The 72,089-nt window shown below is 36.7% G+C and overlaps 3 protein-coding genes across 3 annotated transcripts in view; 1 reads left to right on the top strand and 2 right to left on the bottom strand.

Annotated features, from left to right (window-relative positions):
• LOC112043685 (cytochrome P450 6B5-like) overlaps positions 1–2,866 on the top strand; it is a 24,800-nt gene extending 21,934 nt beyond the window's left edge. Inside the window, exons 4-5 of the mRNA XM_024079205.2 lie at positions 625–1,974; positions 2,122–2,866. Of these exons, the coding sequence (XP_023934973.2) occupies positions 625–1,974; positions 2,122–2,291 (1,520 nt within the window). The 3' untranslated portion in view covers positions 2,292–2,866. The remainder of the gene's footprint in view (positions 1–624; positions 1,975–2,121) is intronic.
• A 2,192-nt stretch (positions 2,867–5,058) lies between these two features.
• On the bottom strand, positions 5,059–8,346 carry LOC112043651 (cytochrome P450 6B5-like). Its single transcript, XM_052883623.1, has 3 exons — positions 7,028–8,346; positions 5,938–6,002; positions 5,059–5,231 (listed from the first exon to the last, which is right to left on the bottom strand). Exons 1-3 carry the CDS (start codon positions 8,344–8,346, stop codon positions 5,062–5,064), a joined length of 1,554 nt encoding a protein of 517 aa, XP_052739583.1. The 3' UTR covers positions 5,059–5,061.
• A 6,716-nt stretch (positions 8,347–15,062) lies between these two features.
• On the bottom strand, positions 15,063–68,023 carry LOC112043664 (ATP-binding cassette sub-family G member 4). The gene is made up of 8 exons (XM_024079176.2): positions 67,832–68,023; positions 37,196–37,371; positions 26,014–26,316; positions 23,772–24,346; positions 21,767–21,943; positions 20,879–21,283; positions 20,122–20,222; positions 15,063–18,655 (listed from the first exon to the last, which is right to left on the bottom strand). Exons 2-8 carry the CDS (start codon positions 37,342–37,344, stop codon positions 18,155–18,157), a joined length of 2,211 nt encoding a protein of 736 aa, XP_023934944.1. The 5' UTR covers positions 37,345–37,371; positions 67,832–68,023; the 3' UTR covers positions 15,063–18,154.
• Positions 68,024–72,089: the final 4,066 nt, after the last annotated feature.

Genomic DNA, 72,089 nt, shown 5'->3' with positions numbered 1-72,089 from the left:
TAGGGTAGGGTAGGGGTAGAGTAGAGGTAGGGTAGGGGTAGGGTAGGGGTAGGGGTAGGAGTATGGTAGTGTAAGGTAGGGATAGGGAAGAAGTGCAAATAAATAAATTAATAAGTCAAAGCGAAGCTTGAGCGAGTCCGCTAGTGAACATATAAATAAATGCTTGTTGTATCTTTTTCTCAAACTCATATTTAATTGTTTGCTTATGACAGGGACAGCTTTTATTACATCACGCAAAATAGACTGCGGTGAAATATGGATGGGTGCCGAGATTTTCGGATTGCCTTTTCGGGTTTATATTACAATTACACCACCGACTGTACCTAGTCATAACTAGTCATAAAATGATGCTGTATCTTGTTCACAAATCGGAATAAATTGCAATATTTAGATTAAAACTGGAATAATACTAACTCGCTAACCTTGAGCGCTGATATCACACGCTCACAATGCCCAAACTACTACAACAACAATTTTTTGTAAAGTTTGTCAATTCAATCTAAGAGGTTACGAACTCAAGTGAAACACAATACTTCTTGCCTTATCAGAATATTATCATCGTTTTGTACATCAGACGTCTCTTAAAATTCAAAATGGTGATATTTTATATTGCGACTGTAATAGTACTTTTAACAATTCTTCTTAAATATATTTTGACAAAAAACCATGATTACTGGAAGAAAAGAAACGTGCCTTATTTGGAGCCGTCACTTATATTTGGAAACTACAAAGAAGCAATCCTGCTCAAAAAACATCAAAGTCAAGTGACATTTGACATCTGTAGCAAGTTTCCGAATGAGCCATACATAGGCACTTTCTTCGGCACCGACCCAGCGCTCGTCGTCCTGGACCCGAACCTGCTCAAACTCATCTTAGCTACAGACTTCTACTACTTCAGTGGCAGAGAAGTAAACGACTATTCGCATAAAGAAGTGATCACCAGGAACGTATTTTTCACCGGCGGTGACAAGTGGAAAATACAGCGCCAGAACCTCACTCCCTTATACTCCTCCAGCAAAATTAAAGGCATGTTTTATTTGATACAGAACTGCGCTAAACAATTGGAGGAACTTCTGGAAGAAGAGACGAAATACTCACAGGACGTAGACGCCAAAGTGTTGCTGGGGAAATTCACAATGGACGCCATCACCAGCTGCGTGTTCGGAATAAACTCCGACATTATGAAAAAAGAAACTTCGAGCACGAATCCGTTCAGTGTGCTGGGTTCCAAGATATTTGATAGATCAAAAATAGCAGGAATAAAGTTATATTTCAGACAAATGTGGCCCGCGTTGTTTTACGCCTTGAGATTGTCGATATTCGATCCGAGTATAAATGATTATTTTGTAAGGATTTTAAAAGGAGTCTTCGAATCTCGCAGCAACGCCAAATCTTCGAGAAACGATTTCGTAGATCTTATACTGACTTGGAAAACCGGTAAAGTGATAACTAGCGAGAGCATGAGCAACTTAAAAACTGGTGAAAAGAAGACTTTGACACTCGAAGTGAACGACGAGCTATTGGCGAGTCAGTGCGTAGCGCTCTTCGGAGCGGGATTCGAAACAACATCTACAGTCATGAGCTTTACTTTGTACGAGATCGCTAAAAACCCTGAAGTACAGAAGAAAGTGTTAGAAGAAGTTGATCTTTATTTCAAGAGGCATAACGGTGAAATCGAATACGAGTGTGTGAATGAGCTGCCGTATCTCGTGGCGTGTATCGAAGAAGCTGTACGCCTGTATCCAGGGGTACCAGTGAACTCGCGAGAGGTGATGGATGACTACACTCTACCGACGGGTCTTCGTTTAAAAAAAGGAGATCGTATTCACATACCAATGAATTTTATTCAGCGGCACCCTCGATATTTTTCAGAACCAGATAAATTCAACCCAGAGCGATTTTATGGGGACGCCAAAAAAAATATCACGCCCTTCACCTTCTCGCCTTTCGGAGAAGGTCCCAGAATATGCCTTGGTAATATGAAACATTAGATATTTCCTCTTTTCTTCAAAAACACGATACAAATAACTATAATTTGTACTCTTAATAAGTAGATATTGATTTAGAATTATTAAACTTATTGTCATAGAATAACAATACTAAAAATATTTATTGTTTCAGGTATGCGGTTTGCTAGGATGCCGATGCACGCCGGTCTTCTCGCGGTGTTCAGGAACCATCGAGTAGAGTTATCGGAGGACATGCCCAAAACTATTCCTATACTACCGTATTCGATAGTCATCACCCCTTCAATACCTATAAAGCTAAAATTTCTACCACGCAAAGATTAAAGTATTCTTAAACTATTTCTGTATTTTCTCATTACAATGACGACAGACACAGGCACGCTTGATGGTAACCCATGATGTGTATGTAAGCTTGTTTTCCTGGAGATTACTTAAAGATACATATAGCGAAAACAAAAGCTGTAAATGCAATATAGATCTTTGCAAATTGTATGAGAATCAAACCGCATAATACAAATTCTAGAAATATCACCAACCTAGCGTTACCTAAAAATTTTTCCCCAAAAACGGCGAAGAAGAAATAATATCAAATAGTTCCCGAGCGTACTTCTCTAAAATAAATCTTATAGATAGCAACAGACAGACAACGTATAGGCGATGCTCAAAAATAATGTCTCCTTAAAACATGTACTGAAATAGATTGGAATTTGGCAAAGGACATTAATAAAATTATTAAAAAAATTTATTTAATAGAATGAAATTACAGATTTTGTATTGTTAACTAAACATTTCTTAGAACAAAGCCATGGCCATCAAGTATTTTTTCGACGTAATATATCAAATTACGGAATAGGTATCTACATATTTTTATAAAATCCGTAGATTTTATTCGCAAGGTTATCGCAGGTCAGGTATTCGTAGATATTGTTAAGTTATATTGTCTTCGTGAATCAATAAAACTTCGTTGGTAACAACAAAAAACGGTGGTTTCATTTCATTTCATAATCTAATTAAAATTGTGCAGAGCACGTCAGTAAGTAAAAGTGCCAGTTAGCATAACTTTTCAGTCATCAACAAACGGAAACGGAGGCAAAGGTCTTATCCACTGAGCTATCACGTCTCTTGTATCTTGTATCACGGATATCTGGTAGCTGAATCATATATTCAAAAATAATTGAGATAGGCTGACTAAAAAGATCAAATCAAAATCAAATCAAATCAAAAATCATTTATTTCAAGTAGGCTCAGTTTACAAGCACTTTTGACACGTCAGTTGACTATTTGTAAAGATTCTACCACCGGTTCGGAAGACAGGTTCTGCTGAGAAGATACCGGCAAGAAACTCAACAGTTGCTCTTTTGAAAAAGTCATACAGTATTATAATTTACAATTGATAACAATTACAATTTCTTATAGTTTTATTTCCTGTGTGAAGGTGGAAGCTGATCCAATGGCCTCCAAGCGCTTTTATCTTTAAGGAACTCATCAATGTTGTAGTAACCTCGACTAAGTAAATGTTTTTTAACACATTGCTTAAAGCTATGCATTGGCAGGTCCATCACAGTCTTGGGGATCTTGTTATAGAAGAGTACACCCAAACCTACAAAAGATTTTTTTGGAGACGATATGCAGAAATAACTAACTTATGCCCGTGTCTAGTAAGACGTGGGTTTAAATCTTTTCGTTTGTACAAATTAATATTTTGTCTTACATAGACTAATAGAAAACCAAACTACTGAACTACAAAACGGAATTCCACGCAGGCGAATTCACGGGCGACTGCTATTTATTAAATAAAACTATACAATGGTTACGAAAAATTCATTCTCGGTGCAATAAAGTTTAGGTGCTATAAAAGTTAAGTCGGCCTGCGAGAGAGGTTAACTACGGGGTCGCGACGGGCCAGGGAACATTTTATGACGATAAGCTATGTGCTGTATTTAACTAGAACAGTTTTTCATAAAAATACGATCAACTACAACCATACTAGTATGTCATACTGCCTTGTCTCGGATCGGATCGGAGGTCCTGGGTTCGAAACCTGGGTTAAGAGATATAGGACTTATCTTTCTTCCAAAAAATTTTTAGTAAAAATTTTAAGCCCGGAGTTAAGAAGTAGACGAAGCGCCCTGTATCTATCTCCCTTTGCCTCGGAAACCGTTGAAATAGATTGCAGTAGAACGTGGTCTACCTTATTCGTCATCATCACAATCAGCATATTTTAAGGCCCTTTATCCACTCTCCGTCCGCTAGTAATATTTTATAAAGAGGTAAAGTTCGTGAATTTGTTTTTATGAGATTGTAGTGGGTAATCTCAGGATTTACTAAACCGATTTAAAAAATTTGCTTGTGAGTTCGTTATTTGTGAGTGTCATAAGTTATATCTTATTCCCGTTTTCTCACGGGAACGGGAACATTTTAACTCCTTATTGCATGAATTATTAAGATGGTGATGACCTATGGTTCCGAGACTTGGTCGCTAACTATGGGACTCATAAGAAGGCTCAGAGTTACACAGCGGGCGATGGAACGAGCTATGTTAGGAGTATCTCTGTACGCGATCGAATTAGAAATGAGGAGATCCGCAGAAGAACCAAAGTCAAATGCCTCACCTGGCAAATTTCAAGTTTGTGGTATAAAAAAATTAAGGACTTTCATACAAACTTGTGAGAGCCTTTAGACCTCTTTAATCCTATCGCAAAATCCATTATTAGCAGATACCACACTCTATTTTTATTTCTTGTAAAAGTTATAAGCTCACATTTACCGATATTGACTTGTATTCTGTTATCTTTATAGTACTGGGAAAGTAAGTTTAGGTCTTCTTGCAACTTTAAACAATCGTTAACATTTCTAATCTCTAAATTGTATCATTACTATCTATTGTATCTATTATTATTTATTGCATTTTATTATTGCATTTATTTTATTATTATTTATTGCATTTTATTGAAGTTATTATATTTTTGATAACCATTTTTTGTGTCGTATCTTATCAGACCTAGAATGCTCTTTCAGCTTCTATTTTCTCTACAATGTGGATACAATTGATAATCGTAAAATATATCTATAGGTAGTAATTTAAAAAAAAACTTTATTCTTTGCGTGATATAAATTTAAGCATAATCGGTATTGCGGGGGTGGCTACTATCGAGTAGGGCAGCAACGGTAAGGTGGGAGGCATTTCCTGTGACAACTCCAGGCGATGGCTCTTGAACACCGCCAGCAGAGCGGCGTGCATCAGCATCTTAGTAAACCGAATACCTGAAATAATAAACATTTTGCTTATTTATACTTGTATAGATTTCTTGCACCCGGCGTACTGTAGCATCTTATGCTCCAGCGTGTATCTTTTCCAATACCTACCCAAATACGCTGATTGAAGACCTGTAAGTGTAATTCTCGTATCGAGTAGATACAACGACTTCTTAGCGTAAAACATTGAAGTTCGTGTTTTGTATTACATAACAATAATTCTCCGTAGATATAATATTCTGATAAATACATTTAGCGCCAAATAAACGTAGATTGCGACCAAAAGTATATTCTAGGCGAATATTGTCGAAAAGACAGGACTTCCACAACAAATACATTAGTAGCTGTACCTACCTCATTTAATATACACCTATTATATGATTTAACTCAACGACATAGCTCAACGAGTTGCGAAGCTGAAGTGGCAATGGGCGGGGCACATAGTGCGAAGAGCCGATGGACGTTGGGGTCCCAAAGTGCTGGAATGGCGACCCCGCACTAGTAAGCGCAGTGTTGGCCGATCCCCCACCAGGTGGACTGACGACATAAAGCGAGTCGCAGGGATTCGCTGGATGCAGGTGGCTCAGTATCGTGATGTTTGGAAGTTACTACAAAAGGCCTATGTCCTGCAGTGGACGTCCATCGGCTGATATGATGATGATGATGATGATATGATTTAAATAGTAAAATTTTACTAAATAATGCATATTATTACCGATACATATTCTGGGTCCCTCGCCGAAAGGTAAGTAGGTAAAGGGTGTTATATCTCTTTTTAACCGACTTCAAAAAGGAGGAGGTTCTCAATTCGGTCGGTATTTTTTTTTTTTTTTTTTTTTATGTATGTACACCGATTACTCAAAGACGCCTGGACGTGTTTCAAAAATTCTTTTTTTGTTTGAAACGCTATAGTCCCCATTTGGTCCCATTGCCATCATGTCAAGATCTGATGATGGAATCCTGGAGAAATTGAGGGGAACTTTCGAAAATTATATGGGTGTCTAGTGTGTTCGTATACTTTTCCATTTAGTACTTTTAAGCACTACAATTTCATGAAGGTTTAAAATCGATCTGATGATGGAGCCATAAAACAGACGAGGGAACTCCTCGGCGATGTACAGCAGTTACCTTGTGTTTGGGCTTGATTAATTTGTATTAATGAGAACTTTCCACATATATAGGTTGTGACTGTTATTTAGGGGTTTGGTGATGAAGACCAAGGACAATTAAGGGAACTCCTTAACAGGTTACAGTAACTACCTTGTGTTTGGCCTTGATTATTTCGTATTGCTGAGAACTTTCTACCTAGATGAGTTGTGTCTGTTATTAGGGGTCTGATGATGAACCAAGATCAATTAAGGGAACCCCTTAACGGTTTACGGTAGCTACCTTGTGCTTGGGCTTGATTAATTTGTATTGCAGAGAAATTGTACCAAGATGGGTTGTCTGTCTGTCATTAGGGGTCTGATGTATTCGTTTGAGATGAAATTTTACACTAAAAATTTCCATTTTTAGTGTAAAATTTCATCTCAAACTCAAAAAGTATGAAGGCGGTGCTTAGCCGGTGTTGTCTTAATTTAAGCCATTTCTGACAGGACCACGTGAAACAACACTGTCTGCAAAATCTAAATCTAAAAGTTATTCTCACATGGCTTGAATTAATAGATCACCGGCTTAGCACCGCCTTCATACTGATCAGCAGGTAGAACATATTATTATGTTATTTTTCACTTTTTAGTTTAGTGGGTACGTTTTTAGGTTTTGAAGTCGGTTGTATTTTTTTTATTAAAATTTTTATTATTGCATCCCCATAAAATCTCTCCGGATTGAATACATCTGGTTCTGGGAAATGTCGAGGTTGCCGATGGAGAAAATTAACTGGAATGTGAATACGATCGCTTTTCTTTAAACGAAGACCCGTCGGTAAAGTGTAGTCCTCCATCACCTCCCGAGTGATGACCGGCTCCGGTGGATGGAGGCGTAGAGCTTCGGCGATGCAGGCCACGAGGTACGGCAGTTCATTCACACACTCGTAATCAATTTCACCATTATGCCTCTTGAAATAAAGATCAACTTCTTCTATCACCTTCTTCTGTACTTTAGAGTTTTTAGCGATCTCGTACAAAGTAGTACTCAGCACAATGGCCGTGGTCTCAAATCCCGCACCAAAAAGCGCTACGCACTGACTCGTCAATAGCTCGTCATTCACTTCGAGGGTCAAAGTCTTCTTCTCGCCAGTTTTGAAGTTACTCACGCTGTCCCCACTTATTACTTTATCATTTTTCCAAGTCAATATAAGATCGACGAAGTCATTTCTCGAAGATCTGGCGTTGCTGCGTGATTCGAAAACTCCTTTTAAAATCTTTACAAAATAATCATTTACACTCGGATCGAATACCGACAATCTCAAGCCGTAAAACAAGGCAGGCCACATTTGTCTGAAATATAATTTTATTCCTGCTATTTTGGATGTGTCAAATATCTTGGAACCGAGCACACTAAACGGATTTGTGCTGGAAGTTTCTTTTTTCATAATGTCGGAGTTTATTCCGAACGCGCAGCTGGTGATGGCGTCCATGGTGAACTTCCCCAGTAACAATTTAGCGTTCACGTACTGGGAGTATTTCGTCTCCTCTTCTAGGAGTTTCTCCAACTGCTTAGCGCAGTTTTGTATCAAATGGAACATACCCTTAATTTTGCTAGAGGAGTATAAGGGAGTGAGGTTCTGACGCTGTATTTTCCACTCATCACCGCCACTGAAAAATACATTCCTCGTGATCACTTCTTTGTGCGAATAGTCGTTTACTTCTCTGCCACTGAAGTAGTAGAAGTCTGTAGCAAAGATAAGTTTAATCAGGTTCGGGTCCAGGACGACGAGCGCTGGGTCGGTGCCGAAGAAAGTGCCTATGTATGGCTCATTCGGAAACTTGTTACAGATGTCAAATGTAACTTGACTTTGATGCTTTTTGAGTAGGATGGTTTCTTTATAGTTTCCAAATAAAAGTGAGGGCTCCAAATAAGGTACGTTTCTTTTCTTCCAGTAATCATGATTTTTTGTTAATATATATTTTAAAATAATTGTTAATAGTACTATCAGAGTTGCACAAATACAATATAGCACCATTTTGAGTTCCAAAAGACGACTGAAGCAGTAGTTAGATATAAATATGTAACATTCTGATAAGGTTTCAGAAATTAATGTGTTTGAAAATTATATTGAGTATTATTCTTAAACTGCTGTAATAGCATTGGTTATCATCAAAGAGCTCATAAATGCTTGCGCATATCATGTTGAGTAATCTAAAAGTACAGTAAATGCGCAAATAGACTTGATCATTCGTGCGAATGTTATATCACAGAAAACTTATTTACTTTTTAACCGACTTCAAAAAAGGAGGAGGTTCGCATTTCGAGCTTTGTTTTTTTATTTTTATTTTGTGTGTATGTTACTTGATTACTCGAAGACGCCTAAACCGATTTGAATAATTCTATTTTTGTTTGAAAGGGTATACTCCCGGAATGATCCCATTGTCATCATGTCAGGATCTGATGATGGAATCCTGGAAAAATTGAGGGGAACTTTGAAAATCGTAAGGGCAAAGGTCTGGGGTCGATCTGATGATGGAGTCGAAACACAGACTTGGAAACTCTTCATCGGTTTACAACAGTTAAGTCGTGTTTAGGTTCAATTAATTTGTATAATGAGGACTTTCCACCTAGATGGGTTGTGACTGTCATTAGGGGTCTGATGATGAAAACGAAGGGCAGGTAAAGGAACTCCTCAACGGTTTACAGTAGCTTTATTGTGATTAGGCTTAATCAATTTGTATTCATGAGGACTTTGAACTAAGATGAGTTGTAACTGTCTGATGATGAAGACAAGGGACATTTAATGGAACTTCTCAACGGTTTACAGTAGCTACATTGTGATAGGGCTAGATTTATTTTTATTGATGAGAGCTTTCCACCTAGGTGCGTTGTGACTGTCATTACGGGCCTGGTGATGAAACGAAGGAAATTAAGGAAAGCTACCTTGTGCTTGGGCTTTGAGATGGAATTCAAGTTGCGTAATCGTGTCATCTCTAGCACTGTTTTTTCATCGTTTCTGGAAGAGCTACATGAAGTACTCTGTCTGAAAAACCTTAATCTTTATGATTTTCTTACATAGCTTGAATTAATACATCACCGGGTAAACACCGCCTTCAAAGTGATCAGCAAGTAGAACGTAATTATGATGTTATTTTTAGCTTTTTAGTTTAGCTGGTACGTTTTATGTTTTTGAAGTCGGTTGTAATTTTTTTATTAAAATTTTTTGTTGTTTTAATTTAATTTGTATTTTTTATTTCTGTATTTTTGTGATTTTAATTTAATTTTTAGTATTGTAAATAGTTTGTAATATTTTTTAATTCTTAGACATAAGATGTATATTACAAAATTTAGCTAGGATAATAATACTTAACTAGGCTAAACTTATTATAAAAATAAAATAAAAGGAAATATCATTATAACTACAACTATAAAATTAAAATAAATTAAAATTAAAACTAATACCTGAAATACTTATCAAAATTTGGCCTTGGTAGGGTGCCCATAACGCAGGCAGCCTTCCCGCGTTGAATTGCGATTGAAATTCTTTGCGCGAGAAAGCTGTCCACCCGAGGGTCGCCTATTGCCTCTCTGAGGCGTTTGCAGGTCTCCTTCTGGAGAGTCTGGGCGCTCCTGCTCCACGGGCCTAGTGTCTCGACGCCAAACGGGACGAATTCATATAGGGCGCCGAAACAACTGTATTTTAGTAAGTTTATATATATTGCAGTTAGATAACATAAATTATGTATGTATTACATTTTTAAAAAATTGTAAACGTTGTGAAGATCTGTAACAAGTTGAACATTCACCATTGGTCACAACGTTTACTACCTAATATATACACGATACAATTTTCTGCGGTTGGTCTTCCAAAATAAATAAATAACATACGAGATCATAATATAAGCGAGCATTCTATCGAGCGTTCTGGCGAGCAGCAGACTTGCTTGTTCGAAGAGAGCGTTCGCTAGAATTCTCAAGATGTTCGTAGCAATATTTGGCTCTATGCTTGACTCGGCTCGCTGTTCAGTTCGACAAATACAAAAACGGCGAATTGTCGATGTTCTGTTACAAGTGAATGCTCAAGTCTATCAGCACCATAATGTACTAAAGTATCAAAATTAGTCGCTCAACACAACATGACCGCTGTGTTTTATCTTATATTTATTCGATTTTACTTCAAACCGCCAGCAACAAACGTTTCTGAAATATAAATTAGAATCAAATGCTTTGATATTTTGTGTTCAGACCGACCACAACTTAAAAAGAATTTTAAGGTACACAGATTTTTTTGAAATGCCACATAACCGGAGAGACGGCTGGTTTTCGGTGACAATGGACGAATGTAGGTCCCATTTCCCATTAACGAGTATCTTTGTGGCGAAAAACGAAAGGAATGCTTGCGACCTATTGAAGCGAGCCACAATTGGAAAATTCAGGGGAAATTGCCTCGGAATTTTTTGGAACTTCCAGAGCTTTTAGGGATTGAATAAATTAGCCTAAAATTTTAAACTGGATTATCTTATTAATAGCACTTACACTATTAAGTATCTACTGTTAGAACCATTAAAAAATAAACTTTCCTGAAGAGAATAATAAAACACGATTTGAAACTATTCTTTCATTTCGCTTACTCAACTTACAAGACTCAGTGTCATAATCATAGTATGATTATGACACTGAGTCTTGTATATTAACTGTACCTACTATATTATGTAAAGAATATTCTTATTTTATTGTTAAAAGTGGCTTGGATCATGAGGTCCTGGGTTCGAGTCATTTGAGGCGTTAATGCCATATCAAAAAGTATAAAATATCGTTGCCTCTGCTAATAACCCGTGCGACAGTCGCGATGACACTGCGACTGTGGCATCAATTGCATGATGCCAAGTCGCACGTTTTGCTACCCTTAGTTATTATTATTATAAATATAACAATCGCTGCAGTTCAAGAGCCCAACAGCGGGCCCCCTAAAGTGACGCGATTGTAATTAGCATTAATTAAAAACTTTGTTACATTCCCAATTATTTACCTACCTAGGCACTAGGGTTTTGAAATTAAGCCGTGAAGTTTGCAAAGTAACAAAAATATTAAGTTTTATTTTATCCTGCATAACTAACTGGAAAGCGGTGTAGGTAACGAGGGTAACGAGGTAACGATAGGTAGGCCTATATGTAATTAGATGTAGGCCTAGCCTACCAGCTCACCGTTTTATAAGTGGCCTAATAATATAATCTAAGTTGTCTAGTAACTGCTGGTCCAGTGGTTAGCCTACGTGGCTTCGGATCATGGGCTCCTGGGTTCGAATCCTGAGTCAGGTTTTTTTTTATTCTTTACGTGTTAGCCCTTGACTACAATCTCACCTGATGTTGATGATGCAATCTGAGATGGACACACCCCTTTCGGTTTCTACACAACATCGTACCGGAACGCTAAATCGCTTGGCGGTACGTCTTTGCCGGTAGGATGGTAACTAGCCACGGCCGAAGCCTTCCACCAGCCAAAATTAGGGGTTATGAGATATTGAGTTTTCTTTCTAGAAATTTTCAATTAAAATTCTCAGTCCGGAATTGACAATTTGTTTGCGTAACTCCTGTTTTGGTGAGCAAGTTAGGCTGTCGATGCCGGTCTTATCATTAACATTTGACAGTGGTGGTTAAAGAAATAATAACACCCTAAGCCCGTCAACCCAAATTGGAGCAGTATGGTGGGTCTAAGCTCCATATATTATCCTCTCCTTATTTTTTTTTTATTCTTTACAATTGCCCTTGACTACAATCTCACCTGATGGTAAGTGATGATGTAGTCTAAGATGGAAGCGGGCTAACTTGTTAGGAGGAGAATGAAAATCCACACCCCTTTTGGTTTCTACACGGCATCGTACCGGAACGCTAAATCGCTTGGCGGTACGTCTTTGCCGGTATGGTGGTAACTAGCCACGGCCGAAGCCTCCCACCAGCCAGACCTGGACCAATTAAGAAAAATCTCAATTTGCCCAGCCGGGGATCGAACCTAGGACCTCCGTTTTGTAAATCCACCGCGCATACCACTGCGCCACGGAGGCCTTCAAAGTCGTTATAAGTAGACACGAGGGCCCTCAGCATGATTTAACCAAACACCCGCAGGCCCAGCACAGGGAAACGACGGACACTGACTCTGGCAATACAATATACAATAATATATGGGTAACAGCATAGAATAAGGAAATCTATAAAAGGCGGAGTGCCCAAAGAATAATGGCTCTAAGAACGTGATGTGCATATAAAACCACGCCATCGCCACGGATGCTCGTCTTAACGAACCTCATACCGGCTCACCTGCTGGCTCACGAAGGACATCCACGTACGGACAAAAACTGCAAGAAGACAGAAATAAAGCTAGGAACACTAGACTACAGAGATGGCAGAATAAGTGAAACCAGTCAACAAGATTGTACGTGGTAGGGAAAATAGAAGCTGGCAAAACGTTATGTCTTTACAGTAAGGAATGACGTAAACCCCTTCGTAAGTGTACATGGGATATTAACTACTTATATGTATACCTAGTGTCCCACACTAGTGCTGATTTAGTAATTTCAATGTATGTATGACATAGCGAGTAAAATATACATTTTCTTTTATTCTTTCAAAAGCCGATCAGTTTCAAAAAGCTATACTTAGGCCGAAGCTATAGTAAGAAGGTAGATACGGTAAAAAAAAAAGTAAAAAAAACGCTCTTTTATAAAAATCACAGTCGTTTATTATTTAATAAATACTGGTAATTAAGAATAGACATAGAGAATTACCAAAACTTGTTTAGCGTAATGAAAGATAGGTACTATAAATTCCTAATTAAAAACTAGAATGTAAATTGAGTAGATATGTAGGTACGCCCTATACTTAGCGATCTGTCAAAACCATGAAAAACATTACATAATTCAATACTATACCATCTGTAACAAAATACACTAATTCGGTAATTTAACTAAGTATATTAAAACAAAGAATGAGTGATGGAAAATGTTCTTTGGTCACGAGAGAGTAAAATTCGTTTATATTGCGAATGCTCCATCAAATTATGTACTAATATGATTTGGATACGAATTCTAATTAAAAAATACACACTAGATGATTAAATGGCTCAAGAAATTTTGCATTTTGCGCTCTCGTGTCACACAGAACTTCTTCCTCCAACAGCAAAAAATACAATTCAAAATTAAAATTATCTACAAATTGTTTGAAAGCTGTTGCTTATCAATTTAATTTGTTTAAGACTTTAAATTTAATTAACTTTTAATAATAATGAAATAGATTATATTCTATAAATCTAATTCATTACTACTTATTTTAATAACGAAATAATCGATAATAACGAAATACAATAAACGACCCTACCGTTTCATAAAACTTCCCAGATTTCTTAAAATCCAACATATTCACGCAATGTAAGTCATTTATTTAACACTTATTGTGTCTTTTCCACCAACACCTAGGATCAAAATGACCCCAAAACACACCAATTAACTAAAACCCCAACCCATTAATATCCCCTTCACCAAAAACACAAGTCTGAGATCGTACACCAATAAAGGGTGCAAATATTTTTGAATCTAATTTCCTAAATAAAAACGATATTTCTTTAAAGTTCTGCAGAAAAAAATAACAAAAATCATCGAAATTATTTCGTTTATTTTTTATATTTTTTTCATGCAAAAAATATAAGGTTAGGTTAGCTTTCCCTTTTCACCACCTCCTGATAAGTGTCGCCTAACCTTGAGTCGTATAACGATCTTTTCTTACTTTATGTCAGCTGACAAAGACAAAATTTTTAAAATCAGATACTTATCAGAAGTTGTTGAAAGCGGCCTTAAGAGTCTATAGAGAAACACATGAAATAGGTTGTTATACAATAATTAATTATTTTTAATTAACTAAAGACAATAACTATATACCCTTAAATCAATAAACCGAAATGAGGAACTACTTTGCCTTCATCTTTCTCTATAATAAATGAATTAATACAAGCAGTAAAACATTGCCATCAATGACCGAAAGTGCTGCCATTTTTCTTTCATTAAATATAATTGTGATAATTAACTAACTAAAGTAGAGGGGCATTAATCTAAATACATTTTCTCATTATCTAGTAAGAAAACGTCATCACTTTATTTTTGGTAACGAGCACTATTTTTGACGTATATTAGTTGACATAATAAATACGAAATTGAGATTCTATGTAACAAATGTCATCCGGTGACTACTAGTGGATATCATACAGTATGTAGATGACATTTCTCAATTGATTTAATGTTTATTTTAATAGATTGCTAATAAAGACCGAAATAGTGAATAGGCCAACAAGAGAGCTATTTCGGAATGAAGTTTTAGTAACTTCACAGTGTGAGTTTAATATTCATCTCTACATCTCTTTTTCCATAGTATTTTGTTAGACAAAGAGATAAAAAGACAAACAAGAAACTAGCACTGTCGAGTTATAAAAACATCTTCACACAATAACTCTATACTGGTCCGGGATATCAGCGCTAGATTTTAATATCCTTGGCCCAGAACAAGTAGGTACTGATGCGGTATCACAATCACTATACGACACTTATCATACTCATCACGCGGTATCACAATCATCATCATCATCACAAACTTTTTTAGAAAAAAGTAATTATAGAATAATTTAACTGTATGTTGATAACTATCAAAGTTTAAATGGTACAATGTTACCAGCGGCTAAACATGCTCGCTGAGGCTTTAGTTGGTTGCCAAGCCTGGACTGAAGGAAGAAAAATGTACCTATTTTCATAGCCCACATATCAACCAGACATTCAGCAACAAAGTTAAGGAAAAGTAGATATTTTTCACTATTGTTTCGCACATGAAGCCCCTCTAAAAATCTTAAAAACATCACAAATCAACACACAAACATAAAACACAGTTTTGACAGACCGCAAGTATCACACAACGAAGTCACCCACACTAGCGTACAAGAACGAGTAGAAAAGCCTACGTTGTGATCTCGTAAATAGGTACATAATAATTGAAATAATATCTTTTAAGTAACTTAAAATTAAGTCATGGGCCCAATCTAGAAAAAACCTTATACCTATATTTTATATTATAATTATGTATAAAGACTAATATCTGTTAAGAGTAAAATATGCAGGATAGGCAAAGCCAACACTGACTGGGCAAAGTAGATTCTACAAAGATCTGGGCAAAGATGTAATTAATTAAAGATATTTTTTTGCAAATATACTCATTATTAAATACAAATTAACACTGACAGAATACTACATTGTCTCTAAATCTATTCATTGAACTACAAAATTAAGTATTTTAATAAAAATACAAGATTTTATGTTTCATACACAATTACTTATATTAAAATATGTTCAAGATACTAGATAAACGGGAATTTTACTTTATTAACTGGTAAAGTAAGTGTACGAAAAAAGCGTCCTTCACTTTGCCTGCTCTTTGAAACTCAACTCTAACCAGACAGTATCAACATTGTCCACCCTCATCACTTTGCCCGTAACTTATCGACTGAGTCGGACTGCGTTCTATAAAGCTATATATTTCGAAAACTATATTATTACCTACTGTAACAACTAGTGGCGCCGCCGCGTTAATTCTTAACAATATAACAAAACTGACAGATAATTACTATACAAAATATATACGGGAATTGTTAATAAATCTGCCGGCTTTGTGTAAAACAACGCTGAGAGTAAATTCACACTCGAACGAATTCTATAACTGTCAAGTTTTAAACACACAAAAAACAAATGTATTTAGTAATTTCAATTCAGTGTCTTTTTGCGGTACTTACATACTTACTGAAATGCACTACCTTGCACAAATGTGCATCAATGCAATTGATTACACTAACTAGTCTTATCAATTGCTAATCAATGAATTCTAACTAAATGAACAAACTAAACAATTGCTTCAAATAATATTTAGCTGGTTTTCAAGAAAAATTCTACTTGCCTAACTAATCTAGGCAATGAGACTTTATTGATGACTATTTAAATCTACAGTTTCGCTACGTCAGTGTGAATTGACCCTTAGCGAAACACGTCGGGCAGTGTCGCTAACTGTGGGCGTAACCGCGGGGGGTAACCCCCCATCCCCATAACTTTCCAAAATATTAAATAAATTAGGCAACTATTCGTTTATCACAATCAAAAATACATTCAGTATCATTATGCAAATGATGTTCTGGCCTCTTTCTTTAAGTAACAAATAATCATTTCCATCATAGTATTGCAATTGATGGTAAGTGAACACTTTTATACAACAAATTAAAATTAAAACTTATCTGCGAATTCACCTGATGATAATTGACGACGTCATACGGTTGTTTTCTGTTCTACATCGTACCGGAACCATAAACTACTTAGCGGAATACATTATAGACTAGTAAGCCACCATAAAATAAAATGAAAAAATCGAAATCAATTTAAAATCTAAAGCAAAGATAGTATTTATTTAGGTAATCCAATGGCATAAAAATGGCCTTTAGAACATCATTCATCAGACAACATTACAGTCAAAATTATTAATATTAAGCCTATAAAAATATCGCTAATATTTGTAATATTTATGGCTGATTCAAATTATTCCATTATGGAATACATTTCAGTCCAGTGGAATGGAATAGTCCAGTGACTGGAATAAATATGAACCGGTCATTATACTAATACTACTATCTAAAATCTTTTCTGACCCTTCTAATTCTATTCTGCTCACTTTACTCTTTACATTCCCTGTTTTATTCATTCTTACCCGACGTCCGAAGGAGAGTTGTTTTTCGAGCGTTTATAACATAGACAGAGAAATAAATAGACAAAGAAAGCAACGAACTCTGAACAAAAGAGAAGTAAGAAACAAGACAATTCGAAAATTAGTGCTGTGTCGTTTCTTCAGGAACAACAATAGTCCAAGAAAGAATAAACATAATATTATTGTAAACGCGAAATTGTAGCCTCAATTAGTTGCAATCATCATCATCATCATCAATCATTGTCTATTGACTTACCTGTCTACGGTATGTTTAACAGTTCTACTATTAAGATACCATTAGATTCGTTTCAGTTGTGGGAGAGATATCCGTCATAATCCATTATGCGGGTTTTTGATTTTTTTAATTCTATCAACGTCAACAGATCTTTTGCTGTACCATAGTGCGGAAGCATACTTATAAAATGCGATGTTAATGGCTTACACAGCCAGTAATATTATAGCCAATAAAAAGTAGTAATAATGCAATTTAAATACTGCATGTGTTCTATGCAGTCTACCTTTAAATTTATATGTGAAACGCTATCCAGCAGCGTCGTAATTTAAAAGTATGTCTCCGACCTTACTCCGTAGCCTCCATTCTAAAATGCCTTATCTCAAAGGTCTAACTAACAATTTTCTTTCTTAAATTTAAAAATTCACTTTTCAGCAATTAAAATAATGTTCTTCCATAACAGTGCCTATTCATGCAAACCAAACTATATGGTCACATTGTACGAACAAGCTATTCATTAAGAACCCCTAATGGGTTCAAAACTATAGTCAAAAACCGCATAACGCAATCCTTGCCTGCATACCCCGCGCCCCATCAATGTGCCGACCATATAAAGTTATGCGGCTTTTTTAGTCGGATATAAATTCACGCAACTTTAGCCGTTTTTCAATCTCAACATATATATCTTATTATACTTTGGACATAATGACGTCACATTTGCACGCAATCAGTGCGTGTAAAAGACCTGGTTACGCCCATATCTAACGTGGAGGAGAGGGGGGTAATTGGAATCATTATCACTGTTAAAATACGAAGCGCATTTTGTGCCTTTGAATCTACTGCATCATCTTCAGTTTGAACCTTAACACTAAATAGGAGACTATTCTAATAAATACAAAGAAACCGCTCAACGCGCCGACGTCCACCCAGAAGTTGGCCTGATCCATCGTCATCTCTTTTAAAAAGAGGCTCGGCGTTCTGAAATGGCAATACGCTTCTGAACAATGCAGTTTTTCCCTTCCGTAACCGTATACAGATAGCATGGCGCCTTCGAAGCCGTATCTCACGTAGCTCAAATACGTCAACCATTGCAAGTAGCTGGGTATGGCGTTGAAGTTGACGAAGAAGCCCGAGAAGAGGACGACGGGGATGGTGGTCACCGGGCCGAGGTACACGCCGGTCTCTATCTTCATGGCGGCGCCGATGAGCAGCCCCAGCGACTGCGCCACCAGCGCCGTGAGGATGTTGATGGTGGTGAACATGAGCACGCGGTCCGTCTGCATCGGCTGCCCCGTCATGAAGTACACTATTATCACGTACACGCCACTGAAGACTATCTGGAATTCGGAAAAAGAATATTTTAGCTTTTAAAATTATTTAAGCAGTCAAGTTTTATTTTCTGTCCAGCGCGGAAATGCAGCCAATATTCAAAATATAAAAAAAATCAAAAATCATTTATTTCAAGTAGGCTCAGTTTAAAAGCACTTTTGACACGACAGTTGACTATTTGTAAAGATTCTACCACCAGTTCGGAAGGCAGGTTCTGCTGAGAAGATACCGGCAAGAAACTCAACAGTTGCTCTTTTGAAAAAGTCATACAGTATTATAATTTACAATTGATAACAATTACTGTTTACATTTCCTATAGTTTTACTTCCTGTGCGAAGGTGGAAGCTGATCCAACGGGCTCCAAGCATCTTTTCATTAAGGAACTCATCAATGTTGTAGTAACCTCGACTAAGTAAATGTTTTTTAACACATTGCTTAAAGCTATGCATTGGCAGGTCCATCACAGTCTTGGGGACACCATTCCACGTGGGCTTGGTTTGTATAGTTATTAGGATAAGTTAGCTTGAGTTGCCACCTGACTGACCTGACCTGAGACTGCCACCATTCCACGTGGGCATGATTTGTATAGTTATTAGGATAAGTTAGCTTAAGTTCCTAAATATATTCTTTCTCAATAAAAAAAAATATACCACTTCTTTTAGCTTTTGTATAAATCAGAATGTAGTGTTGACGCTTGAATTAAATCTACACCGGATTCAAAAGTATCGAGGGCTGCTGAGAGATGAGATGAGATGAGCTCTCTGAGATACTACGAGTAGCGCCCGCACGGTGAATCCATGGAATGCAAAGATATTAGTTAGATTGTTATATTAGTAAGAGCACATTTTCATTTTCTTATATATGACAATTTTTCCCCTTTTCCCCTTTAACTAAGCGAAAATGTTCACTGCTCGACCTCTCGTATTTGTAACATTATCAGCTTTTAAAGAAATGCATAAAAATTGTTTTTCTACTCCCATTTCATAGTCTACTCAATATAAAGCCTCAAATCATATCACAAAGCTTCAAGTCGTTTGATAATGTTCATTACCGCACAGGTAAACCGTGCTACAATGATTATTTTTAAAAATTTAAATATCTAGATACTACCATGACCTAGTCTACAAAAAATTCAGGCTTCCATTAAAGAGACAAAACCTAGGAGACTCGTGGAGGCCATGCCCAACGCCAATTTTATTTTATTTACAAAGTTTTGTTAATTCTTCTATTTCTTTATTCATGGTCGTAGAAAAAGTATTGCATGGAACTGCACGTAATTAGCCATTGTAGCACTTGTGCTGGCTATTGTGCAATGACCATCATTACGGGACAATCATGGCATAAATAACTAATATAATCTTTGGAGATCCACTTAACCTACATATCTTTGCATGAGATTACTTAACTGACAATGCAAAAGCGATAGCAGTGACTCTTCTAGAAATAAAAAATGTGAAGAAATTTGTATATTTACCTGGAACGGTAGGTCCGCTATAGTCTTCGCAAAGTAGAACGCTTTTAACGAGTACCAGTAATTTAAATGCTCTCTCACAAACACGCTCATCTCCGTTGGGACTGGAAATAAGACAGATAACTTAATGTAATATGTATTTATAAAAAATATACGAGTATTTATTTAAACCAATGTGAATACTGATCTAATCAGATATAGATGACATTGGCAACTTATTTGTTTAACTGTTTTCTGCATTTTCTACAAAAAACAGAAGACGTTTACAAGACAGAAACCATTACGACAACCATTACCATCTGTATGTAAGTGGTTAGTTCGAATTTCTGTTACGAGTGAGTCACACGCCTCCCTTTGTATCATTATAAACCTCCTCCTTTTAGACGGCCTCCGTGGCGCAGGGGTATGCGCAGTGAATTTACAAGACGGAGGTCCTGGGTTCGATTCCCGGCTGGGCCGATTGACGTTTTCTTAATTGGTCCAGGTCAGGCTGGTGGGAGGCTTCGGCCGTGACAAGTTACCACCCTACCGGCAAAGACGTACCGCCAAGCGATTTCGCGTTCCGGAACGATGCCGTGTAGAAACCGAAAGGAGTGAGGATGTTCATCCTCCTCATAACATGTTTGCCCGCTTCCATGTTAGATTGCATCATCATTTACTATCAGGCGAGATTGTAGTCAAGGGCTAACTTGTAAAGAATAAAAAAAAACATTTAAGAATGAGTTGCTGTTATTATATAAGTTGTTTTTGTAATACTCACATGTTAGAATCGTCGGCATCATAGCCGTGAACATAGTAAACATGACAGTGAAGAATATACAGCCCGCGTTGCTCATCACTTTAGCAGCGTCGTGTCCGATGTCGTAGTACAAGAAGCCGATTAGCAGCCCGACCACTGTATGCGAACATAGCCTCAAGTGCGTCAGCATCTGATCTCTCATTATACTCCGGAACGTGCGCTTCAATAAGATCCAGAATTGCTTCCACCCTGACGTCGGGAAGCCCGAGTTTACCGGCTTCTTGGTGAAACTCTCGCTGGAGTCCAGCAGCGATGTGGTGCAGGTGACTGGAGCGAGGTTGGTGGCGTTGGGCAGCGCGATCTGTTTCTCTTTGTCGGTGTTAAGCGTCGGCTCCGACATGTCTATCACAGTGCAGGTGGGTTTGTCTGGAACAGTATTAAAAATAACTTTCATTTTACTCTGCAGATAGTGGCGAATGCGGTCATGATACTATAGCATTTCTTTTCCCTGATTGTGTAAGTGCCGTAGGCTTCTTAATGGGACCTCAGCGGCGTCACAAGGGATTAAACTACAGCATTTATGACGATTAAGAAAATTGAAAAAATTTAAGCGGTTAATTTAGAATGAAGAGTTAATGAAGAATTATTGAGAAATGCCTATAATTTGCTCTTTCCGGATAGGACAGAATTTCTTAACATACTAAATAGCTCTACTCACATAAATCATCTAAATAACCAGTGCCGTGGCAGCCAAGCTCTAAAACCTTCGATCCACAGATTTTACATAGATTTTCCCGCTGGACAGGTTATCTCTGATCGCCAATTTGTCTATAACGCCTATACTGTCTATCAATCACATGCGTGTACCTGTCGCTACCTCCATCAAAGAATGTCGTGACTCATACTAACCGATCACAATCTCGAGCGCCTCCTTCTTGACGTTGTTCTTGGTCTGGTTGTTGTAGTTGCAGTTGTTGGAGGACGAGCTGGAGGAGGAGGACTGCGCGCGGCCGCAGGTTCCCTTGTTGACCGCCATCACCAGCTTGTGCACCCAGTCGCCGTGCTCGCCCGTCGCTACCTCCATCACTGGAATACAGGCAGACGTAGTTATTATAACAGAAGTTAGGTTAACTTTGCAATTGCACGTTGTAGAGTCAACATCTCCTGAGGGTGCTCCAGTTTCGGGGTGAAACGTACGTAGAGTATTTTGTCGGATAAAATAAATAAATCATTATATAATCAGGTTAGTATGTTTTAATGTTACGTTCAGATTAAATTGCACTTATCGGACGTCATTCAAAATCTGCCTGAGATTTTTGTCAGCAGCAGCGAGACGCCCTTTACAGTAATCTCGCTGTATAAATGCAATGTCATAATAAAATTAATCTCGGGATATATTGAACTGATTATGAAAATTCTTTCACCAATAGAAAGCCACGCCATTTGTGAATCAAACGAATATCTCAGCAATCCATGGATTCACCGTGCGGGTGCCGGGTCCATCGCGTGGCAGAGAGAAAAACTCTGAGCAAAGTCCAGGACTTGTGGCCAATGAATGTAGGTTTAAGAAATTCCTTGACAATCGATTAACACTCCCCTCCTCCGTTCGTGTTGTTCTCCCTGCCTAGCCAATTGGTAAGATTCTATTAGAGCAGCTTTGGATACCCGTTCTATATAGAACTTGCTGCAGTTCTAGAGAGGTCAAGGTCAAAAGAAGTCATCAAAAACTATATTTTATCCCCATATTCACACGGGATCGAAGTCTGAAACCGTGGGAAACCTGAAATTTTAGGGTTGGCAAGTTAATTTTATTCTATTAACCAGAGATAGTTAGGTATCGGAACTATAAACCTCGCAGTTAACAAAGCAACTCATACAATATACATCTTCAGTGAATTATTGAATAATAATAATTTATACAAGTGCGTCAAAAGAAGTCGCTAAATACACTCAGCTGGAATATCTACTTACTGTTCCAATTTATTCAGTTCTACATATACCTAAGACTGTAATCTACGAATAAGGTCAACCACACAGTTATTCAAAACTAAATAGCGGAATAGACCTAGACCTTTCATCTCAATAGATCGTCCCTGACTTGTCCTTCGTTTCGTTGAAGGTTTATACATTGACTCATTTCTTATCGTGACCTGTAAATATTTATCCTTGACGGTTATTTTTATATTATAATAAAGTTTAAAGCATGAAAATGTAAAGTAACTGTGACTACTCTCATTCGGAGAGGAGACTTGTACTCAATAGTGAGCCGATTATGGGTGGTTAATGACGATGATGATGAACTGTGGCTGGCTAAGTGTCATTTCTTTACGTTGTTGACGCCCTAAGCCGCTGTATCAATTTGGATAAGTTATGATAAAGATAACCTTATACCTAAAATAGAGTTTTTAGTGTTTGTAATTTATTAATATCCTTTTTTTAAACCTTACCGGCTTTCTTACTAGTTTGGCCCCCATGTGGGCGTCTGGGTCACTTTAACAAGTAAATCGATTCGAAAGCCGTTTTTTTTTTAATTTAGTTCTCCAGCAATATTTGTTAAAAACGTTTTATCAAAGTCGGTCCAACCGTTCACAAAATATGGAGTGAAAGAATGGAAAAATAATCGAATATTTTTTTCATAATATCTAGCTACCCGAATGTGGTATCAAAACATCCCATGCTGTGTAGTTGTGTACCTATCATGAAACTGCAAGTTAAATTACAATCAGTCAGATTTTTTAAAAGGAATTTATCCTCGCTTTATATTAGAAGTCAAACGGCATCTGAACGATAAACAAAAAAATGCTTTCAAAGAGAAATACTCATAAGTGGATTGTCTGTTCATAAATCCAATTTGCAAGATTAGCGTGCTTCAACACGCAATAATGTCGTCACGCGTTAAGATTATTACACTCACCGTAATCCGCTGGATTGTGGTAGCTCGGGCAATGGAGCCCCATCGAAGACAGGAACGGCACCAGACCCGGGACGGGGCCTTGGTATATACACTGTCCTTCAGCTAGCGTGTACAAGAAGTCAAACATTTCGAAAAGTCGAGCAGACGGTTGGTGGATGGTACAGATGATAGTTCTGCCTCCCCTAGCCAGGGATTTAAGCAAAGATATACATTGGAAACACGATGAACTGTCCAATCCAGAGGTAGGCTCATCAAAGAACATCACAGGTGGATTGTTCACTAACTCTAATGCTATGGATAAGCGTTTCTTCTGCCCGCCAGAAAGGTTTATCGTTCTTGTATCACCAGCTTCAACCAAACTCAACATTTCTAAGATTTCCTCAATGACGATCTTCTTGGCGTTCACTGTCATGTCTTTTCCGAGCTTCAGGTTGGCTGACACGTGCATGGCCTCTTTAACTGTGAGATGTGGCAGGAGACAGTCGTCCTGCATTATGTAGCAGGATAATTTGCGGAACCTTCTGAGATTTCTCTCCTTCCCGTTTATGAGGATTGATCCACTGACGTTCGACGTTCTGGAATTAGAGTAAGAAATAGTTATTATTTGCTTTACCTAATAGGCTATATAGGATCATGAATCGTGGTGACAAATACGCATCTCTATCTACGATAGCTAGTAGAGCTGCTTCCTTAGTCAGATCTTATTAAAACATTAGTTTGGCATGATTCGGAAACCAGCGTGAACCAACAGTCAGACAGACAGAAAATAGTTTTGTAGAATGTTTTTGTCGGTTCTTCTTTTATAGCTTTAATTTATCATTATTTTATTCAAAGTACAGACACTCAGTTTCTATTCTCTTATTTTTCGATTTACCTAATTCGATACGTCAAATTTTTCAGTTTATATGGCATTACTAAGTTTACAAAAGAACTCTAAATAAAATGCTTGCAAATCTCAAATAGGTTCTAAATTGGCAATTGCACGAGAAATAAATACCCAAGCATACTCGAAAACCCAGAAAATATTAATATACTTTTCGCCCATAACATTATGCCGAAATCCAAAATTTATGTCTGATTCATATCTTTATAGATACGTCGAAAGACTAAGGCTAAACAATGTTAAAGCAAACAGACTACAGCGTTTCGTGTGGAGGTATCGTCAAACAACTAACTACCGAATTCCGACATTTTGTAACAAAATCACGAAGGTAAAGTACTGAAATAACTACAGCGATCAATAAAGCCCTTTTTATTGAACGAGGCCCATCAAAAATACGTTTGGCATTGCTCCAAAGTTCCACGAACAGTTAGGCAATGGTCATGATAAATCATTTAGTTGTTCGGCATCGTTAGGTATTTTACGCAGCATCATGTGTTTACAGTGTGGACGTACCTATAACATTACGTTAGCGCCAAAATATTTCACAATATCAGGTTCAGAGTTAATTCTCCGAAGTTTGAAAAGGCAGCAACATAAAACCATACATAAATAAACAGTTTGTTTTTTTGTTAAGTTTCAACCAATTGATGTTTAGGTGGGTAGGTATATGAATATTGGGTCGTTGACATTCTTGGAAGCCCTTTCATTGGTGCTTAGTATGTTAGCCACGTTTGGCGTTTTCAGAGATATAGACTTCCAAGTTGCACCAGTGGTTAGCCTATACGGCTTTGAGTCATAAAATCCTGAGTTAAACTGTGAAGTATCTGTCTTTCTTCCATGAAATTCACTATACCGGGCTGCTACTGCCCGGTATTGTAAAATTATTATTACCTAACAATGACAGGAATTATCGCTTTAGCGAATTCAATAGACGGTCATCACAATTTGTATTCATAATGATCGTTACAAAATGAAAGCAGGGCCTATAACTACAAAGTTCCTAGCTAAAGCAAAAGTCTCCTATGTAAACCCATATTCGGCTCACTGCTGAGCTCTAGTCTCCTTTCAAAATGGGAGGGGTTAGGCCAATTGTCCACCACGCTGGCCTCATACGGATTGGCAAACTTCACACACGCAGAGAATTAAGAAAAATCTCTGGTATGCAGGTTTACTCACGATGTTTATCTTTCACCGTTTGAGACACGTGATATTTAATTTCTTAAAATGCACACAGCTGAAAAGTTGGAGGTGCATGCCCCGGATTCGAACCCACACCTCCGGAATTGGAGGCAGAGGTATCCACTAGGCTATCACGGCTCAACTTTACATCAGGCCATTAAAAAGACATGGAATACTTACTTGTAACCAGCCAATATATTCATAAGGGTACTCTTCCCCGCGCCCGAGGGTCCCATAATAGCAGTCAGCTCGCTCGACCGGAACGTCCCATTGATTCCCTTCAGCAGCGCCTTGTATCCTCTCTTCCTACCCTCACTGACGGAGTACGACAACTCAGAAAACTCGATGTCTACGGGTGGACGCTTCGGGAGGTGGGTGAGGGACGCCATGGGTTTCTTCTGGTCGCCATAACCGTTGGGTATCTTCGGTACCAGGCCAGTGAGAGTACCAGCCCCGCCGTTGCAAAGATTCATTTGAGAGCCTCTGGAAGTGAGAAATGGAAACATTAAGGTGTGTATTTATAGATTTTTTTTTACTAACAGACGATCTCGACTCCGCTTGCGAGAAATTCTGTTCTTACTAATCACGCGGGAACGGAATTTTTCGGGATAAAAAGTAGCCTCTGTTTATCCAGGTATCCAGGATATAAGCTTGCAAAGACTGAATTTCAGTACCATTTCAATTTTTGTGGCATAAAAGAGTAAAAAGCTTAAACGCACACTACTTACCTACACACAAAGTTTTGCCTATAATATTAGTGTGATAGTAATACATGATTTAATAAACATGCACGTCATAGACGCAAAAATGCATTGCCTATAATCAGCATTAATTACGAACTTACGAATCTATAAAAAATGTCCACCCATGCGTCTGTCCTGACGAAAATTATTGTAATTATGACAATTCTGTAATATTCTAATTATCATTCATGCCTTTGTCATTTTACGCAGCATAATTAGTAATGGCTGTAGAAAGTAAATACCCGGTTTAATGTCGGGTCAACTGACATAGTTGTCGGTTGATCTTCACCTAGGGTTGAAATAGTGCGTAAATATTTGTAAACATACTGTTTATCGCAAGAAGATTCAAAGATATTCACATAACAAAAAAATGTATTTATTGTTCTCATAAAAAAACTATCGATACCTGCCTACGTCTAGTCAGTCTATAGGTACTTGTACATAATTATGTTTTCTGTGCTATAGGTACCTTATATTTTAAGCAAGCATTTTTGTTTCTTTTGTGAGAAATCTTTACCCTTCATTGGGCCCCCCAACTTGGGCCAAAAAGTCTGATAGAATGCCCCTCCCAGGCACGCTACGCCACTGGCGAGTTGACTTATGAGTGAGTCAGTTCTTTCACCTATATGCCACAGTTAATGCCAGCTAGCTCTTTTCTATTCTGTGATTTGTGTACATTACGTGACGATGATAAAACTACATAAGCTATAAAAACATAATTTTAAATCTATGATATGCTTGAAATCGAATTTAGCACTACTCTGCTGTAGATAATCAAGGCATTATGAACTGCGACAGAGAGGTTTCTTTTAAAAGCGCATAATAATGTAACAGAATCTCATTATAATTAAGTGCCTTCTAATTAAAACAATGTATGCTCGTAATATGTAATATGTATAATGTATATTCAGTGTTACATAAGCTTCTCTCAAGTTCAAGGTCAAGCCGAGGAACGTGATGTTTGGCCTGTTTCCATACTTTGCGTCCGAAGGCGGCTTACACACGCCTTTCTGTACAGTTATTGCAAATGACACGCTATGTGTATGGCTCGGCACGTACTATGTACATTGAATTAATTAGAATTCTCAAGAGGAACTTTTCCTTTTCAGTAGTAAATATAATACTTTTGTAGTGTAAATATAATTGAAGTTAATAATTTTGTAGGTAAAAAGAAGTAAGAATAAAATTAGATAAACATCGGATAAGAGACGTGATAGCTCAGTGGATATCTCAGTGGGCCTCTGACTTCGATTCGGAGGGCGTTAGTTCGAATCCAGTCCGGGGCATGCGATCTCCAATTTTTAATTTTAACAGAACTTAAATATCACTAGTCTCAAAACAGTAAAGGAAAAACATCGTGAGGAAATCTGCACACCTGAGAATTTTCTTAATTCTCTACGTGTGTGAAGTCTGCCAATCCGCACTGGGCCAGTGTGGTGGACTAAAGCCTAACCCTCTTATTCTGAGAGGAGACTCGTCCTCAATAGTGAGCCGAATATAATGGGTATAATTAATGGGTTGTTAGTGATGAAACATCGGATACTACACTTCGAATATTTATTCACGTTGAAAGAATACGTAGAGCTCTCAGTTTTGCTCATAGTTAACATCTGTGATAGTGGTCGGTAACGGATTTAACATTATCACCTCAAGCCCGCCAATCCTCATTATGGCAACGTTGTGGGTCTAAACTCAATTCCCTCTCCTATATGGGGAAGGCCTGACACTGTAATGAGCCCGTTATAAAGACTGATAATGATGATGCTGACAAATACATTAATAGTTCACCTATGTAAGTATGTAGTAATCCTAAATGAAATAGACATTAATATAAGGCAGAAGGACAGTCTAGACAACTATAAATAAGGATTATATTTATATCTACGACGCCACAGGTGAATGCCGCAATCAAAATCAATTAGATAATATCATTGTTGATTATTTTAGGTACCTATTTGATACTAGAGACCGTTCGCTTCGTACCCCTCTAATACACTTTCATATCTGGATTCTGCATTCATACATGTACCAAAGCTAATACCTATTTTTTTTTTATTTGGAATAGACTCGCGCTTGACTACGATCTCATCTGATGGTAAGTATTGATGAGGCCTAAGGTGTAATGCCTAAAAGATGCGATATTCAACAAATTGAACGATTAATTGGTATATAAGTACATATTGGGTTTTAATCTAAGAATAAATATATTTTTTACATTAAAAAAATTTGCGCTTGACTGACAACCATCGCAGATGGAAATCAATGATATGCTATAAAATGGACCGCGATTGCTTAGAAAATGCATTAAAGGCCTTAAAATAGACATTGGATTCGGTAACATTTTCATAGAAACTGTCATAGTACCCGGTATCACTGGGTTCAATTTAACATGAATACTTAATAGCATAAGTCAAAATTTATCGCAAACTATTATGGAGCTCGCCCCAGTAGATACAACTGTGAACTGCAGGTGCTTAGCTATCGCCGTATCAGCCGTATCAATGATACGGGGCTTCCTGATTACAGGGACCCCTTACGTGCGAAAACTAGTAAAATGTAGCTTACAATCTCATTTAATCAAGTGCTTTCGTCAGTGGTGGTCAGCAATCTCTTTTTTCCCCAGTTAAACGTGCGGCCAAAAATTGTAAACATCCTAGACAGGTTAAGCCACTGACATATTTATTTTAAGCAAGCATTTTTGTTTTTTTTTGTGAGACATATTTACCCTTCATTGGGCCCCCCCAACTAAGCCCCTCCCAGGCACGCTACGCCACTGGCGAATTGACTTATGAGTCAGTCAGTTCTTTCATCTGTATGTCACAGTTAACGCCAGCTAGCTCTTTTCTGTTCTGTGATTTGTGTACATTACATGATGACGATAAAACAAAACTTTCCATCTATTAATTGTAGAGGGAAGAAACATATGCAATTAAGAACTCGTAGTAGCTGAGCTAACATTGTTCATCCCGGCGAGGTATTCGGGTTGTACACAACGTCTTGGCGAGCGGCCAAAGTGGAACACAACCGGGTATAACTAACACTAACCTATATTAGGCTACGTTCACACAAAGCCCAGTTAGTTGGACTTTTGTTGGACTTTTCTTCTGGGAGAGGTCCGGATAGAAAAAGACGGTTCTTCTGTAAGGGCTTTTTCCGGACTTGATCAAGTTGTTGGTCGCTGACAGTTCGGATTCACTAAATACCAGTGATACACTCAAATTAGTAAGTAACTCGCAGCAATTAAATATTTATTATACGTGCCTACATGGCGTTCCGATCAAGTGGTAGGATATCTTTTACTATTTTTAATTTTTTTTCACAACCCAAAAAAACATCCATCCCAACGTTTTTAAAATGAAAAAGAAAGCCATGTCTTAATCTTAAGCACATAGAAGCCAATAACAAAACATAAAAATATATAGTTTCCCGTGAAAACATTCTCATTTAAACACAGCCTTAGGATTCTGCAACGTAGTAACTATAACTAATAGACTACGCAGCTACTTTCTTAACTTTAATAGAAGTTCTACAGCAGTTTAAATCAGGCTCTATATTTTAGACTAAGCTCCGAGGTTTTAGCTTAAGTTATTATGTTATTATCTAAAGATATAGCTACTGCATCTCACAGTGCAGGCATCAAAACAGTAATAGGTAGACTTGAAGTTAAATAGTATATTTTATATAAGAGTTTATTTATATGTTACATGTTTTTAAAAAGGGCTCTTGCCACCATAAATATTCCTGCGCTAATCGAGCCGTTAGGAATCAGTCGGGATGATGGTAAGAGACCTGATGGATTGACGCTGGTTCCCTGGGAAATGGGGCGGGCCCTAATGTGGGACGCTAGATGCGTCGACACATTAGCACCGTGTCATATCAGGGAGACAGAATCAAGACCGGGAGCCGCAGCAGAAAAAGCTGAAACCGGTAAGTGGCTCAAGTATGCCTCTCTGACAGAGAGTTACATATTTGTACCTTTTGCCGTGGAGACCCTTGGGCCATGGAGTCGCAGTGCCAAAAAATTTTTCCGTACTATTTCACCGTGGCTTGTTGCCTCGACTGGTGACAGAAGGGCTGGCTCATTTTTTGCGCAAAGGATCAGCCTGGCTGTCCAGCGCGGAAATGCAGCCAGTATTCTTGCCACCATTCCACGTGGGCATGATTTGTATAGTTATTAGGATAAGTTAGCTTAAGTTCCTTATTGTATTCTTTCTGTTACACTAAACCGATTGAAAAATTCTTTAAATGATGGAAAGCTATAATAATCTGCGAGATGAATATAGCAAAATTGCCATACTGAAGGAGATATATTATCTGTAGAGTACATCGTACAAAATATTAACCCAATTCCACAATTCCACTTTCTTGGATGGGTTCCAAGTATTACCCAGAGTACAGTGATGGACAGTAAAGGTAAATGTAAGCCACAATGTATTACCAAAGTTTGATGGCCAATTATAAACTCTATCAAAATCTGGTTAGTGTTTCTTGTGATAAGAAGGCAGACTAAACCACTTACTACAGTTATGATAGTAATTTTGTAGTATGTTCAAATTTAAGGAGGTTATATATTCAGCTGTAGGTACATATACATAATTAGATAATATAGTTTATTTTAGTTTAGTTTATTTTGATAATAATGCGATGTCCTATGACCGGGATTTGGTAACAACTCTGCTAGCTATATAATAATTTATTTATTTTGCTATCATCCAACTGCATGTTGTAGAGTCAACATCTCCTGAGGATGCTCCGGCTTCGGCGTGAAACGTACGTAGAGTATTTTGTTGGACCTGGGTGACGTTGTCGCATGGGTTCGTCGACTTTTCGCGGATGATAGCAAAATAAAAAAATATTATATATTCATGATGAACTTCCGCAAAGTAACGCCTGCTTCAATCCAATACATCTCTTCTGGCTGTTCAAATAAGAGACATCTGTTCAAATAACAATAGCAACTTAAGTATTGTTGGTAACTGATGATTTTTTTTGAAATGATAAATTCCCAAATTTCTTTGTTATGTGTTTGTCTCTTTTCAGCATAATCTTCATTCTGAACCCAGTAGACAATAATTAAAGAGAACTAAGTATTTCAAACTAAGTGACATTTCAAAAGTGTTTTTAAACTAAAGTCTACTTCAAATGACCTATTTTGAATAATTGTTTAAAAGTTTACTTATACAATAATCAAATTATGCATGCTTTTTCTCTGCAATTTCGTCAATTAATTATTAAAATGGTCTCATCCGATTTTAGTGAAATCCTTCTTCAAAATTGATACTACGAGTATAGAGCAGATGATATAATTCGTAGAGATTTCCAGAAGTGAATTCAAATCCAATGCAAGTAGGTTACGACCTAGGCATAATAACTCACCCCAACTGGGACTAACTGGAACATACCTGCCAGCGAAGTTAAATAGCTTTTTTCAACAACCCCGATGAATATTGGAGCAATAGGTCACTAGTTAGAAAGAACACTAGAATCGTTAATACTAGGAATACTATATAGGGATCCAGATTGAAGATAATTGCCTCGTCTAGAGCCGTAATAGCTCAGTGGATATGACCTTTGCCTACAATTTGGACGGCGTAGGTTCGAATCCGGTTCAGGGCATGCACCTCCAACTTTTCAGTTATTATTTAAGAAATTAAATATTGTACTGTCTTTATTGTTGTATCAAACGGCGAAGGAGAAACATCGTGAGGAAACCTGCATACCTGAGAATTTTCTTAATTCTCTGAGTGTGTGAAGTCTGCCGATCCGCATTGAGCCAGTGTGGTGGACTAAGGTCAAACCATTCTCGTTCTGATAGGAGACTCGTACTCAACATAGAAAATGAAAATTTCTCTTTAGATACCAAATAAACGTAGGTACTAGAGGGGGTCTATGATGGATAAACTTCTTCTATATTATCTGTTCTAATATATTATTTGTTTGTTACGAATAGGCTTTGAAACTATTGGACTATTTAAAAAAATCTTTTATCAATGGAAAACAATTAATACAATTTGAGCTATGCATTTTATAAAATCTGTCTGCCCATTCTCTTATAAGAAAGGAAGATCAGAATAATTTTTGTAGAGATAGCATATATAAATATGATGGTTTCCTAAAGACAAGCAGCTTTACTAACCATAATCTCGTCAAATCTAAACCACTACTGGTGCAGTAATCTCGCGTAATCTAAAACTATCTACAATGTGATCTCGAAACCAAAAACAAATCTCCACGTGTTTTTATTTCGAGACTAAACGACGCCTGTTGGCGTTTTGTTTAGATTTATAAATAGAATGAAATGCTTTATCGCACACAAATTCTACTGAATTGAAACACGCGGCTATTGTACTCAATTTAAACACGCGACTTTTCTACTGAATTGAAACACGCGGCTTTTCTACTGACTTAAAACACGCGGCTTTTCAACTGACTTGAAACACGCGGCTTTTCAACTGACTTGAAACACGCGGCTTTTCTACTGAATTGAAACACGCGGCTTTTCTACTAAATTAAAACACGCGGCTTTTCTACTGAATTGAAACACGCGGCTTTTCAACTGACTTGAAACACGCGGCTTTTCTACTGAATTGAAACACGCGGCTTTTCTACTAAATTAAAACACGCGGCTTTTCTACTGAATTGAAACACGCGGCTTTTCTACTGAATTGAAACACGTTGCTTTTCTACTGAATTGAAACTCGCGGCTTTTTAACTGACTTGAAACACGTGGCTTTTCTACTGAATTGAAACACGCGGCTTTTCTACTGAATTGAAACACGCGGCTTTTCTACTGAATTGAAACACGCGGCTTTTCTACTGAATTGAAACACGTGGCTTTTTTAGTGAATTGAAACACGCGGCTTTTCTACTGAATTGAAACACGCGGCTTTTCTACTGAATTGAAACACGTGGCTTTTCTACTGAATTGAAACACGCGGCTTTTCTACTGAATTGAAACACGCGGCTTTTCTACTGAATTGAAACACGCGGCTTTTCTACTGAATTGAAACACGTGGCTTTTCTAGTGAATTGAACACGCAGCTTTTCTACTGAATTGAAACACGCGGCTTTTCTACTGAATTGAAACACGCGGCTTTTCTACTGAATTGAAACACGCGGCTTTTCTACTGAATTGAAACACGCGGCTTTTCTACTGAATTGAAACACGTGGCTTTTCTACTGAATTGAAACACGTGGCTTTTTTAGTGAATTGAAACACGCGGCTTTTCTACTGAATTGAAACACGCGGCTTTTCTACTGAATTGAAACAATTTATCAAGAAACTAAGGAAACTACCATATACCATACAATACAACAAACGCGATTTTAGCCCTTTTGATGATGGTACGGAACCTTTGGTGCGCGACTGTCACTCGCACTTGGCTAGTTTTTATCTTTTTTTTGGAGTGTATTTAAAAAGGCAATTTATTGTACATTGAACTTACTGTATTTAACTGTAGTATTTTTTACAATGTTGCCTTCAAGATGAAAAGTTCCATGTTTTGAAGAAAAAAAAATACGTTATAAAATAATGAAAACTTGTATTTAGGTACTTAGTTCAGTTTATTTTATTTAGTACGTATCTAATACGAGTATAATTTCGTTAGGTAGATTTTTTGTATCGAGGTGTTATTGTAGACCATGATTGCTTGAGGATGTATTAAGTACCAAAAACTATTAAAGTTGTTTTTCTTCGTTTTATAATTGCGATTTAGGTGTTAATTTCAGGAAATAAGTAGGTATCTTAATAGTGTCGTGCACTTCATAGATGCAAAAATGCTCTGCCTACCCTGCGCACTCATTTACAAGGTCTTAACAAGGAATGTCTAGTTTATGAGTATATAGTCTATATACTTAGTACCTACCCTAGTGAAACCCACACGCATCAAAGATTTAAGACTACTCGTAATAGATATGCTGCTGCGTCGAAACTGAGGCGAAAAAAATTATAAAATATTCTACATTGTCGAGTTGTGTGTTCAGGAAATGAAAAATTTATAACAATATAATATCATCATCATCATCATCATCATCATCATCATATCAGCCGATGGACGTCCACTGCAGGACATAGGCCTTTTATAGGGACTTCCAAACATCACGATACTGAGCCTCCTGCATCCAGCGAATCCCTGCGACTCGCTTGATGTCGTCAGTCCACCTGGTGGGGGGTCGGCCAACACTGCGCTTACTAGTGCGGGGTCGCCATTCCAGAACTTTGGGACCCCAACGTCCATCGGCTCTTCGAACTATGTGCCCCGCCCATTGCCACTTCAGCTTCGCAACTCGTTGAGTTATGTCGGTGACTTTGGTTCTTCTGCGGATCTCCTCAATCTCCTCAATATAATGTAAGTAAATACAAAATTGTTTATGTGTGCGCTCAGTGGGGTGTCTAAATTCGGAACACTTTTTGCGGTGATTTTGTAAGCACGTACTCGTAACATATCTATAGTATTTAAATATCGTTGCTGCGCGCGCCACCTATCTAACACTTTTCGCTTTTATTTTTATATCCTGCTAATTTCGTTGTTCATACCCCATCGCTAATGGAACAGGAATGTATTCGATTAGTCATATATGCTCTATACTCATACCACCATCATAATAAAAACTGAACAAGCAAAGAAATAAAAACTTTACCAGTAACTATTTACTGTTTAAAATTGCGTGTCGGGAATATTAGTTAGACAGGCACCACCATACGCACTGAAATTGTTTTATATGTGCAGACGAATATAAACATTAATATCAAGCAATATGGGTTAGAATGGTATGCAGAGAGTTGAAGCCCTTTGTTATTAGCTCCAAGGGCGCCGTCTATTTTAATATGTGTGGAGTTAGCAGGAAAGGTATGAGGCGACATTAGAATTCTTAATAGTATTCGCTAATATGAACATACAACCTTAACGGAACACTGTTGATACTTGAGATTATATTTTACATCTCTAGCACTGTGGTAATGTTACAATAGTCCTGGGTTCGATACACACATCCAAATCCACACTCGCTACGGAACGCTAAATCGCTTGGCGGTACGTCTTTGTCGGTAGGGTGGTAACTAGCCACGGCTGAAGCCTCCCACCAGGCAGACCTGGACCAATTAAGAAACCCTCAATCGGCCCAGCCGGGGATCGAACCCAAGACCTCCGTCTTGTAAATCCAATTAGCCGTATCAAGGATACAGCTAAAGCCCCCCAATCTTCCTTAATTTGGTGCAAAATTTTGGTAAAAAATATTTATTTTAAGCAAACATTTTGTTTCTTTTATGTCAAATCTTTACCCGTCATTTGGGCCCCCTACTATTTTGATACAGAGCTCCTCCAAGGCACGTTACGCTACTGCATATAAGACTACATACATAGTCACTTACGAGTAACATCAGTTAAGTAGCACTAACAAAAATATTCAAATCCAATAATCTACTGATATTTTTTAAAAGGTTAAATAAACCTGCCCGATCTTCATTGTCTATGGAAAAAAAACCTTTCATGTATTTTTTCCTTGAACATGAAAAATAGATAAGCCGTGACCTGAAAGTCAAATGCTGCCACTCACAAATTGATTTATTCTGTACTTCAGATTCGTATGACGTCAGTTATAGCGACATCAATCTCGCATAACGGAACCAATTTGCAATTCCAAAAATTTTGTTTTGTTGTCGATACTTATACATTCTAAACTGTCTTCGTGGTGTAGTAGTAAACATGCTCGGACCGTGAATTTCCTTGTTCAAGGCCTAGATCGGACTATAAATTCCTATATTATCGCAGCTTCGCTAGCATCTAGAGGTGTTCTGTGCTATTCTACTGGTACCGCACATTATTCGTTCGTTCATTCGTTCTTTCGTATGACTTCTGACATAGAGACATCCGTTTCGTGTAACAGAACCAATTTGTTATACCAATTCGTTTTGTTGTCGCTACACAATATCTAATCTGCTAAAAACTACCTCGTGAATTCCCAGTTACAAGTCATACGAGTAGGTCGAAGTAGAAAATGTACTATTGCCCGCACCTTTGCTATCTAGATTCTAGAGGTTTTCTTTTTCTAGAGGTAATGTGACACCGTACATTTTTCCGAAATAACAAGCATTCGTCAGTGTGCGTATATACAATCTAAACACCTTGATGGCAACAGTCAAAAGGCACTTACGCAAACGGACCCTGTCCAGACCTCATCATTGCTTTCGATCAGCAATGGCGTAGCTACCCAGGACTAGGCGGTGCAATGCCCCGGAGCCCCCAAGCTCAGCAATTTGCGGATGAATATTTGTACTTGATAAAACATAACCAGATTAGATGGTGGCCCCTTTTTTTCATTTGCACCAGGGCCCTTGGTGACCTAGCTACGCTACTGTTCATCAGACATGTTTATAGTCATCATCATTACCATATCAGCCGATGGACGTCTACTGCAAGACATAGGCCTTTTGTAGGGACTTCCAAACATCACGATACTGAGCCACCTGCATCTAGCGAATCCCTGCGACTCGCTTGATGTCGTCAGTCTACCTGGTGGTCAGCCAACACTGCGCTTACTATTGCGGGGTCGCCATTTCAGCACTTTGTAGTTGTGTTTGTAGTCAAGCGCAAGCTTACTGACCATAAAGATCAACTTACCCTAACAGCTGTCCATTGTTGAGCTGTTCCGGGGGAGACTTGACCTGGCTGAACATGACCTTGTCGCTAAGTTCGCCGCGACTGCCACGCCCTATCAGGGGCAGGTGGATCTGCGTGCCTTTGGACTCCATCTTGTTATTAGTCGTCATCGCTGCGTAGCCATCGCTGTGAAATCCCTGGAAATAAAAAAAATATGGTTGTCAATACTGATGTTATAAGAACTGATGAAAGGTAAAGATTGGAGGCAATTAGATCGTTTTTCTTCTTACACAGCGTTCCATATGGATTCACCGCGCGAGGTCCATTGCGTGGCAGAGGAAAATTCCAAGCAGAACTTGCTTGGCTCTTGTGAATAAGGGTTAAGGGATTAGTTATTAAAAGTAATAAATATTGTACTTAAATAAAAAATAACAATTTAAAAAGAACAACTGTGAGTTTACTGCCGATTCTTTTCAGCAGATCCTGCCTTCGAAACCGAACCGGTGAAGTTAAACTTTACGTTATAAAATAGCTACTAATTTTATGAACTAATCTAATCGAGTGAGTAATACCGATTATAATGTGGTAGGTTAACGATCAAAATAACACATAAAACACAAAATCTCCCTGCTCAATGTAGGTAAAATATTTAATCTATCGAAAAATTCGAGTACAAATTTTTCATAAAGCAAAATAAATGTTATAAATGATATTACAGAGGCGAAATATCCAATTTATCACAGCCTTTTGTGTGGGCTCTCATAAAAAAGGAATCGATATCCTTTTGTCTGGTTTTCTACGAAATTTTGCATACAACTTTCAGACATAATAGGTACCAACATAATGAAAAAAATGTAATGAAATACTAACTTAAGATCTTTTTTGGGTTATTAAAATAAAATACCTTGAAACCCGCTTGACGTACGACGAAGATGAAATTTGTCAGGGAGGTAATTTATAGCTAGTAGACTTCCAATAAGAACGGATATTGCGACAGTGCGGATTTTAAGGAGGTCTAAGCGCGAAAGAAGCCGCGGGTTTCCGCTAGTTACCTATACTATGCACAAAAATTAAGGGAGCAGAAAAAAAATCCAAATTTTTGGGGGATTTTTAACAGGCTGTTACTTAAGACGTAGACTTATACAAAAATGGTCGTACAGCAAAAAAAAAAAAAGCAAATTGTAGCTCTAAGTGTTTAGTTTTTGGATCTGAGTTTGAAATTTTTTTTTTGAAAATATTTTTCAAGTAATCATAAGAAAACCATTGAAAAAAAAATTTTCGAAATTTTTTTGGTTTTTTTTTTAATCTACGGACGTGGTAAAAAATTTTTCGACTCAACCTCCATGTGGACCGGATAGCTTGTTTATTCAGATTTAATTTAATTTTTTTTAAATCTCGATACGAGCATTTCTCGCTGAGATATCGATGTTTGAATGGAAAAAGATCATTTTGTCTTTAATTACCAATATCTCTGCAACACTTTCCACGAAATGTAGTTACGAACAATGTTATTGGTCGTTGGTTATGAAATATGAATACATACGACTGCGAGGCTAGTTAAGAAAATTGAGATACCCTACGTCGGATTTGTTTCCCTGGAAGTTTCTACATATTATAAAGAAAGCCTCGACCTTGTTTTGTGAGCTTTGCTTACGTAAGTATGAAACCCCCGCCTACGCGCGTATCCACAACCCGGCAGATATTAACAACAGAAATCTAAACATTGTATACGTACCTACTTTTATTAAATTGTACCAGATACTTAAACAAGATACATGAACTTAATTTTTAGAATGAAATTAAACTTTGAAAACTTTTGACAAGAACTTTTTTAAGTATTAGAGAAGTTTTGTGGGTATTCCAAGAAAATGAACGTTTATTGAAGGAAAATTGCGAGAGCCGTGATAGCCCAGTGGATACGACCTCTGTCTCCGATTCCAGAGGGTGTGGTTTCGAATCCGGTCCGGAGAATGCACCTCCAACTTTTTAGTTGCGTGCATTTTAAGAAATTAAATATCACGTGTCTCAAACGGTAAAGGAAAACATCGTGAGGAAACCTGCATACCAGAGAATTTTCTTAATTCTCAGCGTGTGTGAAATCTGCCAATCCGCATTGGGCCAGCATGGTGGACTATTGGCCTAACCCCTCTCATTCTGAGAGGAGACTCGAGCTCAGCAGTGAGCCGAATATGGGTTGATAACGAGGAAAGAAAATTAACGTTTATAATATTAGTTTAGTCTAGGACGATTTCAGTCGCTACTTTCATTAGCCAAACTCTAAAAGAGAACTCCAATTTTTTTATAAGGCAATACAACCTTTGCTGAGACAGCTACCTAGTAGTAGGTATACTTATACTAATGATTCTTTTTTAATCTCATAAAATAGTAAAGTACATTAAATGGAAAAGAAAGAAAGAAAATCTTAAACAAAAATAGTCTTTTCACAGACTGGACGTACATAACTACTCACTTGACATCAAAAGCAATTTGAAAAGAAAGATGTAGATAAAAAGATAGATAAAATAGCGGGTGGTTTTGTATTGAACGACTCAAGTAGGACACATTTAAAGTTCTTTTAAGAAACAACAGTTTCTAGAAGTTTATTCTATAGAAGTTTCTAGGAGTTTCGTATTATGTAGTTTATTTACTCTAAAGTACCTAAATACTTTAGACCAGTTTTAAAAGACGTTAATTTTAGAGTGCTCTAAGCCAAGATTTAATTAAGTAAATTAAATTCGGTTTGATGCCTTGACCACTTCACAGAAAAGATGACCACTTTAAAAAACCAAAAAGTAAGTGTAGAATTTATTTATTTGTACAGAAGCTATTGAAGAAGCATTTATTTTGTTACATCTTTTTAGGTCACAGAATAAAGAATGATCCAGAATGAGTCTTAACAAGCAGCGTGGTGAATCCGGTGAACTTTTTTATCATAAAAACTATTTCAAAATTTAACACTAACAATAAATTTATATAATAATCAATAATTAGCAATAAGAAATACTTCATCTTATTTCTTTAGTTTTTGGTAACAGTTTTTAAAATATGTATTTAAAAACATAAGACGCCATTTTTCTTGAAGTTTTGACTCGAGAATGTACTTATTAGTTTTTGAATTTTGTATTTGGATCGGCTACGACACTGTCTGTGTTCCGTGAGCTCTATCTGCATATTATTCTTAATCTGTGGTAAAGATAACCACTACTCTTTAAAAATGCGTACCAATTAATCATACTGATTAATTCAAATCATTAATAGTGACGTAACGAACAGCTGACCTATCAGTTGAACAAAAACCACAAGGTCGCCGATAAACATGAATAATCTGTCGTAAACAATCGCGGAACAATAAACATTTGCCGCGATGTATTGTGAAATGTATTTTTTTACATAAACCCGATAATACTCTCGAGTCTTAGCACGAGCAACTCGCAAGTGTAGATGGTATAACGCTAGAGGTAGCACCGACAGGGATAGTACCATAATTTTATGGTAGAGGAAACATCTCGAGCAGGTCCCAGGGCTCATAAGAGGGACCTAGGGTGTAGGTTTAAAGGTGCCTTTTGACATGCATTGACACTCATTCCCCTGGTTGACGTGTTTTCCATGCCCATGGCACAGATTAAAGAATGACAGGTAGATAGAGCGCATGGAACATACATATACAGCAGTCAATCGAAATACAAATTAAAAAATTCACAAAACATCGCATCAGTAATTTTCAATATTATTCAAGAAAAATGGCGTCATATTATGTTTTAAAATATTTTAAAAATACAAATAATAAAGAATTAAGATGGAGTGATTTTTTATTAAATATTGATTATTAGTCTAATAAGATATTAATTTACATAGTTGTTGTTAGTGTTCAATCTTAAAACACAAATTATGAAAAAAGTTTAAAGGAGACGCTTGGCGTTTTTTTTATGGGTTTAATCGGCCTCACAGTGCAGTTTGTAAAAACTCATTCTGTACAATTCTCTATTCTGTGGCCCACTCTAAACAGTTTATGTTCAATTACTTACACCACAAAACAATATCGCACAAAATCACAAACCCAGCGGAGCCGCCTGCATCCTATAGTTTGGCAAGTTCGTTGATGACACTCCCGCGATATGCGGGCGACGGGGGGAAAGGACTGCGCGGGAGTGAAACTGAAGAAGTTCCCCGGTTTTTCATGCATCGCTACACGCCCCCCGGCCCGCGCGGACCATCGGGAGTGTAACAAAATTGCCTAGCTATATATCAGATGTCACAGGATTGACCAGTCTATGTAGTAGTTTGTAAGAGGACTGGTGTAAATTGGAAAAGCTAAAGTTGTTTGCGAAACTCGCACTAACTACTGCTAGACCAGATGTTAAATTGTTTATGTTACACGCGTTGATATTAGATCACACTATGATAACATACGAAGGAAAAGCATGTAGGTCAGAAGTAAGAAACTGTTTGAGTTGAAAGTGTCACCTATATAAACGATTTGTCATTATTCCTGAATTTAATTTGTAACCCTTCAGGGGTCGAATTATGAAAATTCTTAAAGCACAATTTTTCTGATCTATAGGTACTAATATAAAGCTGCTATTAGAGTTCCTGTGGAATATAGAATGAAAGTATGTTTCGAATAAGAGAGCTAATGTTCATCATCATCATATCAGCCAATGGACGTCCACTGCAGGATATAGGCCTTTTGTAAGGACTTCCAAACATCACGATACTGAGCCACCTGCATCCAGCGAATCCCTGCGACTCGCTTGATGTCGTCAGTCCACCTGGTGGGGGGTCGGCCAACACTGCAGCGACACCGGCGCGAGTAATCTAGCACTGCGCTGACCAACCCGCATGCCCAGCGTGGCCAGTATCGGGCAAAACTTTATATGGACAGAACAAACACAACACAGCCCCTAGTCCCCGGCAGCCCCGCTATCCCTGGCTCTGGCAGCGGTTACGGTAACGGCGGGGCAAGGGGTGTTAAGAATCTCCGGCAGAGATTCCGCTGCCAACCCCGACGACTAGACCTGGCAACATACAACGCACGCACTTTGAGGTCCGACGAAAAGGTGATCGAGCTGGAAGAAGTTATGAGCAAGTTGCACTGGGATGTCATAGGATTGTCTGAAGTCCGAAGAGAGGGGGAGGGCTCGATAATCCTTGAATCCGGCAACATGCTCTACTACCGGGAGGGCGACCAACAGTCCCAGGGTGGTGTCGGATTTATCGTTCACAAGTCCCTCGTGAACAGTGTTGTAAAAGTCGAGAGTGTGTCGAGCAGGGTAGCGTTCCTGGTCCTCCGAATTACCAAACGGTATTCGTTGAAGGTTATACAGGTTTACGCACCGACCTCGACACATCCCGACGAGGAGGTAGAGGTATTGTATGAGGATATTTCTAAAGCCATACATGCCTCAAACTCTTATTACAATATTGTGATGGGGAATTTTAACGCAAAGCTGGGCGAACGTAGCGGCTCAGAGTTGAAAGTGGGACGATTTGAGAGCTAATGTTACGCAAAACTTAATCTTTTTGTATAGATTTCATAGACGATCACTGAACACTAAGTACTTCTATTTGCATATATATTTATCATCCTTCTACAATCACATTCCCACACTAATAATACTATTACTTTTATTGTTTCACAAACTTTTATTCCTTATTACACAGAAACTCTGACGTTTTCTAGGATGAAACTATTCCAAATATCATTTTCATCTTTTTCTACATGAACAATGTGAACGAGATAAAAGTGAATAATGTCAAAACTTCAGTCGCTTTCATTTATGAAAACAATCCAATTAGCGAATAGTCTCATGTAAACGATGCCGCATCTACCAATTTATTTAGTTGCTATATTAAATAAAATAACACACACTTAAATAAGCTTTGAAAGTGTCAATAGCATGGCGGATTGTTGGACTATAGACGTACGAACAACTAACACAGTTTACACGACTAATTTGAAGCTAAAAACGCAGTTAAGTGTTAACTTGTAAATAAATTGAAAAATATGACTTACAAGTTAGTTTTCATACCGTAAGAGTAAAATACAGATCCTTGAAAGGCCTACTCGTCTTTACCATACTGTTGACATGAGAATGAATCACCGCGGGTAAAGATACCGTTGGGGTCAACGACCATCCGCTAAATTACGGAAATGTAGCCTAATTCGCACTCGATTGTTTTGTAAACCTACTTACGACACTACAAAACACCGTATCGCTCGGTACTATTATATAATGGCAGATTTTCGTTAATTTACGACTAGCTATGATTTCGAAGGATTCTGATTCAAGAACACTTGTTAAAGTTACTCGGGATAGTTAATTATAAGTTGGTACATGTAACACGAAGTGTAGCAACGTAGCAACATGTTTCATTTTTAACGTATTATTTTAAAGAATTTTCCCTGTTTTTGTGAAGATGAATAGATATTTTTTTGTTTATCCTCATTTGTGTCGAAGAAAATACAACAATAATCTGTAATTCAGTGGGAATATTACATTTATTAAGACACAAATATTATTAATTAGAATTATTAACAATTAAAATTTTATTACAGTATATACTTTTTAAGAAAACACGAAGTATGTTGAGTAGGTAAGTACATATTGGCAGGATAAAATTTTAATATTTTACCTTTGTACAATTTAACCAATTAGTTACGAAAGTCAAAAACCAATCAAACCAATTAATTGGAGGTATTAATGAGTCTGTAATGTTAAAAAGAAATAACCTTTACCTTAATCAAGGTACCACTTATATTAGCAAACATCCCACTACAAGACCACTGAACGACCGGACGGAAAACGACTAATTTAAATTTCAATGATTTCCCAACGACTTTGATTTATCAGCCGCTATCCGATAGCAACCGAAATCAAAGATAATACTTCGAATATTTTGTCTACAAATGAATGTCATTTTGTAACGATTGGCAAAAGTTGTGTTTAATGAGGTTAGGTTAGACTTTACTTGTTTACATTTACCGGGAATATCTGTGCGAGGGATCCAATTTCCAAACTATTGTGTTTCCATGGACCCCTTTCATCCATTCAAGATAATAAATAAAGTAAACGTACTCTCGAAAATCGAGAAAAAAGAAATTTTAGGTGCGTATTTTCATATTTCCCGTAAATAACTAAAAACTCTACGGGTTTACGGGAAAGGTCAGTTTAAATACGAGTAGTAAATCTTTTGGTGGTTGAATATAGGTAATTAATAACCTCATGGTTCGCATTTAAAGGCATTTAACATTAAGTTAATTTCATTATTTCAGAACACTACAACTTGAAAGTAATAAGAAATGTCTCCTTTATGAACTAAGCCAAAAAGAAGCTTATGGTTATTATTAAAGTAATCTATATGATCAAAAAAAACTGATTGAAATTAAGCTATACTGGAAAATAACAATATCAGTGCAAAGTTGTTTACAAAGAAAACAAGTTGCTTAATAATTGAGAACTGAAAGAACAATGCTGTACAAAGGTGACTGAGGCGAGGCAACTACGTAGATAGACCATCTTAGATTATAATAAAGATAATATCTTTACATAATAGCCTATTCTTGCTACACGCTATACACAAGTAATAACAGGCTATGAAGTACTAGATTGTACAGATCGCCAACATTATCAGCCTAATTGTGTATATCAATTGACATGTGGACACGAATGAGTCTACAGTAGCAGACCACGTAGTCTTGATTACATCCACTCCAACAAAGACAACTTCTAGTGTCTTAAATGCGAAGCAACAGAAAAAGATCGTCTCCGATTTTAACCGAAACAGGTATTGCCTGATTCTCTTTCTGCAAACGCTAACGCTTCGAAAACTAGAATGAAGACGCGATGACGGATCCGATCGCTAACTTGATCACGTGACCTGTTTTACGAATGTTATTGCAATTCATTTTTAAATTTTCAAAGCGTTTACGATTGTAGAAAGAGAATCTGTGCCACAGACCCGATTGTTTCCACAGCCGCTTTCTTATTCAAAGTTATAGGGGTTACCTTCTTTGAAATCCAATATTGTGGTTATTGGAACTTATGGTAAATTGACTTGCACTCTCGACTATATAGACTAGAATTATTTCTAATGTAAAATAAATAATCAGAAAATGCCTATTTATTATTGACTTTATGATGTTGAGCTTCTAGTTGCAGGACCCACAGATTCCGAAAAGGTAATTCTCCCTTTGGCTGTTTGAATAAGAAATGAAAATGCAAAATATTTGCAGCGAATCACACATAAAGATGTCACCGATCAGTCTTGCGGCAAAATGTAATGAGATTATTTATTGAATTCTGGAATAATTAGTAAGGCGACGTGGCCAATACCTAATCTACCAACCTCTAGTGATATCGTATTTAGAAACTGATATAATAATTAAGATAGTCAAGCCAGATATTTAAATAGATAAATACAATCATTGCCACGGTACTGTGACGTAATAAAACTTGATAAAATTATAATAAGTAATTAATTATTTTTGTAATTAACTTTATATGACGTCTACATTTGAATAAAAATTAACTAACAAAAAATTTCATTCAGCAATTTATCTTTTTTCTTCTTCATTCAGTAAGTGTGGGTTAATCTGAACCTATCCTAACCGAACCTAACCTGATAGTTCTAACTGAAGGGTACAGGCCCTATACCGTGTGAAAATATACGGTGTAAAGGTTTTAAAGATGAAGAAGACATGAGGCTATACACTTTTACTTTAGTTCACATGGCAGAACTTTGTAGGGTGTGTTCTTTGCATTTCTTAAAAAGTTGCTGTAAATAGTAGACGCAATCGACGTCGATGAATTCGTATTTAAATCCATGAAAAAGTACAGTCTATTCAAATATCAATACAGATCAATATCTGAATTTTAAAAGCCTTACCTATACCTACATTTTATTAGGTCCGTTTACGGTTCTACCTATAGTAAACAAACTAGGCAGTATACCTTTATCTACCCTACCTAGTACCTACTCAAATAACTAAAGATAGCCCAACCGATGGTAAATAGAAAACCATGGCTTATAAACAGACAAACCCACCCATGTTTGGCTCACTGCTGAGCTCGAGTCTCCTCTCAGAATGAGAAGGGTTAGGTCAATAGTTACCACGCTGATCCAGTGCTGATTGGCAGACTTCACACACGCAGAGAATTAAGAAAGTTCTCTGGTATGCAGGTTTCCTCACGATAATTTTCCTTCACCGTTTGAGACAAGACATATTTAATTTCTTAAAACGCACACAACTGAAAAGTTGGAGGTGTATGCCCCGGATCGGATTCGAACTCACACCCTCTAGAATCGGAGGCAGAGGTCGTATCCACTGGGCTTTCACGGCTATCTACAAGCCTTATCTAGAGCATTATCTAAATTTATTTCGCTCTAGTTCCGCTTAGGCGCTAAATCTCTTTAGCCCAAACCGAACTAGGTTAGGTCAACGCTGAACACGCGAAACGTGTCTGTACTCGTATAGCTTGGCAAATTTGTTCGTAACACTCCCGATGGTACGCGCGGGCCGGGAGTAGCGATGCCCCGCGCGCACGACTTCATACCCGCGCAGTCCTACCCTCTGTCTGGAGTGTCGAACTTGCCAAGTTATAGTACCTACGTTTGCAGTATCATTTTTAGGGTTCTGTAGTCAAGGAACCTTTACAGATTCTAAATGTCTCCTGCAATGGTCCATAAAAATAATAGATTTGTTTTTAACCCGCGAAACAAGGGATGATCATTATATTTGAGATAAAAGGAATATTGTGCAGCAAAAGTTATTCTAGCAACTACCTAATCTAAGAACATGCTGTATTTACTAACTTGTCCACTAGTCATCAGGTTAACCATTTGTTTGGAAAGTAGGTATGACTTTAACTAATAACTAAGTAAAAATCAACTAGAATTTGTTGGATAGAAGCAGGCGTTATTTTGCGGAACTTCATCATGAATATAAAATAATTTATATATTTTGCTATTATCCGCGAAAAACCGACGAACTCATGCGACAACGTCACCCAGGTCCGACAAAATACTCTCTACGTACGTTTCACCCCGAGATTTTGACTCTACAACGCAATTGCACGTTGTAGTCTCCTCTATATCTCCTGAGGATGCTCCGGTTTCGCGGTGAAACGTACGTAGTACGTACGTTATTTTGTCGGACCTGGGTGACGTTGTCGCATGGGTTCGTCGGTTTTTCGCGGATAATAGCAAAATAAATAAATTATTATATAAACTAGAGTTTAGGGAAATTATCTACAAATCTTGTACTACTGAAAGACCTTTGATTGACCTTTGAGAAAATCTCTCATAAGCCAGATAATAATTTTTAAACGTTACAATGTTGTAATCAAATGATTTTATCCACACCGGATTTGTATCACCGGTAGCCGGTTACCATGGGCCGTATCAGATAGGCAATGGCCATTGGCTATCTTTTTATTTCATATCATTTAATTATTATCATCATAATATGGATATAAAATACTTAGTAAAAGATAACTGGTTAAATAGTAACTTACTTAAATGGTTGACACTGAAGCGTATAAATAATTATACTATGTCGTGGTTATTGGTTTAATTGTGGTAAGTAGGTATGTTAAATGAAAGAAAAGAACTTTATATTCTTTAAGTAATGCCATATATCATATCATATTATTAAAATTATATTAGGGTTTAATTGTCAACTCGAACAGTGGAGCAATAAAAAATTTCCTGTAATATGTGGCATAACCTAGAAAAGGCCCCAACTCAGCTGTTTGCCACGTACTTTTGATAAAAAAGGATGCTTATTTATCAATAGCTCAACTGTAGAATTCTGAGAGTTCGTAGATTCAATTATTGTATCTGCCCTCCGAATAGTAGGTATACTTACCTAGTCATTACAAATGGGAAAAACGTAAGGATACTATGGGAATTTTAATTGAATTTAAATTGAATTTTTTTTGCAGTTCGACTGTAGTCATGTCTACTTCTAGTAAAACTTTTATTATTAGGCACTTACAGAAATGTGTCCAAAAATCTCAACTTCTAAGCATTGATAAACTTATTAACTTTATATCGTTGAACCAGGATTAGAACCCGGGACTTCTGAACAAACTCAACGCTATAGAAAAGAGGCAATCCGGTTACATTATAAAGATTATCTCAAGAGCAATTAATGTCAGCGAGTAGTATAATTTTAGCAGTAATTAAAATCAAACAACCTGTAACGTAATAGAAGCCTCCCACACTACTGAGTGTATGTCACTTCGTTCGTATTGCAGTTTTTGGGTTAAATAAAAACTTAAAAAAAAAAATTAACCGACTTCAAAGATGCATTATAATATTACGCAAAATAACATTGCACCTATGTCCATTGATCGATTTGAATGACGCTATGCTATGCCAAATAGGCTTTTAAAGTTTATTTTGGCACCGCCTTCAAACCGATCAATAGAAAGGACATTTAGGTAGGTACGATGTTATTTTTCGCTTTTGAGAGTAATGCAAATCGGTTAAATTTTTTTGTTCAAAAGATTTAATTTTTCTGTTTTTAGTGTGTTCACCAAAATAAGTGAGTTTCAGAATTTTAATTCCATTTTAACACAAGATTACTAAAATTATTTTCATGAAAATTAAACAGGACCAATCTGGAAATATATTCTTTCAAACAAAAGAAAGAATTTTCAAAATTGGTTAATAAATGACGAATATATGAGGTTAGCAGGTTATTGTCACTTGTATTATAAGTCATGAAATGAAATAAAATGTCATGAATCATTAAATTAATAGTTATAGCAATCGTTAATGACAGACTCATGACAGTCCATTGCAATAGCTACTCGTAAAAATATTCAGTTTCAGTTTTGTATGTATGTATTTTTATGTACGTATGTATTAATTTTTTACTAGTAACTTAAAGCCTATATTTTGTTCAGGATTTTTGTGGGAATCAGAACGATGCGAATGAAAATGATAGTTATTGGTAGTAGGGTTGTGATAGTAGTAAAGAAAGATATTTATATAAATACAGTACCTACCTAATACCTACGTTACGCAAATCTTTATATCTTATTTAATAAAGACGATTAAATAAACAAAACCAATTGTTCAATTCTCAGTTTACATAATACAGCCTGGGCATAACAACATGCGTACACAGCCGCCAATGTAAAATAAACCGTATAGTTTGTGTTTCAAAGATCACAATACAATAGTCAGTGAAGTGAAACCATGTTGTATGTACCAATGCAAAAAGAACTCTATTGTTTACACTATAAAGCTGATATAACAATGAGGGTAGTTGTAATGAAAACTCGGATCGATACAGTCTGCACAGCGCTAAAGGTAGGCGTTTGATTTCAAATTCGAAATGAAAGTCTTTTCATTGTTATTGCTCGTGGTAATGGAATACTTGATAACTTTCATTGTGCAGAATCTTTCTTGATACCTAAAGTACTAAGACTTTCGCTGTTCGAATTTTAAAATTCTAAAACTTAAGTGTAGTGGATTATGAACCTGAATAGCCATCTCATTTGCATTTGCTTGGTTCATGCAGCAAAATGCTGAGCTGGTACGTTTTTCAAGGTTGTGCCAAATATGACAATGTGGTGATGATGCTTCTGCTACTTGAGTTTTGGTCTTGCCTTGCTCAAGTGCTTGAGGCATCGGACGTTGCAATAGTGCTTAGGCATTATGGTGTGTGGCCAAAGATTGTATTGTTAGGTTAGAGGGTATTCGAAAAAAAAAACCCTCCGTGACTCGTTCGTCTCTTTGTTCTTGTTTTGGATATAACGGCGGTCGTGGTCAGAGCTAGAGCCTAGAACATTCTTTACCTAGCCGTCGTAGTGTTCAGTGCTATTTCTTGTATTGTAAATTCAGTGTTCCGTTTCTTTTGTGATTATTTTAAGGCTTGTATAATTTTGATGAGTTTGTTAATAAATTGTCCTGATATTAGTTGTGAATTATAATTTTGTCCTATATGGCTGTTGTTATTTTCAAATCCATGACTGAATAATCTAAATGTATAATAAGTAGTAGAACAATGATATTAAATACTGTTAGATGTGTTACGCAAGAAAAATGAGGCGCTCAAAAGAGGAAATTTATAGTCAACTCTATGTCAGTTGTGGTCAACAACGAACGTTATTTAAACAAATAATACCTAAATATCGTCTACAATGTCGAGTTGTATGTTCAGGAAATGTAAAAACTATATATACCAGTAGCCAATTATGGAATTTGCACCGTAGTGGCTTTGGAAGATAGCAGGTTTCAAGGATGCAGACCGATTTTAAAAAATCTTTCACCATAGCAAAACTACATTATCAGCGAGTAACATAGGCTATATTTTATACCCATATTCCCAAGAGAATGTGAACTACACGGTTGAATCCGCGGGGTGTCTTTTAGTGAATAATACCTTCATAGTACAGATTCTTCATTAAAAACTTCGGTATAAACAAAATCGAAATTAGGTATAAAAATGCCCATATAAACAATAAATATGTTATTTACATGAAAATAAATTAGATCCCATCCCCATAAACAATCAAACCCGGGAATTTCCACTACTAAGAACAGAACACTCGTTCACATGTCACCCAAATAGAATTAATTTGAAGCTATTTACAGTATGTTAAAGCAATACAGGATGCCATAAATGTATGCATTACGAGGTGTATGGTACGTTGAGATGACAAGGTTAATAAGTACGAGTATGTACGTAGGCCAATATCACTGACAAACATCGTGATATAACTCATTATATATCGCTACTTTGTTCATATGGAATTCTATTTTTAATTTCATTATTATCGATGTAGTGACTAACTCTAAATGGCATGATATTTCAATTTTGCGATTATCATTTAACGTTATTGAAAATCAAAAATCTAATTTATTTATATCACAGAAAGTGTTTTACAACTGGCTTCCCAAGCTAGATTTGATAGATCTGTGTTAAAGAATAACCATTGCCTGTAGCCATGTGGCACGTCGATTATCTTTTTACAAACACTAACGCTTCGGAAATTATAAATGTATGGGGATGACATTCACTATCGACAGGTCAATTAGTGATCAAGTTGTCAATCGGATCTGCCATTCCCATACATGCTTATAAAGCTATACAAAAGAAATAGGCCTAACGTTGTAGTGGGCCGTGAAAATAGGCTGATAATGATGATAATACTATCTTAAATAAACGTACATTCTTATTACAAATATAATAATTATCATCATATCAGCCGATGGACGTCCACTGCAGCTCAGCAGATTAATTCACTATCTTTTACGTATGCTAATTGACTTAACGAAATTGAGATTCTATGCAAAAAATTGTCATCCGATGCCTATTTATACGATATCATAAAGTAGATGACATTGCTCAATTTATTTGATGTTAATTTTAAGTTGATAATAATAAATAATAGTGAATAGGCCCGCAGGCCTTTTGTAGGAAGTTTTAAACAACACTGTCCTGCCGCCTTCATCCGAAGACTCCTATGGATTTTTAAGCCCTATTGAAGTTTACTTTAAACATCAATTTTCATACGTAAAGCGCGGTACACAAATTATATGGAGTTTGTTTTCGTAATGGTTTTCAATTAAAATATTTTTGTATTATAACTAATTTCCAAGAATGTGGTGTGTTTTAACGACCGGAGCTTGTTTGTTGCGTCGCGGTTGCTTAGCAACCAAAAATTCCTTCGTGAATCGGATAATAACATGGTAAATAATAAGTGTACCTAAGTTAGTTAAAAATTACTACCTATTTACTAAGTAAATACGTTTCGGTAAACATTTTTACTATAGTTGAAATCGAATGATTTTTTCAATGACAAGTAAAGTTTTTCGATATTTTTAACCAAATGTTCAATCATAATCAAAGCTGATATTTTAATAGCAAATAGAAATAAATTATGCAATTACATATTTCAATTTAGTGACGGCTTTAAAATAAACATCCTGTATATTGCAATTTAAGAATAATTGACTAATTGAGCCCAGCGACTAACTGGGTCACCAGATTGCGTTACAGCAGATAAATGTTATGTTGACTAAGCTATATAATTAACTGCCTCGTTGGCTTACTCTTTAACCTATTCTATGGATCATATGGTCCAAGGTTCGAGACCTGGATTAACTTAGTAAATATTGAGTTAGTCTTCTAAGAAGTTCTCAGTAGCTTCCCGGAGTTCGGAAGCTTGTAATTATGCCTTGGAGTATCCCTGTCATTATCATTAGTGATAGTGATCATTGATTCAGTGCCTCGTTGGTCCAGTGGTTAGTTTATGTGTATCACGAAGTCCTGGGTTCGAGTCGTGGGTCAGGCTTTAAATACTGAGCTTTTGTTTCTTCTAAGAAATGCTAAATCATGATAATGATGACAAAGTCAAACACCATACTACGCTCGTCTAGTTTAGTAGTTAAAAAAATTTTAAAAAGGTATTTCCACATCAACAAATCGAATCTGAGACCTTTAAAACCGCAATAGCCCAAACAACCCAACAATGTCATAACCAAATTTATGATATCTTTATCTATCAAATCGAGTAACCAAATCGTACATTCCTATCAACCACTTGATAGAGTCGCAGCTCGTAAAGATAAATACATATTATACCTACTACGTAAGTGATGACTTTTGATTGCATTTACTTAACATGTGTACTCATAAAGCAGCAATTTAAAGCCTTTCTACTTTTGGAAAACAGTTTAGCTTTGTATTTAGTGTACAAAGGAACGTTTGATAGGCGTGATTTAAAAGCGCATCAGCAATGCTAACTGTAAGTGGTTGTTAAGCTACTATTTGTTACACATGCTCATTTCAAGCACGAAAGCATGCTACTATTGAGCAGTTGCTACTTATTAGCATGTGTATCGCAACATTGCTAATAATGAGCATCCTTATTTCGAGCTTGCTCAAAAACCAACAGTCGTGCGATTAATGAGCATGCTACTTGTGGTGCGGGTGGAAGGGGGCGTGCTCTTAGCGCGTCTGAACAGGTTTGCTTATTGAGTATGCTAGTCGATCAGCATTGCTCTCTGTCTAATACGATTCTGTAGACAGAGCTATAAGATACAAATTAGCATGTGTAATTGGAATTTTTGCTTTGAGCATGATTATTCAAGAGCATACTTAAAATATATAATTATAAGCATGCTCGTATGAAGCATACTTAATAGCACGTTTTTAGCATGCTATTTTAGAGCATGGGTAACAGTACCTTTAAGCAACGGTTTTTGATATGAGGTTCGATGTCATGGGTTTCCCACGTACTCTTCCTCTATATTCATATGTCTGTTACTTTTTCACGGCTAAACCGCTGAATTGATTATACTTATAGGTAAATGTACATAATATCAACTTATAAGATCTATATCTTGATGAACTCCGGACATGACAATGTTTACTTGCCTCAATAACTCGCGATAGATATGAAACAATGACACGCGCAAATAAACAGAGACAGATAAAGCTCACAGAGGCGGCACTGACTCGTATGCTCATAGTAAACACAACACAGCTGTTTATCTAATATCTCTACATACATATAATAATTATGTATAACCGTTTGTTTATCATGACGAGACGTATGTTATGTGCGAATATATAGTAAGTATTTTTACATCATAACATTTTATATAATCTAAAGGCTCTATATCTCCATGGTAAAGAGGCTAGACTTATCATCGTGAGGTCATAGTTCGATCAAAGTCAAAGTCAAAGTAAAAATCAATATTAACTTTTGAAACGTCAGAGATAATGATGATAATTAAGTAACAAACACCTAAAATTAAAGTTATGAGGGTTCCAAAAGGTCCTTGGTCCGCGACTTGCCCCCAAAAAACTCAGCTAGGGCTCCCCCCCCCCCCTCTCGCTGACATCATATTCACTCCAAACAGTCTTTTACCACTAATTGAAGAGGAACAGGAGTATGGGCAATATTTAAAAGGTAAGGCAAACTTTTTATTTCCAATTATTTTTTTTTTTTTTTAATAAATCATTTAAGCACGTTTACATCACAAGGCAACGGACGATTCCTAAAAATGCCGCTCTGGAAAAAATGGATGGATGGATGAATGGCCATCAACCATGTATCAGGTTGATCCTCGTACCTGAGGTTATGTGTATAAGTCTCTACACAGATTATAACGCATAGCCGTGGGCAAAAGTTAGTCTTAGATAACGTCTCTAGTTATCATTTTTATCGCAGACGCAGGTTCTGTAACTAGACTGCATTGTCGGCGTGCTTAGTCTCATTCCTTTGTCTTTACGCTAGTCGCTACCGCACTGTTAGTATCATTCAACTTTGGTCTCAATTTTGAAATATTGAGTTAGTAAATCTACCTACTACGAGGAACTTATCTATATTTTGACGGAGTCTCTGGAGCAGTTGGTAATGCCCTGGTTTCAAATGCCACGGTCTAGTTTGATTCCCAGTTCAGGTCAATTAAGAAATCATAGTTACTTATATTTTTAATTGGGTCAATTCTGGACTGGTGGTAGCATCTGTAAACGTTAACCGCTAAGCCAGAGTAAAGATTGTGGCTAAGCGATTTAGGATTCAGTTATGATATCGAGTACAAACCATCAGAGGTAGGTATATTTATCTTTCAACTCCCGCTACCATCTTGTGTAAAAAAGGGTGATATTTATTGGAGATTGAGCTTTAGGAATTAAGTTCAACCCTTCAATCACCAAGCTTCGAAACTTCGAAACTTATATTACAATCAAGTTCGTCTGTTTGTAATGACTTTACCATCCAATAAGAAGGCAGAAATAGAAGTATTAGTAATCTTAATATAGAATTCAGCACAGTAATAAAAACCTTTTTGTATGTAAAATTAATCATTTAATCTTTTATCATAACGTTAAACAGCAGTTAAAGAAATATATTGCCATCCTTAACTAATTTATTAGTTTCACTCTGCACTAGGGTTGTCAATTGAAGGTGTATTTTTTATCAAAAAGAATATGTATAAAATATGACTAATATTTCTGTTCCCCTCCAAATAGTCTTTTCAGACTATTTGGAGGGGAACAGATAGTCTGAAAAGACTATCCTCCAAATAGTCTGAAAAGACTATTTGGAGGGGAACAGAAATATGGGAATGGATACGGCAATAGTCCAGCGAGCAAAGATTGAACCAGGACCTCTCAGTTATACGTAAGTCCGGCCCCTTTATGTACCCTTGAGGCATTATATGCACCTATCTACTTACATTTTGCTGTTAGTTAATCTTGATGAAACCCAAGAACGGCTTGATCAAATGAATAATTCTTTTTTGGTTTTATGATCTAAAACAGGGGTGGATTAAAAATATAACCATTATATTTTCTGATTTTAGATGGTACTAAATCGCGCTGTCGAAAAGGCCTATGGCGCAAACGAACGCAGCTGGGCTAGTCTGTAATTATATTTTTGTGACTCGCAAGTGCGAATTTCAAATTCACCTCTATCTCTCTCTGTTTATCACGATACTATAGAACGAGAAAGATAGTGGTGAATTCGAACTTGCACTTGCGAGTTATACAAAACATCGTTAGAGAATAACCGTGCAGGTTGATGGCGATTCGCTTTAAGGATTTATCACTTTAAACACACAAAAACAAACTGAAAGGGTAAACTTGTTTAAGAAACAGATTCTCAAATAAGTTTACCCCTAACTTGTACCTATACTTACTTTCCCAAATATTTTACTATATGTACTTTTGACAACCCTATCACATTAACATAATTAGGCATGATAGTTGGATCGAGGTCACATGAATTAATCGCCCGGTGACGTCATCCGCGTCACAAAGAACACCGAATCGATACAAGACATTTTTGTCAGTTCCACGATTGTGTGATAATTAGCTTCCAAGGCCTAACTACGTCATTTAATTAATTATAATTAAGTAATGAATTCAAGTATAACAATACACTGATAATTTCATCATATGCTTGCTTAGATATTACATTGTAATTGATTTATTAGGTCGATTGCAGATTGCCGTACTTGTCGAGTTACGAAATTTAGAAAAAAGAAAGTGCTTATTGTTTGAATATTACCTATATAAATATATACGGCTAGTATATTGAACTAACTGTGTGTATAAGAATAATAAGAAATACTTTACTACACACAAAATACAAAGAAAATGAAATATTAATTAATTAAAACTTGTTTAGTTTTAATTATTTAACATTTCATGTTAGCAAGCTGATAAAGTTCAGTGATCAGTCTCTCTTGCATCGTTCTATCTAATGGTGAAAAATGGATTAAAACCTGTCGTGGCAGATGATAGCAGAAAGAGACTTTGTTTTTGACTAACTTTTGTTTAAAGGACAGTTTATTTTATAACTACGTTACGTTTTATAACCTGTGTTAAATTCCCAACTGTCAGTTTAAAAATTTACAATTTTTAAAGTGATTTCTTATCTGAAGCCGACTGGTTTCGCTAATAGCTAAATATTAACCAAAGTAACGTACATATCGGTACCGTTTGTAACCAAATTAAAATTCAATCTATACTAATATTATAAAGCTATAGGATAAATATTATTCCCGTATTCCTAAGGGAAAGGGAGCAAGTAATTTTTAATACAAATACGAGTAAATTGCTCCCCATCTCACTATTATCACCTAAGTAATTTCAGATGATATTGCAGCCAACCAAGTCTTATCTTTTGAATGAAAAGATGATATACGCTAGGATATAGATGCCTAGAATATAGAGATATAGCCAGTGTTCGAAGAAGGTAAAGGCTGACTTGAAAGAGCGGACCCGCAGGCAAATATCTTGAATCTCTATTTTTGGAGTGTAAACATCTTGACATCTTGCTCACGACCTTTTGTGACACACTTTTTCGCGAAGTAAGTACCTATTTGTGGAATTAAACACGCAGTATTGATTTTCCTCTGAGTGAAACATCTGCTGTCTTTTATTTTATTGTTTAGGAGCCTGTAATGACGACACCTACTTCATAATATAGATTTGGAGTTCCAAGATTAATGGCTTATGACCGGTGGACGTTTTGAAATTTTATAGATATTAGGTATCAAAATCTAACTTATGCATAAATTATATTATATTTTGTAATCATAATTCGAATCGAAATCGATTCGAATTAACCATTACCAAAGTAAGCCGCATTACCTATCGAAAACATCGTCCAATTGTAAAGGGTAACACCTACTGAATGGATTTGCCTGAAATATGGAATGGTGACAGATTATACTGTAGATTAACATATTGGATATTTTTGATCCCGGAAAAAACTCCATGGTTCGCGTAAGCTTTATGAAGAATTAAATTTCACGCTATGTCACAGGCATCATGTAGAAAGCTTCTATAGTGTGGAAGCTAGACTGTGCTACGTTGTAGAGATTTATTCCCCGTGTTGGTTAGGTAGTTATTAAAGCATAGCTCTTAACCTTGGCTCCGCTCGGTTCACGTGAAGCGGTATGTCTCGGACTCTTAGGCACGTTTGCCCACCTGGAGAGGATAGGGAACTTGAGAGCTTTACTGTGGATACATCAACATCTTATTTATCTTTCTTTATATTATTTAAAAGAACTAGCTGATGCTCCTTGGTTTCACCCGCATAGTTCTCGTTTTCGTAAGAATATGGGGATAAAATATAGCCTATGACATTCGCAATTCTCAAAACTCGGTTCAGTAGATTCAGAGATTACCTCATACAATCCCACAAACTTTACCTCTTAATAATATTAGTATAGATCAAAAATTATAGAAATCATTTTTGGAAATTTCAACTTTAATGAAGGAAATGTGAGGAAAAGCTTTGTTGATGTTAAAATCATCAGTGCTGTACACGCGGACAATTTATCAGCTGAAAAAATAGCACATATTCGTTACTTTGAAGGTGGTTCAGTGCACCAAGTGCTGACTATTGAAATGTACTATCACTGAAAATATTTTCAATAAAAATATATTTTTAATTACAGTAGATATGCGAAAGTGGAACGAGCATAAAATATAACGAGGAAATCAATACATGAATCTCGATCGAAAAAAATACTATTTTTTATATAGGTTGGTAGAGGTACCTACTTTCAATTTAAGTAAAAAGTATAATATTCTAATGACTTACATTTCACAAGGCCATTTAAGTAATACCGGTTCCAAATTTAGCCGTCATTATTGTTTGACATGAACTACATTCATATTCACTGCCAGGTTAAAGAAAGGTTAAAATATCGGTCTAGACTCAGAACGGATTGTCTGAATAGTCGTGTCTTTATTGATTGTGTTAGCTTTACTATACCACTGACAGCTATTTTTAACCTTCGATGTAAAAAGAATGTTATGAGTTAGTTATCTTTCTGTGCCATTGTAGGTTTTAAACGAAACGATCGACTGTGATGCCAGTTTTTATTTTTAGTGGCCTTTTTCTAAATAATTATAATAGTCAATAGTCTTATAGTTAATAGTTACTAAACAATAATCTAACGAGCGGAAATTTAACCATTTTTCCGTTAGCAAAATTATATTCAACTGCCCTGGAAAGGATATTAAATTAATGTGCTTATTTACCTTTTTTTGCTAATTTACAAGTTTATTTTAATATTAAAACTACCTACCGACTACGAGTAAGTAGTCAATCTATACTACTAACTCTTGTTAATGAAATAATTTATGTTAGCTTCAACTAATCGACGCCTCCCGTGACCAGAAGGCTGACCTATAAGTATATAGGTCAGAGAATCAGTATTGCCATATAACGTGGTAATACTGCCAGCCTTCTGGGCACTTTACCAATGAATATCGATTCGGACGAATTCTACAACGCCTAAGTCTGTATGAGATATAATTTTCTTTTTTATTTTTAAACTGCCTTTTTTGGTTTTGTTCTATATCCGGCTTACTCGCATGTTAACGTTAATATGTGTTCACCGATATCTCCGTCAAATTGTTACATTTCCACAAAGTATAAACCTACAATAACCTAAAAATAAAAATAAAAAAATATACATCACATTATAGTAGCAGACAGTTTTAGTGCAATGATTCATAGGGTTTAGGAATTGCAGATATCTGTCTCTCGTCGAATATTGGTTATTAACCCGACATCGCGGTGAATGTTCGAGGTCAGAACTAAGCCACAGAATACCTACTGCACTAACTAGATCACGTCTCGGTATTGTTGCAACCATGGACTTGTATTTAGCCAGACACTATTTGAACATTAAATTACATATCTACATGAAATACAGATGATACTGTATCAATAAATAAATTAATTAAACAAATAAAAACCAGACTGCATAAATATAGAAAAACTGAAAAGAAAAAAAACAAGCTCAATCTAGAAGTGTAGAAAGCAATTATAAAACAGTCGGGACCATATTGTATATTGGATAGAATGATTTTCGTCTACATTATTTAATACGAGTAGGTACATGAAGGCAAATAATTATGAGTTTTTTTTATTCTTTACAAGGTAGCCCTTGACTACAATCTCACTTGATGGTAAGTGATGATGCAATCTGAGGTGCATGAGGGCTTAGTTGTTAGGAGGAGTAAAATCCACACCCCTTTCAGTTTCTACACGACATTGTACCGGAACGCTAAATTGCTTAGCGGAACGTCTTTGCCGGTAGGGTGGTAACTAGCATTAAGGTAAGGTATATATAAGATAAGACGCTTGCCTAGAAAACGCTTATTTACTCTAGCTTTAAAGATTCCAAGCAGTACCTACTGTAATGTTCCGGTCTGACGAATATAATGGCTGGTGTAATTACAGGCTCATGAGGTACTCGTATAGTAGTTACCCTTGCATGTTTTGTGAGGTGTGTGCTTTAGGATATGGTTATCCGCATACCATCAGCTGGCCTGTTTATTAATATGGTCTTTAATAACAACCTATTAAACATAAGAGAAGAACCGTGCTCAGCAGTGAGCCGAATATGGCTTGATAATGATGATGATAATGATCGTGTGGCAATATGGAAGAGCAAGGAGTTGCATGGACGATTCTACAAGGCCCTTACTGGGCCGGATGTAGATCAAATAACATCTGTATCTTGGTTGCAATTCGGTGACCTCTTTGGGGAAACCGAGGGTTTTGTCTGTGCAATTATGGACGAAGTTATAAAGACGAGAAACTACCGGAAACACATTATGAAAGATGGCACTCTAGACATCTGTCGAGCGTGTCATCGTCCTGGGGAGTCCCTCAGGCATATTGTGTCCGGGTGTTCTCACCTTGCTAACGGCGAATACTTGCACAGACATAATCAAGTAGCCAAGATAATCCACCAACAGCTTGCTCTTCAATATGGCCTTATCGATTTTGAGATGCCTTACTATAGGTACGACCCAGCGTCAGTTCTTGAAAATAGCAGTGCATTGCTCTACTGGGACCGAACGATTATCACTGACAGGTATATTGTAGCCAATAGACCTGATATAGTGCTAGTCGATCGGTCAGTGCGTCGTGCAATAATTGTTGATATTACTGTTCCACATGACGATAATCTGGTTAAAGCCGAAAAGGAAAAAGTATCAAAATACTTGGACCTTGCTCACGAGATTACCGCCATGTGGAATGTTGAGTCAACTATTATTGTTCCGATAGTTGTTTCAGTCAATGGTCTTATAGCGAAAAGCTTCGACCAACACCTTAAGAAGCTTTCGCTTAACTGTTGGATCAAGAGTCGGATACAAAAGGCAGTGATTCTTGAGACGGCGCGTATTGTGAGGAGGTTCCTCACTCTAGAGCCCTGACCACCGGTTGCTTGGACACTCAAATGTCCCGCAGCGGGAGGATGAATTTTTTTTTTATAAATTTTTAATAATGTTTTGTATTTTATTATACTTATATTGTTAAAAATTTTAAAAAAAAAGAAGTAATAAATAAATGAGAGAAAAATGATAATGATTATAAGAAAATACTGTGGTTACTACTCTTTATTATTAAGCATAGAGACAGTTGTCATAATAATCATATTAACTACGAATCTATAAGACTTGTATTTAATAGATTACATAATTGCAAAAGTCATAGTTCATCTTATAAAGCGGCAAGTTCCTTCAAAGAGTAGGTATCTTGAAGAGTGTGTGCTTTGTGTGATAAATGTTAATATTGTTTTAAGTAGGTACCTAGTAGGTAACATCTGCTAATGTCAAAGGATAATTATTACTTTATACTCAGAGTTAATATTTGCTTTTTCTTGTTATATTAACAAGAAATAAGCAAACGTATTTTGTTACATCAGGTACCTACCTACCTACCAATACCATATAAGTAAAAAATGTTGGAAATGCCATCCATGTCAGCTGAATGGTAGGCGTCGACTGATCCGGATCGTACGTATCGGACGCGTCGTGTCGCGTTGATAAAATTAGTTTGTTGCGATGCATACGATGCGGATCTGTAGACGCCTGCCGTAAAGCGAATGTCCGTAAGGGTATTTATTATATTATTTCGTACCGGATAATAAATAGCCTAGTGATAAATCATGTCATCAGCTATAACACTTAGCTTCGTCGCAACTAATTGCTGGACACCCACCTAGTGAGCAATTTAGTTTTATTTTAAATGTGCAGTCTAACTAAAAGTTTCATCTTATCGACATTCAATCAAAATCATTAGAAAAAATTGTACCTACATTTAATACTCACGCAGAGATACTCTGCGTGATCGAATCAGAAATGAGGAGATCCGCAGAAGAACCAAAGTCACCGACATAGCTCAACGAGTTGCGAAGCTGAAGTGGCAATGGGCGGGGCACATAGTTCGAAGAGCCGATGGACGTTGGGGTCCCAAAGTGCTGGAATGGCGACCCCGCACTAGTAAGCGCAGTGTTGGCCGACCCCCCACCAGGTGGACTGACGACATCAAGCGAGTCGCAGGGATTCGCTGGATGCAGGCGGCTCAGTATCGTGATGTTTGGAAGTCCCTACAAAAGGCCTATGTCCTGCAGTGGACGTCCATCGGCTGATATGATGATGATGATTTAATACTCACGGAACCGTTCGACTGTTTTAGACTGTTTAATTTAAACGTATGCACTTTTGTAGCGCAGAAATGAATGTTTACAAGGGAATGCCTTGCATTACCCTGTTAATAATTTTAAGCAGACATATAATTTCGTGCTGCAAAATTCTTATTTATTTCGCCTTCAATCAAAACTCGCAGCAAATGGAACTCATAAGCCAAAACTGTTTAAATAGGTAAAAAAATCCTATACATTATTATAAATATCCGTTCCCTTTGTTGTGTAGAAGGAAGTATAAATGTAACAAAAATGCAGCACAACACGTAAACATTACAAATACAGCCTATTGATTGTCATTTTGCATTTCCCGTTCCGATATAAGGAAGGCGAATTAATGAAAAAATAAAACAAGCTATGTAATTACTCGAGTTACTTGGCCTTAAAGACAAGATAACGCCTTATATAACATATTAATTGTTTTGACTACAAAACAGTACCAAGTGTGTGTCTGTCTACGCAGAGTTGGGTTCCGTAGTACCCCGTACTGTGACCATAAACAAAATAACAAACAATTAGAAGTAGCGTGTAATTGCGACGGTGACTTCACTTCAGTCTAATTGAATGAATTGAAACTACAATACAAATATTTATTTTTTTGCAAATTGTAAATATACATCTTATCTAGAACTTATAGATCTTGATATAAATGTTGAAGCATACAATTCGCTATAAGACAGCATGCAAATTTCAAAATGTCCAGATCTCACTACAGATCAGAGCCTCTGATCTTCTAGGAAAGGGATTTAGAACTTTGTGCAAATTCAAGTATCCGTCGGCGATACTGGTATCAATAGTTTGGAGTTTGGAGGAGACACCTAAAAATTTTAACATAATTAATGTTATTGCACAAACTTTTTATTATTATGAATTAATATAATTTACACCGTTTTCCAGTATGAATAGTACATAGGTACATACTTCGGCTAGTTGTTTTAGTACGGATCCCTAAAAAGTTGGAGATCTTCCACGGAAAGCAATAAAAACAAGTTTTTTACAGACAGACACAAATGACTATTAACTATTACAACAAGCAATAAATAACAAATATTATAACACCACAAGTAACTCTTGGTTTTTAACTGTTCTATAATATTTATAAGCATTCAATTGTGTGTAAACTTATAATTTGAGTAAGTATTTGAATGGTACTTCTATATTATTATTGAAACCTCAATAGTTCTACGGTTAAAAGGCGATCCTTAAATTCGAAAGGTCGTTGGTTTGACTCTTCTCGTTCCCTTCCTGGCTTTCTGTTTTCTGTGCTTAGTTAGAGCAGAAAAGGGCAAAATTGGCAAAAGACATTTGACGTTTTTAGCACTAACCTAGATGTTAGAAAAAAATATTATTGTATGCCTACATATAGGTAGAAAGGTACATGATAGCCAGACGCTTCAATAGCAAAGACTTCAAAGTAGGAGGGAAGAAACTATAAATACATAATACCTACTTTACTAAAGATCCAAAAAAAGCATGTAAATACTAAGTACGTAAAAAAGCACTCAATTTATATCCCAACGCATCTCAAATTCAGACGAAGCAGGCTTAATAAAAAAAGAAAGATTACATAAAAAAAGAAACCAGTTTCGCCGAATATCATGTACCACGGCAACGGCAAGGACAAAAGCGAACAGATTACAAGGCCGGAATAAGCAAGATTGCGGATTGAAGGCCGAAGAATATTTGCCGTAGCTGTCTTGTGTACGGACATGTTGACATGCGCAAAAGAAATAAGCCTACTAATATCTATTTTTTCATTGGAACTAAAATAGATGGGTATTAAACAGTTGTGTAAGTACATTTATGATTTAAATATGTTAAACAATATTTAAGATAAACGAGACAAACCACATCATTACCCATCCACATATTAATTTTACAAATATAGTTGGGTCTAGAGAAGAATATTATTAATAATTTTGTATAAATTATCATTGATTGTAAGTATAATCTTGCGTGTCTTTCTACTTTCGGAGGACGGAATTGCTTTGGATGTCTTATGGTGTACAGACAAGCTCGTGACAGATGCGTTGGTGAGTAAAACTAATCAAACTATAATCTGCAAAGCATCAGTTTCTGTCAAACAGCTTTGAATATCATACACCTACCTTACGTACTAGTCTAAATATAGAAAAGACCCAAATCTCCTCTCGTATATAGAAACATCACACCGCCTATCCTACCAATTTAAGAATAATATTGAGGGAGGCCTAGCCCTGAATTGGGCATTCCAAATAAGCTGGTAGTGATAATTTACATTTAATTATTATTTGCATCATTTTCATTACTTAGCCTGTTTTGAATAGCATACGTGCATGGCACTTACACGCATTTACTCCGAAACCATCTTTTTCATAACAATTATAATTTTCCTATGAAAAAGATGATTTCGGAGCAAAACCGCAGCGTGGTTAGTCTAACTAACCGTCTAAACCCTCACACTAGTCTACAGATTTTGTACAAAGTTCCCCGCCTATTCTCGTTTAAACTCCCCTTTATCTCATGGTCTAGATCAACTATACTACCATGAACAAAAATTATGTTTCCATCCTATCCTACTTTTAGCCCGTTCAAACAAACATACATTAAACGAACGCTCTATCAAATTATTAATAATATTATAACTAAGTATAATCGCAGTAAATTCCACGATTTGTTTAAACAAGCATCGACCAAAACCACAGAATACTTAATAACACAAGCAAAACATTGAATAGATCCATCTGTATAAAAACATTTTAGCTAAAAGTATCTACTTGGGTGCAAAAAAACATCGAAGTCATATGCTAATTGATTCAATATTTTTTGTTTTATTTATCACAACTCATGATGAAGTGACGAGGCAAAACATGAAAATGAAAAATTAAATTCGTTTAATTTTAAGTATGCTAGTACTTTCGATACAAGTAAATTTTTTTCTGATTGTAGCATCAAACTTTGAGTGGTTTGTAGAAAGATAGATATATTCTTTATTGCACATAACAAAATATATAAAACCAATATTCGTCGAGAAATAAAAAAAGTAGAAATATGCACAAAGGCGGTTTTATCGCTAATAGCGATCTCCTCCAGACAACCCGCATTGTAAGATTCAAGTTACAGGATTGTAGTTACTACTACTGTGATACCTGATAACTTAGGAAAGGTTAATAATTCCATACCTAATTTCCAATGGACAGATAAAACTTTGGAAGTTCATCTTCAAAAAATGTATGTTATAGGCAATCGGACCAATGGACAATGGATTAGAGTTATCAATCCCAAAGCAGCGCTTACAGTAAGTACTGCGGCAGAGTATTCATACGAGAATGGTACAATGACTTCTCGTTATTCAGACCAAAGTTGAACCACTGAAATGCGATGATTCCAAATTCAAACGGATGCAACCAAAATTAATTAAATTGGTTCTGCAAAACAATAGATAAAATATGATCCTAATGCATTCATGAGTACGCAAAGGGCAAAAGAGGTCGATAAAATAAAAAAGAGTTCATCCGTTGCTATACAAACCATATGCGTTTTACTCTCAAAGTAAATGAACTCTCGTTATTATTTAGACCTTATTATTTCTTTATCTTATCTTTTGCAAAACTAATTACTTAAATGTAATCCTCCGATAAGTTTTCAATCCCAATGGTGTCTTTATAAAAAGATATTTTTTATGGTCAATAGGCTTGCACTTGACTACAATGTTGGGAAGCAATAATGAGGTGACCAATGAGATTAGATTTGCAAATTACCTATTCAATAATGCAGGTATTTAGATTTTAGGTGGCAGGAAATATAGACGCCGAAAAGGCATTTTCTGAAAAGAAATTTCGGAGCGAAACTTTACGGCGTCTAGCTGTTCTGTAATTGGAAAAGCAGGAACAAGGTTGTTAAGTTCCTGGGCACTCCCTAAAGTGATGCATGCATTTTGCGATGATATTGCAAAGTCAGCAGATTTGACCCATCAGAAACTATCCTCCTAACACGGCCGTCTATAAAATCTAAAGAATTGAGTTGATTTAGCGGAGCTAGGTTTATGGAAACATATCTATCTTCCAGTCTTTCCAGTATATAGGCAGCAGGCTAAAGTGTATGATCTTACTCTGGTATGGTGCAAAAATACCAATTAACACTAATAGGGAGTGTGACTCTACACCTGTAGATGTCTTGTAAGAGGCAAATTTATGGTACTGAGTTAACTATCAAACATGTTTGACAATATAGATTGTAAACTTTACTGTTTCTTAAAGCAATGTTTAAAGAACGCTTCAAACAAAACCTCAGACGATCAAATAAATACGTTTGATTTGATGAAAAATTTGTTTTTTACGGAGTCCTTACGAGATTTAAATGCGTGTTTATCATAAACCAACTGAATCTCTAAAGTATGCGGCATATCGAATGTACGTACAGTAACTTACTATAAATACATACATAGTCCAAGTCTTTTAAGTATTCAATTTCAGGGAAAGATGAGCACAAAAGATTCTAAAGGCTAAGAAATGCATCCACCGAGGCAGGCCCCGCATAAATGCGAGATAGATAGGCCATGCATTTCAGAGCCTATTTTCCCTGCCATTGTACTCTATCTTACTCTATTACCGTATATTTTAATAGTAAAACTCCATGTTATAGAAATTTGCGTGTTAATTTTTGTCCTAAAGCAGTATAAATGTTCTTTTGGTTAAAAGAACGTTGCTGGTGAGATTGAATTGCTATATCATTTTAAATAAGTCCAACTTTCCCATTCGCTCACTCTGAAAGACTGTATTAGGAGTGGATATTTTTTCCCCACCCTTGCTATGTATATTGTTCTGAATAGTTAATTACAGCTTGCAGGTATTGTGACGGTCCTCGAGTAAGCCCCAGATACTCCTACTATTATTTAAATAGTATTCAGAATATAATCTGTTGTTACTTTAGCGCGTTGAAATTCTGTTTCATTACTTACTATTTTTTTACTCTTTATCTTTTTAAGAAATCCTTCACTTTCTTTTGTCAATCCTCTCTCATGGATGCTTTTTTATATACAACAGTTTCCCACTCGAGCCTAATTGGATCATTTACTTGTTCAGTCAGCATAAAACACGTAATCAAACGTAAAAACGTTAATTAAAATTTTAGCGGTGGGTTAAAACCTAGGTATCATTGCAGATTAAAACTGCAGATGAGATACTTGGCACTAAAACGTTCATCATTTATGTGTGATCATTTATGAAACTTATATGAATTACGTACATTAATAAGATTGAGAGAGTGAAAAGTTTAGAACTTAATATAATCCTGTAAAATTCTATAGAGCTTACTGGATTTTAATTAAAAAACGTAAATAATGAAAAACTGAAAATAATTGTTCGCAATTAAACAAAGCTGATAAGCATGGTAATCAGAATGAACTAAACATTGAATTTGAAATTGGAATTATCACTCGAATAAAACACCTTAAACAGTAGACATTAAAACCGTTATCAAAATTCAACAAAGAATTGTATGTAGCACAAGTCAATTGTTTCAATTAAACAAAGACTGTCTCCCATCGGATCATCAACGAAAACGTATCAGTATCAATCGTTACTCAAATATTAGCATTGCGACATAAACAATAGATGCGTGCACAAGAATAAAATAAACAACAAACTAGCGCAAATATAAAATTAAAATAAGTTATAATATATTCACCAGATTTGTAGAATGAAATCCAAAATCGATTCACAAATGGCACTGGAAACACTTGGGTTACTCAATAAGTACAAAAAATACGCACTGGAAGCCCTGAGTTTATTTTATTTGTTATCGACGGACTGGCAGACGCACATCTACCCTACACGACGAGTCATATGCTACTGAGAAGCGAGTAGAGCGCTGAAGTGAATTCTGGTCCGCGAGACAACGAACTCGGCATGCTCGGTCTATGCTGCCTGTACTCTGTACCGTAGCTATACTATACGCGGCGTTTTTCCAGCGAAGTTTCCATTTACGACTTGTCGCTCGATAAGAAATTGCAAACAGTATTCCTTATTTACGATCTCCATACCAACGCGACTTATCGATCTCCGTTTCCGTCCATATTATGTCATTGATTACCATACGGGACTCCATGTACAATCACATTTTTTTCAAATCAAACGTATTTGTAAAACATTTTGATCATCTGCGATTTTGTATGCGTTATCTGCGTTAAGTCAAGTTCTGGCGCAGTTGGTAGTGCTGTTAATTCCAACAGAGAGGGAGGTTCAGTTCCCGTCTCGGGTCAGTTTAGGATATTGTATTTTCTAAATTGGCTCAGATTTCTGGAGGTAAGATCGGCAGTAGCTACTTACCAGCGACAGACGTATCGCTTAACGATTCAGCGTTCTAGTGCGTTTTCGCAGAAACCGTCAGAGGTCCATCATCATCATCATCATCATTTGATAATGATGATGAGAATGATATTGATGATTCATTTCAGCCGATGGACCACTGCTGATGGACATAGGCCTTCTGTAGGGTCTTCCAAAGCCAGCGAATCCCTGACACTCGCTTGATGTCGTCAATCCACCAGGTGGGGGTCGATCAACACTGTGCTTTCAAGTGCGGGGTCGCCATTCCTTAGGACCCCAACTTCCATCGGCTCTTCGAATTATGTTTCAGAGGTATAGCTAGAATAAAATCTTGTATCTCAACCTCGAAAGCCCGCTTGCATTTTAGACTGCACTTCAGGTGAGATTGCAGTTATCGGCCAAGTTGTCATTGAATATAATGGTAGATGTAGATGCGTCATGCGTTAATTTTTGTCTCTATTTAAGATAATGTCTATATCTTGAATAGAGACAAAAATTAACGCAACAAAAAGTCTTCGATGCAGTCTCGGCCTACGCCCCTGCCTCGCTCCGAACAAAGGCGACGCCGTCCGAAGCTACACAGCTGTTTAATGTTTTCAAGAGCCCGCGTCTCGCGGATCGATTGCCGATTATTGTGACGTAACGCACAGACAAATAGACAGTAACACAGTATCACATACACAAAGCCCCACAAGGAACTAGCGAACTAAAATCAATAGCCATGTTCACATAACTGCTGGTTGAAATTACGCATGAACTAAGTACTAGCAAACCCCGCAACTCTGTTCACATGAAAATCTAATTTTCACAAATTGCGAAAAGCGATTTCTTCGGGAGAAAGTAAGAAGTAGCCTATGCTGTGTTACTGTTCCGATGTCTAATTGATCTCTGTACCAAAATCATAAAAATCGGTTCAGCAGTTTAGCTGTGAAAAGGTAAACTATAATAAGGCTAGAGTATAGAGTAGAAATTGTGTCCATAATTTGAATGAAATTAAATTTATAAATTAATAAATTAACAAAAATAAAGTTGGAGCGTTTTTTAAACCATTTTTTTAATTTTTGCCTGTCTGCATGTTTACGCTTTTCTCTGTGCCTTCTGAACGCATTTTTATGCGGGTCTCACAGTTAGATTTAATCAATGTCTGGAACAGCTTAGCTATTATAGATTCTCATTTCATCAAAATCGGATGTACCTCGAACCTTGCAAAAAATTGGTTATTTACGGCACGGTTCAATTCAAACTGTCAACACACAAAACCTATTTTGAAGCAAGTTAAAAAAACTATCTCATGTTAGGTATTACTGACTAGAATCTTCTAACCTGACAGCAGGACTTATAAAAGGCCTTACTATTAAAGTACGACCTATTCTAATTGCTTATGTAAATATATTCTATTCTACTCAACTACTCAATCACTTCAGAAAGGCATATCGGATTAGAATGAAAGTTAGCACATAGTTAGATTACGGTCTGATTATAGCACAATAAGCTACTTTTCCGACCCAAACATCTGCGTTTGTAAATTTTAGATAGGTAAATCAAGTATTTTTTTACGATAATAGAATTTATATTTTTGCGGTTATCCAAACGTGTTTTATAGAATTAAAAATTTGTGGTGCCGTACCACAAAAGTAAAACGGTACAATGCAGTCAATTTGTAACAGGCACATGAATAAAACAAATTACAATTGTGCAATAATATTTTCTTTGTCCTTATTCAGACTTTCTGATCAATATAATAGAGACAATGTCATATTGATTAAAACGACATTTAAACTCACGAGAGTTGGGTATTGGGTACGGAGATGTGCTCAGATATGGTAATTAATAATTGTATTTATTTAGTAAATAGTTACTTCATATTTGTTGGGTCCCAAGGAGCTAGAATGGGGACCTCGCACCGGAAAGCGCAGTGTTGGGTGACCCCCCACTAGGTGGACCGAGGATATCAGGCGGGTTGCAGGGAGCCGCTGGATGCTGGCGGCTCGAGATCATTGTGTTTGGACGTCCATGCGAGAGGCCTATGTCCAGCAGTGGACGTCTATCGGCTGATAAGGTAAGGTAGGTACTTCATATTTTATTAGTTCTATAGGCCTCAACAGCGTGCACAAGGTCTATAACTAGGGTAGACGTATCTATGAAGAACACACCACTGACAGGTCTAGGCTTATGTTTAGATGACTACACTGCCTGATGGAAAGCAAGCATATGGACTAGTCATTCCTCCTCTTACCAGTTCAAAGAAAGGAGGAGGAAAAAATATAAATATGCCATAGATATGAAACAGTAGTGGAATATTTCGCTTTCGTTTTCTCCCGCGAATGTAAATTAGGTTAGGAAGTGGGGCGAAGTGAATATCCTGCTACAACCTTTATTTTTTTACACATATCAGCGATATGCGGATACATGAACAAAATTATGCGAAATACTCTTAAACTTATTATATCTCGTATTTATATTATAAATAATTATCATAATATAAAATCGCACAAATGTTATAAAGTCGAAAGTTTCTGTGTAAGTGTGTATATGTGTTGCGAATTGGCTTTGGATTAACACATAGGCTACTTTTCATTCCGGAAAAATCTATGGTTCTCGCGGGATTTGTGAATTCCACGCGGACGAAGTCGCTCGTATTAAATCATGTTAAGTGGTTGATTAGTGATAATAATGAGACAAACTTTTACTGATAAATTCTTGAAAGAAAGAAGTTGCTTAATATTTTATAGCCCGACTCAGGGCTCAAACCTTATAGTGTAAGCAAGCGTATTCGATGTTAGACCACATGGACACTTACCATCAGATCGTAGTCAAACACAAGGATCTCTAGCATTAAAGAAAAATCTTTAGAAATATAATACCAGTGTATAAATTCTCATTATGTTTCGGCGAACTACAGCGGAAGGAATTCCATCAAAGCTAGTTTAATCATTAACTACTGAGATAAAATGCGCTGGCGCACGTTTCACTCTCAGATTCATCGCGCGTGATTCATTATTAACAGAATTGTTACAAATGTGAATGTGAGTTTCTTTGTCTTTTTACAAGTTAACCCTTGACTACAATTTCACCTCATAGTAAGTGATGATGCAATCTAAGATGGAAGCGGGCTAACTTGTTAAGAGATGGATGAAAATCCACACCCCTTTCGGTTTCTACACGACATCGTCTATCGCTTGGCGATACTACTTTGCCGGTAGGGTAGTAAGTAGCCACGACCGAAGCTTCCCACCAGCCAGACCTGGACCAATTAAGAAATCCTCAATCGGCCCAGCCGGGAATCTAACCCAAAACTTCCGTTATGTAAATCCACCGCGCGTACCAATGCGCCACGGAGGCCGATTCAGGAAATTACATTAAAAACCGCAGCAGGTTGCGAGATATAGGTCAGCAAGTAAGAAAATACTTCAATACTTAACTAATTTTTATGTAGGTACCTACCTATATGTATTATTGTATATTTTATTTTAATAAAATAAATACAAGTAAATAATAGTTCTTCACTTTAGGCAGGGAAGCGAGTAACATTTTAGGAGGATCTATAACAACGGATAACATCTACAATAATATACTCTATTATTTATGATGATTTCACATGAAAAAAAAACACAAAA

Source organism: Bicyclus anynana, chromosome 9 (genome assembly GCF_947172395.1).
Source record: "Bicyclus anynana chromosome 9, ilBicAnyn1.1, whole genome shotgun sequence".
NCBI classification, from domain to species: Eukaryota; Metazoa; Arthropoda; class Insecta; order Lepidoptera; family Nymphalidae; genus Bicyclus; species Bicyclus anynana.
This window is presented reverse-complemented; position numbering and strand designations above follow the sequence as displayed.

Coding starts and splice junctions, on each gene's coding strand:
- LOC112043651 (XM_052883623.1), bottom strand. CDS start 8,346: ATGGTGCTATATTGTATTTGTGCAACTCTGATAGTACTATTAACAATT. Junction 6,003..7,027: donor CCGGAGAGATTTTATGGGGA/TGCAATAATAAA, acceptor TTTTTGAAGTCG/GTTAAAAAGAGATATAACAC. Junction 5,232..5,937: donor GGGACCCAGAATATGTATCG/GTAATAATATGC, acceptor TTATTATTTCAG/GTATTCGGTTTACTAAGATG.
- LOC112043664 (XM_024079176.2), bottom strand. CDS start 37,344: ATGACGACTAATAACAAGATGGAGTCCAAAGGCACGCAGATCCACCTG. Junction 21,944..23,771: donor CCACAATCCAGCGGATTACG/GTGAGTGTAATA, acceptor CCTGTATTCCAG/TGATGGAGGTAGCGACGGGC. Junction 18,656..20,121: donor TAGCGGACCTACCGTTCCAG/GTAAATATACAA, acceptor TCCGAATTCCAG/ATAGTCTTCAGTGGCGTGTA.